The sequence below is a fragment of the Bradysia coprophila genome, assembly GCF_014529535.1.
Source record: "Bradysia coprophila strain Holo2 chromosome X unlocalized genomic scaffold, BU_Bcop_v1 contig_173, whole genome shotgun sequence".
Classification (NCBI taxonomy): domain Eukaryota; kingdom Metazoa; phylum Arthropoda; class Insecta; order Diptera; family Sciaridae; genus Bradysia; species Bradysia coprophila.
Genome location: NW_023503302.1, coordinates 1275201 through 1336520, shown reverse-complemented (window position 1 = coordinate 1336520; position 61320 = coordinate 1275201). Strand labels below are relative to the sequence as shown.

Genomic DNA, 61320 nt, shown 5'->3' with positions numbered 1-61320 from the left:
GCTAATAAGATTAAAGAGTAGAATTTTCTTAACTTGCCGTTTTATGCCAGAGCATGTTTTTGTTCACTATAAAAAAAAAGTTGCATCACGTTTCTCAAAGACTTGAAGTAAAAGAAAAAATCGAAAAATTAAAAGACAAAAAATGAACAACAAACAATTGAAATATTTACACGGTACTCAAATCACTCTTAAATTTAAATGTTTTTCTAGCAGCATATTTACGATCTCGCTGAAAAGGTTACTTCTGCGTTCAATGAAAACTTTTGTTTCGCTGAAATGGTTACTTCTGCGTTCAATGGAAATTCTTTACAATGGATTTATAATTAATCTATACTTTTTATTCCGCTATATTGGGCATCCTCTCAGATTTTCTTATTTTCCTTATCTGCTGCCTAAACAAACAAATTCAATTTGAAAAATTTGTGTGTACCTCCTGAACATATATATTTCTATGTATATTGAAGACAAATACATATTCTATTTATGTTTTGTCAACACGTTTGAGTAAACATATAAAAAGCATTAGTTTTATCTCTATATATCAAACATGCTTCCGAATAAATTTGATTTCGAATGGTGACGAGAAAACAGGAAAAAAAGTATCCAGAGTTGTTTTTATTCGATTTTTTTTCCCCCGTACAGGGGTGTAACTTAGAACAATTTTTATTGTCGCTGCTTAGAACATTTTTGATTTTTGTACCAGCCCTGTTGAATGTCGTTCAAAAACATCGAATCGTTTTTTAATTTTCTGAATGTCAGCTCATTACCGACAATACCACAACATGTACCGAAATATTTTTTGAACCGGTGGGTGGCGAATTAAAGTCGCATTTGCGTCCAGTTCTCCCAATTAATTTAATTAAAATCTGATTCTTATTGTAAAAAAAAACTTGGAACGAGCCGAACAATTCTTATGATCTGGAATTTTGATTACCCAACGCAGATCCAGTCAAATAAATCGACAAACATTTTAAATGCAAATTTAACCGATTTCTGTGATACAATTGGAAATTCCAGATCATACGAATTGTTCGGTTCGTTCCGAGGTTTTTTTAAAAAATAATATCAAATTTTTATTAATTTAATTAAAGAAGTAGAAGCGCTTAACGAGTATTTTTCTAGCAGACCAACTGGTAATCGGTTGGTAATGGTAATGGTAATTTACGTGGTTACAGCCAGTGCATACACTGAAATTCAACTTGACAAAACCAAAATCTGCCTTTTTCCCATGTCGTTCGTTAATGTTATAGTTTTCGGCAACAACGATTTTCTGTTATAGTAACTTTTAATTGTCTTCGGCAATTGCCTAACATCGATGGTATTTTACGACAATTTTTATGGTAAAGTGGTACACCCATGGTACAAAGGCAATGTTATTTAAAATAAGGATACAGTTTTGTGTTTACTCGTTTTGAAAGCATCATCAACATTTACACCCATCGCAACGGCATACATCCATACATAAAACACTGTAAAACTGCTTGGGAAATAGGACTAAATTGAAAACAATAGTAAATATAAAATAATCAGCCGTATTTACAAAATGTGTGAAAATAATGGAGTTTTCGGGCGATTTCTTTTCGGTGAATTACAAGCTCATTCGACCAAAAACGTTTAAATTGTAAGTTACAAAATTACCTTCGAAACCCTTTTTTTGATGCGTTGAAGGATGAAAACACACTGTCAATACAATTATGTTGCGTTTTACATTGTTCGGCCTTTGGCGAATATCGGATTACAATAGAAAGCGCAGCAACATGTCATTTTCAGCAATTCAAATTTAACAGCAGTGTCTTCCATTGTTTGACGTTCGCTACGAATCGGATTGCAATGGAAAATGCAGCATAATCTCGATCTCAACGACGTTAAATTGGTCGTTAAGGCCAGATGAAAGTGTTTACTATCGCAAAATTTGTAAACAAATTCACCTGGCCTTAAGGTATAAGGTTGTCAACAATCAAGTGTTTGCTTTTTTTGGGCATCCACTTTTCAAAATCCTTGTGTCTCAAAAAAACTTAGATCAAACAAGTCCTCATTTTCCTCATTTTGATAAATTCTGACAAAATGGTGGAAAAATATTGAGTAACGAAAATACATTTTATAGAGATGTACAAGTCATTGGGAAATGACAGGACAGTTTCCCGAAAATGTATGAAAAATTTTATCACAAAAATTCACCGAAAAAGTTCAAAGAAACTCACCGCTTATGCTTTCCATTGTATTCGGGCATAGTCTCTTTAGGTCGCCAAGGCATATTTGAACACTAAACACTTTTTACTCGATGCAAAAACAAAAAGTTTTTTTTGTTTGTCGCGACAAAAACACAAATATTTCGACACAGCTGTGACACTCCGCTACTATAAGTACTAGAATGAATGTTTGCTGTGTTCACTTCGGCGGTAAAATATTTTCATTCAAAAAAGTGTCTATCACAAATCGTTCCCTAACAATTCGAAATTTAAATATCGACCGTCAAGTCGTTCAACCAGGTCAACGCATCAGCCGTTACCGAATGGATTTCCGCGATGTTTCCTTGGAATCTGTGTATTACGCACTCCTCCACCAAATGTTTCATAGTTTGCACTTCGCCGCACTGGCAAAGTGGAGATTCGATTATGTTCCATCTATGGAGCAGGTAAGCGCAATATCCTTGCCCAGTTCGGATACGGTTTAGACGCAGCCACGTACGAGGGGGTAAGTTGAAACTTTCCACCTCCATTGTCGGGTCGGCTATTAACTCTTTGTTGTTCACCGTCACATTGCTCCACCAAACCCAGAATGGCAAACGTGATCTTAGTCGTAAGTAAGTAGGAGCCGACTCCAAGTCATCAAAGATAGGCAATTCTGGGTTGAGTTGAATTTTTCTGTCCTCCCTCAATGCCGACTCTTCCCGTAGTATGTGTGCTGGCGCAATGTTGCTAAGAATGCTTAACCATTCCACTTACGTCGGTTGTACGGCCCCGCAGATCAATCTCATTGATTTGAGTGTCGACGAGTTTGGTGTGACAGCTCTTCATCCAAACTGGCGAACAGTAATCAGCGACCGACATTATAATCGATTGTGTTGTGATCCTCAAGGTTTTCGCTGAACAGCCCCACGTTGTTCCAGTCAGTTTTTGCACAATGTTGACTGTGGCTTTCAGTTCGACATTTTCTGTAGGTCTGACCTGAGCGCTTGCTCTACGTCCTCGAATTTTTTATCTTGAGCAGCAAGGGCAATATCGTCAGCGTAAATGAACCTTCTCGATTTCGTGTTCGGGATATCGCTGGTGTAAAGACAGTAGAAAACACACGACAGGACCGATCCTTGCGGCAGGCCATCATTGAGTATGCGTTTACGGCTGATCTTATCGTTGATTTCGTCTTGAAGAGTGCCACGCTGTCACTCAGCATGTTCGAGATCAGAGTTAGCGTTTTCTTACATTTGATCACTCGGCTTAGTTTCATTAGTAGTCCCTTCTTCCAAACCGTATCGTATGCTGCCGAGAGGTTCAGAAATACCACGCCAGTTTTGAGTCCTTTCTCGAAGCCAAGTTCGATGAAATTTGTAAGAGCAAGGACTTGATCACAACAGCTGCGATTTTCTTGGAATCCCGGCTGTTCCTTCGGGATTGTAGTGTTGATGGAATTTCCAAATCTAGCCAAGATCGCTCGCTCGAACAACTTGAAACCACATCTCAATATAGAAATCGGGCGGTAGCTGGCTAGATCATCCAAAGGTTTATTCGGTTTCGGAAAAGCAATGACTTTCGCTTTCTTCCAAGCTTTTGGCAGCTGGCCATTCGAATAAGTGTTAGTGTTAGTTATTGCTGAGCCCCTTGATGGTGTTTTAGGAAGTCTGGAAATATATTGTCCACACCAGCAGCTTTACCACACTTTATCTCCGAAATTTCCTTACTGATTTCGTCTGGCGTGAACGGCGCCGCAAAAGTGGAAGTTGCCACGCTGTTCCGGAAATTGTTTTTGAACTCTCTGTTTACCTTTCTCTTTTGAGCTGTCGTACCCTTTTGAACTCTGAACCATTCGCGACGCTATCTGGTTGGGAGTAATTGGGTAAACGGATTTCGAATCAGAGGACTTACCGCTCAGCCGGTTCATCAGCTTCCACGCTTTCTTACTGGATTCGGCAAAATCTACGGAATTCATTTTCGATTCCCACTCGGCTTTACGGTTTTCATCCAGCTTGCGAAGTAGTGACTTCCCCGTTTCAACATTTCCGGTTGTCAAATCGTCAAAAAGCGTTCTACAGTCGTCTGACCATCCAGGTGTAATGGCTTGTCTATGACCTCGAGGAATTGACTTTGAGGCTGCCGTCTTAACTAAGCCAATGAAACGATCGTAACAAGATGCTTGTGGTGGTATACGCAGAATCGATAGTCGATGATTTGGGTGTACTTTGTCCAATCTGCTTTGTTTAAATTCCAGCGATTTCTTTTATCTGAATAAACGAGGGGAACTTTTAGGCCAATGTCGATGATAATTGGACGGTGTTGACTGTTCGGGAAGCCACGAAGTAAACGGCGCGATGCTGGCTGTGTACTACCGTCGACATTTTTCGAAACAAAACTCAAATCCGGTGTGTATCCGACCAAAAGGTGCCAGGATCGGTGGAATTGAATAGCAGTGTCAAATCTTCACGAATCATCCAGTCAGCAACGTTGAGGCCATCTTGGTTTGTGTCGTTGTAGCCCCATAATGGGTTGTGACCGTTAAAATCGCCGCCGACAAAAAATGGTCTTTCAAATTTTGGTAAGACTTCCGAGCTGAAATTCATTGAAGGTGGTTTGTTACAAACTTTGTATACGTTGACAATGGTTTCCTCGTCGACTTTGACGATTGTGTAGAAATCGTTTTCCGGATTAAGCACTTGCACTAGAAGCAGTAGATTAGCTTTAAGGCCCGTCATTGGGAAATGACAGGACAGTTTCCCGGAAATGTATGTAAAATTTTATCACAAAAATTCACCGAAAAAATTCAAAGAAACTCACCTCTTATGCTTTCCATTGTATTCGGACATAGTCTCTTTAGGTCGCCAAGGCATATTTGAACACTAAAACACTTTTTACTCAATGCAAAAACAAAAAATTTTTTTTTGGTTTGGCGCGACAAAAACACAGAAAATATTTCGACACAACTGTGACACTCCGCTACTATAAGTACTAGAATCAATGTTTGCTGTGTTCACTTCAGCGGTAAAATATTTTCATTCAAAAAAGTGTCGGACATTTAAAAACAATCATCAAACGGTTGACAAAGGGTAGCGTATACATTTAATAATGTTCATCGACCATTTTTTAAAGCTTTACGACTACGAGAGCTCAGCGGACATTCTTTCAACGATGGGAGAGCATTTATTAAAAACTTAGCCTCTCGTAAGACTGCGCTGAGCGTAAATAAATGTTCGTTCCTCTTTAGTAAGCAAAGAAGACTTCGCGAAGTCTAATTATGCCACCTCTTTGAATAAAAATATCGGCTGAGTTCTAATAATTCTCCGCTGAGCTCTAATAATTCTTCGCTGAGCTTTAACAAACCTCCGCTGAGCTATAATAATTCTCCGCTAGGCTACAAAAAGTGTCCGTTAGGACTAAGCAAGTTGCAGGAAGGCTTAATGGAGTGAATCGGACACTCAGTGGAGATCTGCCGAAGCTAAGTGGAGCTATCAAATCATAGCAACAATTATTAGGTATCCGCTGATGCTTATTGAGTGTTCGCTTAGCTTCATTGCCTTACTACAACGTGCTAAGGTCTGACGGATTCTTACTGAAGCCTAGCGGAGAATCATTAGAGCTCATTAGAGGTTTGTCAAAGCTCAGCGGAGAATTATTAGAGCTCAGCAGAGGTTTGTTAAAGCTCAGCGGAGAATTATTCGACCTCAGCCGATATTTTTGTTCAAAGAGGTGGCATAATTAGACTCATCGAAGTCTTGTTAGCTTACTAAAGAAGTGGGAGAGGTTACAATTTTAATAAATGTCTACCATCGTTGAAGTGTCGGACACTTTTTTGAATGATAATATTTTACCGCCGAAGTGAACACAGCAAACATTCATTCTAGTCCTTATAATAGCGGAGTGTCGAAATATTTTCTGTGTTTTATCGCGACAAAACAAAAAACAAAATTTAGTTTTTGCATCGAGTAAAAAGTGTTTTAGTGTTTAAATATGCCTTGGGGACATGAAGAGACGGTGCACGAATACAATGGAAAGCATCATGGGTGAGTTTCTTTGAATCTTTTCGGTGAATTTTTGTGATAAAATTTTCCATACATTTTCGGGAAACTGTCCTGTCATTTCCCAATGACGGGCCTTAACGTAGGTAGCAATACCACTGCACACTACTGAAGTCACCGTATGACCAAATTTACCGAATGAAATGCCAAATTTCTGTTAAACAGTGTTTAATAAACACGCTGAGTTGTGTTTGTGCGTTGATGGAATATTACAAATAATTAAAACATTTTTGAGCTCTAAAACAAAAACTTTACATGCACAAAGGCGAAAGTCCGAGAAATAATAATTTGAAATGCACTCGTTTTCGTCTCCGTCGCATGTAAAACTAAGTATAGACGTTTGTTTTCACTACTTCAGGATTTCTCGTTGTGAGCAAAGTGAGAGATACCTTTGTGCGCCATATGCATACATTTGATAGATTTTTCTGTTAATCCGGATTCAAATCAGCTATTCATGTTAATTCCTATTTACAGATAGAATATGATATTATAGGACGGTGAGTCGCTTGATACTTTTATTCATTAAAAGTCCATTATCTTAAGCTTTTCAAGTGTAGCACCCTTCCTGTGAGCAATATAAAATGAGACACGAACTCCATTATTAGCGCTATGTATTGCGCTGAGATATAGAGTTATTAATGTCGTGATAACAACATATCATATAGAACTTACTATTATTACTACTGGTACCAACAAGACTTAACGCGAAGAATCTACTTGAATGTTATAAATACATTTTTAACATAAGTGTTTCATAGAAATTCCATTTTAGGTTGAGATTATTTGTATTATATTATGTAATATACTAAAGTACATGGTGCAATGTAACAATCTACTTTTTAAATACTTTAATAAGAAGAGAAAAAAATAAATTAAATCACGAAGGCTCTGTAACCATGTAGTTGAAGAGTTTTCATTCTATTGTGCTGGCAGCTCAGATTTCTATATGTAATAATTGTATTTCATAGAGAAAACACTTTATTCATAACAATAAAAAAAACTACCGACGAAGAAAAAAAAAACTCCAAGCGAACCTAGGCAAACAAACCGCTTGAAACATTTGGATATAATTCTGCGATATTATAACTGGAGAAAAATGAAAAACATACAGAAAGAAATTCTTGCCAGATGAAAATCAAATACAAAAGGAAATGCTACAATTATGATTTGAAATTACACACAAAAAAAAGAAAAATATTTTTGAAATGTTCTCCATTCAGTTTTGATGTGAGTTTTCAAATATGGCTGTGTGCTGGAAGCTTTTATAATAAAAACTTTTTGTGTATGCGGTCACACAACAATTTATTCGTTTTTTGTGTTTTTGGTGTAGATTAGTGAGGTAGTTTTGTGTATGATCCATGTAGAGCTCTATAATACCGCTATATTATACACATAACATTTTAAAATGATGGAGAATGGGGGAAAAACTTTAATTGAAAATGTTGTTTAGGGGATAAAACATTTTGTGTTTTGCATACTGGAGGCTTTTATGAACTTTTATATTATCTGCAATATATAAATATGGGTTATGTGTGATGTAGGGTTTTTTTTACAGGGGTTGCACACGCCTGTGACGTGCATAATTAAAAATTAATAGTGTGGCACCGATAAAAACGTATACATTTGTACAAATATGATGTGTAAAATATTTCGACAGGATATTTCGATCCTTTTTCATAATATTAAATTATGGTAAGCCAAATTAGAATTAAATTTTTGATTGAACAAAACAATATCCGTCATATGATAATGAAAAACATAAATTACTGTTCGCAAAAGCCCTCCCGGCAGAATCATCAATGTGTGATATAAAATAAATTAAATCAATACTACGGACAGGCTCTGGGGTTGGATGTAAATTTTATTTTTATTTTTTTATGTTTTTCACCAATAAAACCAGCCGTTATGATACAGCGTTTTATGTCAATCAGTCTGATGAAATTTAAGCAATCGATTTATTGTTACACATCTTAAATTAAGTTTCGATACATTGTTAATAACCTGAAACATAAAAACAGCATTTATGTGGTTCAACATAATAATCAAAAACCTGTATAACATTGCCTCCTCTCACTCCCCACAAAAAATGGAATCTTTTCGCTTGTTATGTTCTCCTTGAACGAAAGAGTATATGACTTAATGTACTGGTTAATGAAACTAAATGAAATAGGTAATTTATTAACACACTATACACGGCTGAACGTCTAGAGAGCCCATTCAGGTATTATATGCTATTGGTCACCATATAATACGTGACCAACATTAAAACGTTTAATTAGAAGTTATGTTTCACAACAAGAGTAGCAATGAAAACTTTCTATTTGAAGGCTGAAGATTAAGTATTTCTCATGTTCGAAATGAAATCTATTGTACATCTCTATATAATATAATAAATGAAGCATAGATGGGCATAATCCTTAATCATAATAACATGCATTTATATTCGAGCACATCAAAATAACTATAATCATACAACAGATATAAAAGAAGAGTTTCGCTCTTGAGTTTATTACTCTTTTTTTGATGAGTCTGCGACCGTTTCCATCAACAGAAATAACCGTCTTATTCATTCGTTTAAACACTAAACACACAGCTGACCCTACTCAAGTAATTTCTTCCTGCTAACACCCAAACTTTCTGTAATCTATTTCATGCATAAACAAACAGCAAAATCTTAAGTGTGTCTTCTTATCTTTTCAATTTGTGTGTCAACAAAACAATCTATAAAGACACACAGATAGCTACGAACATGTCAACAAAGAAGACGAAGAAAAAAAAAGTTTCAATTCTAAAGTAAACGATTTTAATTCGCTAATAACTGGGCGCTTATTCTATTCCGTTTAGTGGCAGGACCGTAACTTTTAAACAGTCGACCTAGTTCTGTCTGTTACGAACTAAAAAGCCAAACTTTAACGTTCCTCGAACATTGAGAATTTAAAACCGACAATGTTAATAGATGAACATGGTGTGACTTTGCTACGCTCATCTGAAACTCTACAGTCAGATGCATCAAATTATGACGTTAATGCTGAGAATATTCTCAAGAATATGGGCCCTAAGAAAAATAAAAAAAACGTCTACAAAACCAGTCTCAGTCATTTAATAGATATTCCAACAGTACACACAACCTCGATACAGCTACACATTGCATCATGATTTAAATCAATTAATTTAGGATTAGCAACTCTCCTTTTAAATCGAATAACTGATGGCTGTATTCTTGTATTGTAAAAAGCACTCATTTTCTGCAGAGACACCGACAGCCACTATAAACTGCTTTTGCGGTAGTTATGTAGCGTAGTATGCAATATTTATTTGAATGTGAAATTGAAAATGAATTTTCAATAAGACCAGAAGATACGGTTAGTAGACAGGATATATACTTGTACATCGTACAATTTTAAGTGGATTTCAGATGATTTTAGCGTTTATTTCATCAGCACATTATTAACATAGCAATATTTTGGATGCCGTTCCGAATACATCGCGGAAGGTTTAAATATCCAAGGGTGTCAAGTAGCGGCACTCCTATTCACCGAGACGAGATATATCAATTATCATATTTCTGTGGCATTCAAATGTTCATGTTGTACTATAAAACGTAATTTGCAGAACTAAAGTTAATGAATATTAAGCTTGTCCCAAACACATTACACGGATAGCGGTGACGAGTTACAAAAAAAGCGTGATTAATTTTCGGCGTGCCTGTGAGTATGTTGGAGTGGTACTTTCCAATGAACATTTCTACCGTACGTTGTTTTATCGCAAGACTGATAGCTTAAGTGATTTTGGTTTAAGTTCCACTTCTGATTTCCATGGTGTGTCAGATGTTTCATCCCGTAATTCTTTAACTAATGAAGATTTGCAAACTATTGCAATTTCAACGTTATTACATAGTTTATAACTATAAGCTGTATCAGAAAGCCCTGTATAATGAATGAGCTACGCTACTTTTCTGCGGCATGCTGTTGTGTGTATAATAAAACCAAATGTTTCGACATTATCGCTATTCAATATAACTTATTAAAAGGAGTTGTTGTTGAACGTTGTACAACTTTGACATCGGATGGGTCAAGTCGCGTGACTGAAAGTATTACTCACTACTTTACTAGTATCCTTCTTTCAATCACTTTTCAAATTTGCAACATATTTTGGCCAAGTAACACTCCAAAATATCCACCCACATCCTCGTTTTTACCACTTGTCATATGTTTTGGTCAAGATTCCACATAATTGTTATATGTTTCGGTTTCTCTCTCATTCCGTAAACTTTAAACATTCGTTAAAGAGCAGTTAATAGCTGCGTCCTTGGAATAGCTTTCAGTCCAATAATTATCCTCCTACTAACAGTGAACATGATCTCAATAGTTTTATTCATTGTTGATTAAAGACTTTGAAAATCGGTTCAGAAATAGTCAAGTTATCGTACCATTGCGTAAGATATCGTTTTGCTAATCACACCCATATCACTAGTCCAGTGTTGTCCATCTTCGAAATCAACTTCACGAACTTGATTCTTAATCGATTGAAAGAAAACTTTTGGAAATCGGTTCAAGTTATCGCTGTAACACGTGTGACGGACATTTTCAATATTATTTTACCTTTTTTTCAATCGAAAATTTGTAAAAAGTCACAGGAAGTTGTTGTGATGGACATTTCAGATGGATTTTTGGCGTAAGACCCTGACTTTCAGTCAAAAGGATTATTTATGAAAGGTATCGAATACATAGAAAGGAAAAGGTTGTGTATGTCATGTGTTTGTTTTATGTGAACTGTTCAAATAAAATTTATTCCGAAGAATTTCAACAAAACGATATGTTGAACTAAAGTAATTCCGACAAACACATTCCTTGTCCTTACATTCCTTATATGAACTTGACATTTTTCTTCTACTGTAATAACAGAAAATATTCATTGATTCTTGAAACACAGCCTATGAATCAAAGAATTTATTTACGCAAGCGGGAAAAAAACTTTACGAGATAGCTCCTTTTAATATTGGACTCTAATAATGTTGTGTATCATCAGAAGAAGAATAGAAATGATATTCCACTAATGGCATCAAAGTTAATTTGTTTACGAAGTCAGTATAGTTGCACAAAATATTTCCCTCTTGACATATTTAAAAAGGGAAACCAATCATATGATGGCATAAAGTTAAAAGAGCGAACTTCAAGGAATCCAACAAGCACCAGTCGTATGATATATGATTGCATTTTCTTTGACTTTTTTTGACTTTTGAACAATATGCAAACGTTGAGAACTACGTTTTAAATGCTCCTAAAATATTTACGGAAACAAATTACGTAACTGCACTACACGGTTACCCATAGCATTTTATGTGTGTATATATTTCAGAAACTTGAAAGAAAATGGCATAAAAAAAAATTGCGGAATCATCGCAAAGTTTAGTCTTTCTTTCACGAAATATTTGCATGCATATTTCCACAAATTCACTTGTTTGTTGGATGAGTTGAACACGAAAATTATCGTTTATGCAATATTTTTGCTTGAAGAAGTTAAAAAAAATAAAGAAAGTTTAAGGAAAACTTTCTCTTGCAGTGTAGCACTTATTTGTTTGTATGCTGTCAGAGTAATTGATTTTTTGCATTAACTTTGAATCACAAGTTTTCGAATTTCTTGTTTTTTTCTTCTCCCTATTTCCACATGTTTACAAGTAAATTTAATGACTTTGGGGAATTTTTGAAGAGAACACAGAATATAATTTGAGCACAGCACAACTCAATCGACTGATTCCATTTCACATTATTGATTCGAAGACGTGAACAGAACTTTCAACGTTTGAAAATAAAATAGAAATTTTCAATATCGAGATGTGAGATGTCAGTAGAAGGCTCTAGCTTAGCAACAAATCCTTGGGCTTAACACACAGCATTTCTTCTACGACTTTTTTTAAAAGGGCTATATGAGGTAAGCCTAGTAAACCTGGAAGTGTTGATGTGGCTAATATGTTATACAACTCTAAATCCATGAACCCAAGACCCCCCTCAACGAGTCCCAAACTTTTCGACAACTATTTTAAGCATTTGTAGTTTTTTTTGTCTCATTATGCACATGTGCACATTTCGTTTGTCTTACACTCATGTAAACTGAGATAACTGCGAGAATCAAACGATATAAAAACATTTTTCCTCCAATTTTTTCTCGTTTGCTTTTTTTTATACGCCTATAAATAATACGAAAGCATTGCTTCCCACGTCTGCGACAGATAAAATTAAAGTTGGTTGTGGGTAATAAATATAAAAATGAAATTCTATATACAAATTTTACGAGCAACTGTGTGCGCTAAAAGAAAAGAAATACACTTTCCCTCACCTCAATCAATTGTTAATTTTAATTGTAATAAGTAAAGCTCTACACATTTTTCGATTGAGTTGTATTTGTTTTGTCCACCTCTCACACCCAAAATCATAAGACATTAATATTTTATTTGTCACGAGTTGTCGCAAACTTTTCTGCTTTTGTTAAAGAAAAGTATCATGATATGGTTGCGTCGGATGTTCTAGATATATACGTATATGTAATACGTATTTTCGTACCTCTATCCCGGCAGAATGTTTCGGTAACCCGGCCATTATACACGACATTGAACGAAATGTATGTAATCTAGAAAAGTTTCTTTTCTTTCGATGTTGATTAGACATTAATTTGATTTATGATGTTCAGCACTTAACCAGTTTTCGGGGAATATTTTGACATAGCTTTTGGTTCTGTTTGTGCGAGACTGGAAGTTATTTACACCGCACAGTGACTGGAGAGAACTTTGTATAATATTTTCTAAGCGAAATGATAAAACCCGCTCAACATCTAAATGTGTACATTGTACATGGCAGGGTACTTCTAGGAGAAATTACAAATTAGATGAAATTACTGTCACACATAATTAGAAATATTGTTAATTGTGCTGGAAATATATGTAATATTTTGTCATTGCAATGTCATCACGGTTTTGTATTCAATCTTTGTGAGGCATAATATTCAAAATCTAATTATAATACGCTGCTGAATGTCTGCAACTTTTGCTTTACTTTTATCTACCCACACGACAAAAGAAAATGTTCTCGATATGTTCAATATTCTTGGATGTGTTGTATACCATCCGATGGGTGTAATATGTATACGGCAGAATCCGGAGACATCTTTGCGACTAGATGTTCTAGCCAATCCAATTGCAATAGAAGCCGAACATTCACAAAATTCCATTAGTCCAAGTCCTTAAATCGTAAGACTACGCAAAAAACATTCAAAAGACCGAATGAAACGGAAAAGCAACGTACCATTAGACATCGATCCGCCGAAAGGACCTGGTCCTTGCGAAGCAGCGACAGGAAAAACAAATTTCGAACAAAACACGAGTACAAAAGCCAGCCTCGGATTTAACGTTAGCTACGGAGACTGCAAAGCGACGAAGCCTGAATTTGCAACAATATTCACCAAATACTCTTCAACAAAAGTAAGTTTTTTCAAATAATTTTACCAATAGTAAAACCGCCCAGAACTTTCATTTTGCTGGTCGATCAGACACATACGATGTGTGTCTAACATTTGCGTTCAATTGCTCGTCGATTGAGGGAGGTGTCAATAACTTATTGACGGAAAATCGAACTTGATCTTTTATTTCTGACGTCCTTATCGATAACAGATGATTGAATACTTCTTTCTAGATTCTAACTACCAATTTTATTCACGACATTAGGTCTATAAATCAAACATATGATTGTCGTTAAGAACACAAAAATGTTTGCATTTTCGTATCATATTCGTATTCTCAGCAATGTTAGAAGATATTTTTTCAGCATCTACCACCGGTCTGTCCTCATTGTCGAATTTAACCGAATTGAAATATGCCTCAACGGCTTTGTGATGGAATTCATCGACGTAGCACGCCGTAGCCAATAAATTTCTGGTTGACCTGGCACCTTCCAATGGTCTTTTTTTGTGTTCGATGAAGTCTCTGCGATCGGAATGGCGGCTCTGTCGTTGAACTGTTTGTGATTCTCTTCAAGGAACGTGGCGTTGACCTGTTTGCGATTCTCTTCAAATGGCAAATGGCTACACACTGAGCGAAATTTCCTACGTGCTATGCGTATATCATTCGTGCCCCCTGTTAAAAAGTGTGGTAAGGTAGTTATACAGCCGGCTTGAATATAATACGTGCAAGAAGTATTTCTCTTCCACAAAAATTTAAAAATATGAATTTTATTGAATTCATCTACGGTAGACACCATATTAGCTGCTTATAGTAGTTATTATGTATTTTAGCAGCTATTGGTAACAAATATCTCAAATTAAAAATTGACTTCTTTGGGAATTGAGCCAACGATCTTTCTAATGTTGCAGTACAGCAGTGTTAGTTGACATTTCTTATTGTTGAAGCATACTTTAAAAGCCATATACGTGTGTGTACGCATAGAACGTTATAAAGTATCGCACATAAATAATTATATGTCGTTTTTTAACATAATTGAATTTAAGTCAACTTGATAGCAAGATAGTTAGATTATCAAAATGCTTATAATCAATTTCAGATAATTCCAACTTAAACAACTTTCTGATATGATTACGAAATAAAACTACTTCACAAAAAATGAAATTATTTTGTCGAGATTTCTCTAATTTACTAAAAAACAATTTTGTAGTTGATCTTCTTCGTGTTAAGAAACATAAATAAATCTGATCCAAATTCAATGTTTAAGACCAACATCCACTATATACGTTAAGCATACGTTATGTGCGTTTAATTTCCGTCCCACCCGTAAGTGATTCACATTCCACGTACATCACTACAACACGTAGCACATGAATGTTCAAATCTGATAATCGAAATACGTAACTACGTTGTCAACGTGTCCCACGTATAGAAAACATTGTCCATGTACCATATATGTCAATGATGTATATCATACCGTTTCGACGAACTTTACACATACGCGGAGTATTGTCTGAAGTTTCTTTTTCTGGGTGCAGTAGCAGTATAAATAATGTAAATTGACTCACCTGTTTGCGGTCGACTACATAAACTAATGGTTCTGAGATGGACACCTTTCGAATCGCACTTGATATGAGTCCATACGCATCGTCCTACCATTTGATTTTTTCGTCTTTGGACTGACGATCCTCGATCGCATTGATGAAGAGAGTACATCTATTTGGAAACATGATGCCTTCGGGCATGTTTTTTATGTAATTCACACGTAGAATGATACACGCGACAATATTCATTGTTCTTATTCCTCATATAAATTATGCAAAGCCCACATCAAAACTGAGAAGATATTCACATTGTTACTTTTCTGTCATCGTGATGTATTGTTGATTGTTGTCTGAATCTCTGAAAATCGAAAATGCAATGGATTTCGATTCAATTCATTCAATTGCTTGCATACGAAAGTAATGTTGATATTCCGTTTAATTTACTAACAGCACAACACTTAACATTTCTATATTAAACGTCGAGGATATCAGAATTTTATGTATAATTTGAATTGATGATCGAAAATCAGAATCGGTGGAGTATTTGATTTATTTCGAGCAGTGAGATATAAATTTTTAATTACGGCTAAATGAATCGTTTTGTGGATCTCAAGTTTGTTTGCAAAACACAGACCAATATTTATAACATTTCAACGCATGTAAAATCCCACAAGAAGCCTACGGTTTTAGACAAATGCCGAATGTTAACAAAACAGGTTGTTCAGTTTGAATGACTTTCGAACCGGAAATACAAAAAGCATCTTCATGCTCTAGGTACGTGCCTGTGTGATATGACGTAAAACATACTGTTTTGGGAGATTTAGCTATAGAACAATTTTTTTTTCTGATAAAAAGTCTCCGACTGTCCGATTGAGGTTTACTTTATTCCATACGTTTTAAACTTGTTATTAGTATGTTACGTCACTGCTTATAAATATTTGTTTTGTAAGGTTTGCGGAACGAGCCGAAGGCGAGTGGAGTAATCACACCTTTTACATGTTTATGGACGGTAAGTGCATTTTCCCTGTCGCAAACAGTGATGTAAAGTGCACTTTACCGTGCGTAAGCATGTAAAGAAATGTAAATGGCACTTGTTCAATGCTCATAAGAAATATGCCTTTACATTTCACATTGACATGAATTTTTGGACAGAATCTTGTGGTTAGAAAAATTGACAAAAACACAAAGCGTTGCATTGGAACCACCAAGGCCCAAACCAAACAAAATGAGAATCTGTTGCCACTGGGCAGGGCATACCAAATACCTCTGATTTAGAGTAGGTAAACAAAATATTCAATTGGTCCAAAGAAACTTAGATTGATGAACGTACGAATTAGTAATTTTTATCTTTGTAAATTTAAAAAAAAAAACTAAATTAATTAGCGCAACTACGAGTAGCTGAAGGCACTCGCTGAATCGACTGAATCGATTTTCATAAACGTTTTTCCCCAGATCAATTACCTCTTATTTTTCACAGTAGTGATTAGAGAGCGTTTATCAAGTTCTATTCAAAATATGATTCATTCCGTGGATTTTTGAGTGTCTTAAATGCAAAGCGAGGTTTATGAAAAAACATAGAAACATTGTCTCAATCATTTCTATTTTTAATCAACGATAACTATTACACTATTACACAAGTGATACACGGATGACCACTGTGTGCCATACTGTATTGGTTGCGGAGTGTTTACACATTTACTGTTGATTGTTTGTAATGTGTCTGCGGACAGATAACCAGATCAGGTCTAACTTCGTTCATCTCAGTCAGATTGTTTATGGCTCCCCAACAATCCAGAGTCAGCGCTGAGTTAAATGTGAACGATACCGAAATGCAATTACTTTTACGACTATTGAAAGTTGGTTTTGCTATGTATGACATCCGTGCTGTGAATATGTTAGCGAAGTTTGTGGTTTTCAGATATATTTATCGCTGTTGTTGTGTATAGGTGTATATATACACTGTGCCGACGAACGAACATGGCATCCAAGAGAATATTTATACATCAAAATCACTCTATAACGCCAATTTATGTGTGCACATCGTTTATGACAGATTTTTTTTTTGTATAAAAACGGAATTTTTTTTATTTAGTTCATCCGTAGCAAATAATTCTCAAAGACGAAAAAAATGCGAGAAGAAACTATTTGCAACCCATTTATGCTACACCAATGGTTTTAGCCAACAATATTTTCTTTGGGAGTTCTGTTTTACAGTCAACTCTCTTTACAACAAATTTTTAACGATGTGAGAAGTAATTCCAATGCATTTGAATTTGTTTTCATTTTAAACTACGTGTAAATGTCGTGTCGAACATTTTCGATTTAAGAATTTATTTTTTCTTTTACTTTTATCCTTTTTTGCTCCTCAAAGTAGTTTGTAAATACGAGAGAGACGCTTTCAAAGTTGTGTATGTAGTGTGTATTTCCAATGGGGAGCTATGAGGAAAAAAAACACAGAATTGGAGGGAAAAAAACACACATTCTACGATGTTTATATTTCCAGCAAAGCAAACGTTGAATTGGAAAAATGGTTTCTTATAAATTGTTAAGCTCAGACAAACTCTCAAATAAATTATGCAATTTAACGAAACTGGTGTTCAATAAGGGAGCACTTTCTTCCACAAATTTATGTGTGATGCAATTTTATTTTAAATTAATGATCGCTTAGGAGCTGATAGGTAGTTACGTTTTAAAATGTAAAATATATACACCGGGCAAAGGGATAAACGTACACAGTGTTCCAATTCATACGAAAATTTAAGAGAAATAAATGCTGTAGCGTACAAATGCCTGTGTCTCGCTAAGAACATGTATACCAATGAAGCGTCAGTCCCTATTGAAAAGCATATGTACAACGCGAAAAAACCAGCCATTGAAACGAAACGACAAAATGGAATAGAAAAGAAAACCCATAATCTCATTCACACAGGGAGGAGAAAAAAAAATCATAACAAACCCATTTAACTGTCATTTCCAATGCTTCCACCCAATCTCACTCTACGATCCGTAACCAACTAGAGAATTAAATGAAATGTCATTCTCGACTATAAACCACTTATTCCATAAATTTCCATTTCATTGAATTTGCGGAATAAAATTCTTTACCTTACTCATTTTATTCGGGATCCACGACAACATATTATTGATCATGTTTATGTAATAACGTGGATGCTTGTTATACCCATCGTGTTGTCCATTATTTCAATATACTAATTTTACACAAGAGAGGCGAAAAAAACGAGTTCCACACTTTTACTCTTTCAATCGTTACTACAATATAAATACAATATAAATACTTGATATTCAACCGTCCACAATATACGTGCACGAAAAACATTATCAATCGAGGATACTCTTACGCCCTTGTAGGTGTAAATTATCGAATTGGAGATTTACTAATGCAAAAAATCAAAAATAAATCGAAACCGCAGAGACACGATGTCACTGCTAAAATCACACATCAATAATGCGATCGTATATCAATGGCTCGGTGTCATCGGTAACCGAAAGTATCGAGATCAACGTCAAAAACAACGAGCATCTAGATACACGCCTAAAACAATGGCCAAAACAAGAAAATGTTGAGCAAGTACATTAGAGCAAGAGCTTTACAACAAAGGACGACCTTAGAGCTTTATAAAATTGGGAAATTATAAGGCATCTCTTCATACGAAATGTACTAAGACTGTCTGTTATACGACTTGCGTAACATTGCTATTGTTTTTCACAAAGAAATTTATAATATGCCCGACTCAAAAGGAAAACCTAAAAATTACATAACTTAGTTTTGACAAAGTCATACCTGATACGAGTCTATATACCACCCGAAAGGATGTTATAAAATAAATCAAATCTAATCTAGATATTTTAAGATCCAACAGACTTTGCTTTTGTTATCTTAAGTAAGGCGTGTCAGCATAACACACATGTGTTTGCAAACTTTGAAAGGTTATGTTAAACAGAAAATATAGGGGAAAGAATTTAGTCGACATTCGATTATAAAGCTTTCGCGATGTATATATACTTATAAGCAATAAAAAGAATTGGATTTTCTTTCCGTTTTTGCTTCAGTGCGTTAACCCAACATAATGACATAAAATGAAGTATTAGGCTATCCTGGGTATTCTCGCATTAAGCTACACTGGTTGAGTAAATAAATGTAATAGATGAACAGTCTCGTGGTACATGAAAATAAACGTTTAATAAACAAGCCTAATAGGCAGTATTGCGAGCGACTACGTTGATTGAATATCACCGAAGAATCCAACGATTGTTTTTCTATATTTTTCCGAATACATTATATCGTGGTACCGGTTAACCTTCACACACATCTGCAATACGTACCAGCTCGAAAATGCTAAAAATGAATATTTTTTTTCGGCCAAACAAATATACGCAGAGGTAAAAGTAAAGTACAGCTGAAATGGAAAAATATTCGAATGTTGAGCTGGCATATTTTTCATTTCTTTGGTCAAAATAATGAAAAAAAAATATCGAAAAATATAAACCTTTCGGTTTCGTTTTCATTACATCCCTGCAAATAATATTATTAGCTTCGGGATGGTGTTTTTATTTGGTCCACTGATTCTGACTGAATGTATCATTCGTAAAAGAAAAAAAAAATGGGTTTCGACATGGGATATGGGGACCACACATAGCACCTAGTTCGGGCGCATACCAACAACACGCTCCATTTTTTATGCGTCACATACTGAACCACATTATATTGTTGAATATTTGTTAAAATGGAATGAGTATAGACGACATGTTGTTGTGTATAGATGTGTGTTCAATGTAATACACATAACATGCGACCTAAATATAGTTTTTTTTTTCATCTCAAATGGACGAACCATATCATCATCATCGATCCAAATTGAATTGGTTGCGATAGAGTGAACTCCAGGCCGCGTGTGAATGAGATATTGCGTATCCAATATGGGAAAATGTTGATTGTGTTTTGTTCTGACCAATTTGAGACATAAATAAATAAGAATCTTGGAGAGTAGGATAAGAGTTTGGTGTTTTGTAAATTTTTCGATGTTTCTCTTTTTATAGAAACGGTCGGACATGTAAGCTGAAAGTTAAGTTTATTTGAGTAATTCATATTACTATTCCGTGTGCATACAAAAATGCTAACTGTGCTACAAGGATCTGTCTGTGTGTATGTGTGTGGTGATACTCTAAAGGTTTTTATGAAACATGTCATGAAACATATAACAGTAGATGGAGGGTTCGTAGGTGTATTATTTCAAAACACTCGATATTATATTGCTCGAGAAAAGTTTCCTCTGTTCAATATCTCTGTGTAAATGATGGTGGGATAATATTTTGCTTTAATACAATACATCCAAGGAAGGTAAACTTCAATGTTTTTGAAACGTACGGACAGTCTGGATGGTCTATTATTTTTATACTCAATCAAAATATTCGCTTTTGGTTATTTTTATGTCTGTAGCAGATTGTGTTTATTTCCGTAGGTTAGTTTATTGGATTCGCTTAAAAGATTTATTTTGATAATATCCTTAATTTAATCTATTTTGTTCGGAAGCTTATGCGTTGAATTATTACACTGTTTGGAGCTTAGTTGCACCGACGGAGGATTTAGATCTTAAGCAACTAAATTGTCCTTTTTACCGAATCGATTTTATCATGTTCCAGAATCTAATTTCATTTTCATATCGAACAATAACCTTTTGCTGTGTGAAGCTTACTACTAAAAAGAAAAAAAAATTATTCATAGTCGGGATAAATTACGCTTGGTGACTCGTTTGAAGTCCTCTATCCTAGGCGATTTTTCATATTTTTTATCGTTTACAAGGTATATGAACATATAAAGGAGTGAGAGACTTTGGGTTACTTCGGGCTATCACAACAAAGCCTATTCCTCCTACCTGCCACCCAAAATCCGTTTTTCCAGTCTCGTACTCTTCTCGATATAGAGAAAGAGATAAAAACATTAACCGAAGTCAGTTAGAATTTACATAATAAAGCATAAATGAAAGTTACGAAAATTATACAACAATAACGTTGCCGGTAAAAGTGGTCAGAAGGTGGAGACAACTAAAAAGTTTAATTCCAAAACTATAACGCATTTCTATACGGATTATATTAATTTTGTTATTCCATATTGTAGCAGTACGAAGGATATACACACACTACATTATTGTATGTAGCAGGTGGTCGATTTATTTTTACTACAGACGAACCATGGTATTGGTCTTATGTCACATTACATTCACTGATTGGGACTGAATGTGGATTTACGGAGGATTTGATTCGTTTGATGTATTAAAGCTTTTTTATTGAACGCAAGCACACACAATGTATCTATATGTGTAAACGAAAAACGTACAGATAATAATGGCGTTGTTTCGGTATTAGAAATATAAAAGAAAGAAATTTTTGCATTGAAATGAAAAGGAAATGGTAAATACCACACCTTTATACACACTTCTATACTTACGTGGCATCAACTTGATAAATTTTCTTCATAAATTTTGTCATTCCACTGAAACTTTTCCTTTTCGATAAAAAACAAACACTCTCAGCTACCTCCGCTCTGTATATACATTTGCGATAATACACTCAAAATCCAAAGTATATCCCATTTGTATCTATAACGTTCAATTTTTCACATCAATTTAGCACAAGAACGTCAAACCCTTATGCAAATCAGACTACTTTATAACACTTTGTTCCTTTTATTTTTGCGTTATATGTATGTTGTTTCGTCATTCTTCACACTAGCAAGCTAACAGTTTTATTTGATATTCGCACCGAACAAAAAAACCCTTACGAGCACAACAGTGAAATCTTTTCATATGCTTAGTAAACACACCTGGTGTTGGTATTTTCTTCCTCTTTTTTTTATAATACACCAGACCAAATAAATTGATCATCAATAGAAAGCGTCTTGCTTGCTGAATAAAAATGTTTTGCTAAAATAAGTTAAATCTCAAGAACAGAAACCGATTTTTATTGAGATTTAAAATGAAAAACAAGGTTGCTATTTGCTATTGTCGTTTTACGGGATAGAACATAAAAAAAACGCTTGACAATGTAACCGAGGGTCATTAAATATAAATAAAGTTAACCGTGACAATGTTATTCATTTTGCGCGAACATAAATTACAACGGCTTTGTTTCTTTCCACCGCTAGCCTGTTGTATGAGATTGGAACATTTACTTCTTCTTGAAATTAAAAATGTGTTTCGTTGAATGTGAAAGCCGTCGTTTTTATCCGTGCAGAATTAGGGATCGTGCACTGATGACGTCCATATATTTTTTCAAGGATTTTCGGACATCTACTGTGGCATCAGATGCTACATATTTTACACAAACAACCCAATAGTTGTCTCGGCCGTAGTGCGCCATTTCCAAGTCTTTTTTGCAGGAAAAATATTTTTCGTGAAAATTGGGGAAAATATGGGAAAGTGTTTTTCCAAAAATAGTCTTCGCTTTTTTGACAGTGAGGAAAACAGTGAAATCTCCACTTTTAGAGCAGGAAATGCTGTTTTGAAACTGATGCTTAAAGCTCAAATTTATAATCGACTTTCGTAAATATAATTCTGCTGCATTTCTAGTAAGTTTCGTCTTAAAATTACTATAATGTCAATGCTCTATTTGCTATAAAACCAACTTCACTGCAATTACATTTTATTGACATTTACCAGAAAATAAAGCGTGATGAATGAAGTACTGAAAAACAAAAATTGTAGCGTCTTGACAGGCTGCCAGAGGTTTTCTATACTTTTGGTACTTTTTCCGGTCAGTTACATAGTTTTGAACATATTTCATGAACAACACCTAGCTGTTCACATATCAAGTAACGATTAAATTCTGATCGGAACCCGCTGTTCCAAAATGTCACAGTATGTTAAACCTAAAACATTAAACATTAAGAAAGCGAATTATTGGAGCATTTGCTGTGCATAGGATACAAAATGATTAATTATTACGAAATACCAGTTGCAAAATGAATGTTTCAGAAAAATATGAGTGCAGACAATCATATTTCCACTTGTGTTCAGTCGTAACTTTATTTTATCGTCGACAGTTATCTTGTGCTCGGAAATAGAAAAATAATATTTTTTTTTTGTATCGCTTTGAAGAAAGTACTTGAAGCAAAATCAAAAAGTTTCTAACAGAAAATAAAAAACTATGGTCTAATGAAACTCTACGAATAATTTTGTTACGAAGTAAAAACATTCAGCATTAATTACGGAATGATAGTCAAGGTAACAGTATATGGTACTTTTCACAGTAATATTTTTTATTTCGTTTGACGTTATACCAACGATAAAACGGTATCATTCTTTACTTGGTCGACGTTGCCATGAAACAACTTCTAAAGTTTAACAATTTATGAAATGGTCTCAGCCAAGTTTTCAGCTCTGGTGGCTAGAGCTTTGTGACATTACAAAGTTGTTGTTTTTTATGGTTCTACTCTTTTTTTGTTGTTGATTCAAGCGTTCATCGGAGTAATCGACCTGAGGTAACATTCACACATATTCACACAAATACACAACTACCACAGTAAATGTATAATAAACAGTGGAATGAACATTCCCAAGTATAGAAAAAAGGAACTTCGAAAATTCGAACAGTAAAGTGCCCATTCCACTTAAAAAAAAAGTACTCCGTGAAAGAGCCGTTAGAGAGCAAGCTGTCAAATAAACAAAGAAAAATTGAAAAAATTCAATTTTGTCTCTCACACGGAGTACTTTTTTTGGTAAGAGGAAACTAAGCATAAACAAAGTTAGATTTTTTGTTTCAACAATCAGCTTTTATACGTTACATTCTACCGAAAATGACTTCCATTAAAGATTTAGCGAAAAAATTGTGTGAGAAAAGTTTGCCAATTTATGGCTCGAAAAAAGCTATGATGGATAGACTCCATGCAGAAGCCCAAGAAGCTAACAATCGCATTGCTCCAGGATGTGTGTCGTTACTATCAATTAAAAATGCCGAAAACTCATTCGGCCCTATGTGCTACTTTGAAAGAGGTAATTGACATGATGCCTGAATTTGTTACTTAAAGGTGGAAAAATGTTATTTGCATTTTATATGTAAGGTAAATGTTACAAATCTTATCGTTTCACTGTCAAGTAAAAGTTTCATGAAATGCCTTACCATTTTTGCATTTTCTCTTTCTTTTTTTAAGAAAAGCCGTGCTCCCATAACCCCTGTTACATTCAAAATATGTGTATCTTTCTGTTTCACACAAGTCTAAATTATCGTTGCAAATCTTTTATGTTATGTATGCATGATAACAACAGAGTTCTGTGTTATGTCTGCATGTATGTATAATGTATAATATACGTTTCAATAGAGATCTAAAATTTAAAACATTTTTTGATTTATGCTCCGTAAAACCATAGAAAATTCAACAAAATATATAAATTATACGAAATACATTCCCAAACAATTTCATAAAAAAAACATGCATTGAGTGCCAAAGTTAAAAAAATAAAATAAAACGAAGGAGATTGAGAGAAAGTCTAAAAGCTTTTGGTTTCATAAATTTTAAAATTTCGAAAATAATGTATTTTTTGATCGGGTTAAGGGTTTGAACGCACGGAATTACATTGTGGTGGAAATTTACTCTTAACTATTTCGTATTCTACAGAAAAATTTCATGATCAACAATTTTTGATGTTGAAATGGTTTGTTTGAAACACAAACGCACATATTAGTGGTTTTTGTATACAACTTGGCGGTTTGTATCAACTCGATGTCTATACGTTATTCATTATGAAACACTTTCGCAATAAAGGACTGCTCGTTACAGAAGGTTACGAAGCCAGAAACATATTTTTTTTATTACACTCAACGGCATATCATACACCTTCTGTCAAAGTTGAGGCCCTTGTGTGATAAAATATCGAATAATACGTGGACTGTAATTTGATATTCTATACTACGTCGTCGTAATCACAAGGACTGAAAGTATACTCAGGTATATGCTTAGTACGGACCATCTGTCAAAGCCACTCGCAACATAGTAGTGTATTGCAAAACAAGATATTTAATTTAACATGGCATAAAAATATGCAAAGAGGAAGAGAACATACAATTTGACTAGCATCTTGAAGGACATTGAACCTCCGCAGCACCAAATGAAACTAAGCTCATTTACATCAATATCTATCTATTTCAAGTATTTTGTGAAGAAAAAAAAATGAATCCGGATTTTCTTGCTTTTTTTAGGATTTTCTGATTTTCAGAAATTTTCGAGTGATTTTACTTTTGTCGATGATATATCACTCCGCCTAAAATTTAAATCAAAATCCACTTGTTACAGTCAACCACCATCGTACGACGACGGCGTTGCCGACGATTTCGACTATTCTGCCATGCTTCCGTTTGAGTGGCAGAGCATGTGGAACGTAATGCTGAGACGTGCCGCCTTCGTCTTACGATTCATTGTCCGAATGATCACTGTCTGCGCCAGCAATGTAGAATGACATTTCGTCGTCTTCATCTTTAGGCATTGAAGCGAAATACAATTGCTCGTCCATGCCATCGTTGTCCACTTCTGCTGGTGCATTCTCACCGTTATCACTCCAATACGAACACTTAACAAGCATGTCATGTCGCAAATCGGAAGCCATCTAAACTTCAACAACACCGTCATCATTACTAGAATCACTAACACGCCGTCATGCAGTAAATCCGATGATGTGGTTTCGATAACTCCGCATCGCAATTGATGCTTGAGGTGCCTTCATTTTGTAAATCGGCCCCATGGTGCAAAAGCTGTCAAATATCACGGCATATTTTTAGTTTCACAAATTTGATTCACTGACAAATTGGACGAGATTAAGCGGGTAATATCACTGGACGGTTAACATTGATTATTATTATTGCAATAAAAAGTGTCGCAGAAGTGCGTAAACCATTCAGATGTGCTACAACTGTCTTCAATATATAGCGATGATGGTGTTCTCCACATTGAATTTGAAATTCGACCACTGTTTTTGATCGTTATTACGTTTTCTAGAATTAAAATGCTTGTGGATCTGTCGATTTCTGTCGATTTTTGAGTGATTTTATAAAGTTTAGAATCGTTAATCCGGTAAGAAGTAATAATTAGTGTTTATTTCTTGAATTCCTTATTGTTGTTGTTTCAAATGGGTTCTTGCCCATATAATTTGATCCGTGTACAGCTATTGTCATAGAGTTACACTCAGGGCCTATTTTTGGAAATTTCATTAAGAAATTTAGCAAATTTTGGAAAATTTAGGAAATTTAGCAAATTTGGCAAATTTTGTAAAATTTTGAAAATTTTGGCAAATTTAGGAAATTTAGAAAATCAATTCAGGAATCAATTTCTCAAAAATAGGCCCTGGTTACACTAGAGAGTTGGCGAGATGGCGCTTTTCTATGAAAATGCTGCTTCTAAGAGGAAACCAGCATTTTGGGTGCCGATGCTCCTAAGAATTGCATTCTTGTGGCCAGTAACTGTTGTTTTTACTGCTGTTACATGAGTACTGTCTGACATTTGTGTCATTGAATTTGTGTTGTGTTTGTTTGTTCTAAGAGTTGCTCTAAATTTGTGAATTTTCGTTACAGTTGTTGAAATAATAAATTTTAGGAACAAATTTAACTAAAGTAAATCGTGAAATTTTATCGAATTACAGTGAAAAATTGTTAACTAAGAATTTCTTAGTAAGAAAGACGTTTAGTGAAAATATGAATTGGTGCAGTCAACGGTTTCTCAGTAAAAATACCACAAATTTCATTCAAGAATACTAATAAATTGGTTACAAAATATTATTAAATTGTCTGTACAGGCGTATCCAATTGCATATTCGAGAAATTGAACAATCAGATTTTATGAATCTTCAAAAGCAAAAAAGTGCAATGGTTTGTTTTGATATGAGTCAGCATAATTTTCGTTTTGTTTTGACAGATCAACATATGACTCAGCGTTGATAAATACTACAAAGATAGGGTTGTCCATGTAGTGGCCACATGAATAGATGATAAAACGACAAAACGCCATCACGCCAACTCTCGAGTGTAACGCTATGGCTATTGTTTTCTATTCCATTCGATAGTTCAGGTTTATCACGCGTTTATCATTGCCTTTCTAAGATTGGGTCGCCGCCGTTTTGTTACGAAATCGTAGCAAATAAATCGGTCTAAATTCACTAAAAACTTCACTACACGCCCTTTCGGGTTATACTGTTCTTCTATAAACGGCACAAAATTTGAGCAAAATTTCGTGACTACTTAGGAAATTTAAATTCAAACTTTAACAATGCAATATAACAATTCCGCTAAATGTTTAAATACACATCATCTATGTCACTTGAGTTGTTACATTAGGATTTTATTCCAAGAAAGACGGTTTTTTTGCATTTCAACTAATCACTAATGCGTACATTATGAATTCCGCAAAAAGACGATTTTCTTGCATTTCAAGTAATGCGTACATTATGCGTTCGCATTGATTTCACACAATATCTGCTTATCATAATGTACAGTGTCGCAAGTATATATATATATATAAAATCAATTACAATAAAAACGAATTTATGCTCGAGGCTATGCTACACTGTTTTTTCCGTCTATCAAAATATAATTCGCATTTTATAACTAGGCATATTTACGGCCACCCGCGCAACATTTCCGTTTCTGTCGAACAAAAGGAAATTTGACAAATATTTTAAACGGAAACTGCTTTAGTATGGGTTATAGGAATGCATTGTTCACATAACATTAAAATAGGATAAATTCATAGCTGAAAGCAGCTGAGGTATCAGAATGAAAATGGTTTTAATAAGTATGTTGCTAAATGTTATTTGCGCTTGAGAATATTAGATTCACAACTACAATACAGTCATGATAGAGCCGAAATGAAGATGGTCTTATGCTGTTTTCAATTATTTTCACAGTGCATTTGTAAGTAACATAAAGTATGTTATTTATCGAGATCGGTCGAATTAAAAATATGTAAATGCACTAACATCAATTACAAATTTGCATAATATTTTATGATTTGACATTCATGGCTTCTAAGGAGAATAAATATAATAGATGCTTTTTCGTTTCCATTTACGTAATACGTTTGTCCTACTAATAATGGGGTGTCATATCCAGAAATAGGTTACATTTCAACCAACCTGAAACTTGAAAATCGTTGACCAGGCCAAACTTGATTAGTTCAGGTTGACCTGGTCGATTATTTTCTGCTTTGGCACAAGATGAGTATTTTCACATGTGCATAGTGTTAAAATAGTATACTATGTCACTAGAACCAAAAAAATGGTATGTACAGAGGTGGGGAAGACTTGGAGTCCAAGAACGTTTCAACCAGCATTTTGTTCCGAGTAACATATTCAGGCTGACGAAAAAGTCACATTCCGAACAAAATTTGACACGACTGGGAAAAAAAGTGGGAAACATTGTTTTCGTTTTGGCTCAGGTGAATATGACGTTTTTGGTGTTCCTATAAGAGCAATTAAAACTCAGTGTCTTAATAGTTATTTCTGCGAAAAGTGGTTGTCTTTGTCAATAGATGAAAAGGTATAAAACGAACGAAGCGATTTTGATAAACATGTCGAAGGGCAAAAACAACTACTTTCGCAACGATTTATGCAATTTAGTCGTAAACTCACTTTTTCATGTAAAAATTTGTCACTACTGACAAAAAGTCTTATATTGAAATCATTTTTGAGACTATTCCTAAAATGGACTCCAATATACAATTGAAATAAAGGATGAGAAAGCGAACATTTTGCCTGAACCTGGAAAACATTTGCTCAAAAATTCCTTTTTTATGCCATTGACTAAAGAGTCACATAAACAATGCGTAGTTCGGTTGAAGTATTTGTGTTATCGAAAAAGCAACAAATAATCAAATTTTAAAAGAAAAAAATATTTCACTGCTGAAAACCACTTTTCTTTTTCAAAATCTGTTGATAGTTATTATTTACAAAATATCTATCAATAAACGCAAAAGACTGTAACATTTTATTCTTTCTCAATTATATCAACCATCTTTTCCCCTTTTATATAAGGTAGCTTGTGTAACAATATACACAATAAGATGTTAAAAGAACAACCGAAAAAAGGCAACTTACACAACATTATATTTACTATGGCCACCACGAACCTAATTTAGAAAGAACTTGTATACGCACGTGATATGAATACCATTCAGCCCTCGTCTCATCCAAATGGAGAATATCACATAGCGAGTTATATGAATATTATTGTACAGTAGGAACGTATATATACATAATACACATTTTTGGGGTTAAACTTACTAGAAGATAGACACCCCAGAAAAATAGAAAATTATTTTTCGTTTTTGGCTGGTTTGGTAAAAGTTTTGTGGTGCCATCACATTTATATAACAACAACATCAACTAAAAGTTCGTCCATATATGGATATACATACATACATAGTGTCTGTATGATACAAAAATATAGTTTGAAAATAGAATGGAAAGCTTCCCTGAGAAGTAACGTTTTTATATTTTTGTCGCTTCTTCCTTTCATTTTTTTTATTCAAGAAAATATTCTTTAGGGAATTTTCGTATTTTTTTTATTATTATACTTGATTGTGTACTCGTTTAATAATAGAAATAGTTGTCTTTTGAATTGATCTTTTTGAAATATTATGTGGTGAACATAAGCGAATAGTTTCTTTGCGAAAATTCACAACACATTTCTAGAACTAGAATTTTGTTTGAGAACTCTATATCAAAAGAAAACCACTAAGTATTTACCTCTATTCCTCAATTTTCGTATCTTAGACCACTTGAAAATTATTTTTCTTCCCTTTCTGCTGAAACTAGAAATTCTTTACCGAACACGCTTTACAAGCATATATTTAAAATATTCCGTGCGCATAGTAAAATCGTTTAACTCTATCACATTTCCGAAACCATATTTCGCAATTGGCTTCTCATAGAATTCTGCACTTATGGTACATGCCGCTATTTTTATGAATTCTGTTTTTTTTGTCGCTGAACAAAATGCACGAATAAATGTTTCAGATCATGTATTTCATCGTAAAAAAATAATTTGTTCAGCATAACAACAATAATATTGAAACTTCTTGTAGAGTTACTTTTAAGTTTACGAAAAGGAAATTTATTCAATGCAAAACATCTTGATTATACATTTAGTACCAGACATTTTTGTGTCGAAGTTGGAAGTTTACGTCACCTGAGCAAACCAGATGGTATTACGTTTTCCTATACATTGATTGGATTTAGGGGGTGTATGTTATACGCCCGATGTGTGAATCCAGAACATAGGCCGCTGTTGTGTCTGATGTACAAAGAAATTTACAGTTAATGGGTGAACCACAGATGACTGTGTATATATGACGTATTTGGTCATATGATGAAAAGATAAATCGATGACGGTCGATGTCGATAGCAACTAATGTCCTCGGCCACGACAGAGTAAAGTTAACCAGGCTGATTTGACTAGGGACCTGAATAATCTAGTAGCCCTACATTTTTTGCGAATAAAATTTTTCATTTTATGTCAGTGTTGATTTGCCTTCATTTTCATACATTGTATTAGGTCCCTTATTTGACGTTTCGAAAATGAACCGCTCCTGCCTGGTTTATTTTACTCTGCCGTGCCTCGGCGCACTTTTACGCCGTTTGTCTACTTTACAGTCAACTGTTTATTTGACAGTTTGTTAAAATAATGAAAATTTAGCTTCTTTTCTATTGTTTGAACTAACTTTTACGTAAACGGAGAGCTAGATGGCATATAAGTAGGATGAACTAACTCTAAGGTCTGCGTAAACATGAATTACTCTATAAACACCAAGATAAACACTGTTGACGCCGTGAATCAACGGCATGACATATAGACTGCAAGTCCAATGCTATTCGGAACGTTTCTTATTGTTTTTTGTTATTTTTTACTTTTGCTTTGGGAGCTCAGGCTCAATTCTTTTCTTTTCTTTGCTGCAATTTTTTTGGGTGATTTCTTAGCAGCTTTCCACAATTTCCAAATTTTCCTGTAAGAGGCTAGAATCTTGTGTAAGAGGCTAGCGGAAGCAACTGAAGATGGTCAGTCCACTCTGACCTGTGACCGCCGCTAGTTCTCGAGGTCGAAACAGCTTTTCTTTTTTCTTTTTTCTTTTTCGCCACTTTACATGATGTGCGGGAAAGGGAAGAGCTATAGCTCTGTTTGTCGTTCCAAAGGATGTTTCTCCGAAGGATGCTTCCTTGAAGTTCAGTGAATGTGAAAAGGAGTCTTGTTTTGGTTTTCTTTGTACGGAAATTCGGTTCTTGCAATCTGCGCCCTTGAGCTTTTCGTCTCAGGTTAAGCAAAATTGGTATGTACGAAGAGGCGTCGATGCTTTGCTCAAAACCATACATTTTGGCGTTTATTTAATATTGGATTTTAGTTTACCTTTCGACCAGAATCCTTTTTCAGAAATATAGTACCGCAATAACGACCACGAATGTGTTAACTTTTAACAGAAAATAGATTTGGTTGAAGCAGTTTGACCAGCTGTGAGAAAACTGAACAGTTTGTGAAAATTTCGTTAAGCTGCTCCATTTTATCAAAGCTAGTACTACAACCAAAACTAATTTTTATTTAAATCTAACACATTCGTGGTTGTTATTGCGGGCTCACATTTTTCAAAGGGGATTCTGATGAAAAGATATCACCAAAAATGAAATTTGAGACACGCATATGTAGACTACAATTTTAGCTAAGCATCGATGCCTCTTAAGCTACGTGATTTCTCTGTACATGCCTAGAAGTATGCTCATTCGGTTTTACCACTATCACTATCGCGTGCTTATAGCTATAACATCCTAATAACCACACTCAGCATGTTATGGAATACATACCAGCTTGTGCCAGGGACTAACGTAAGGATTTTCCCGTGGGTGGGATTTCGACGAAAAGGCGCAAAAATGACTTCCTAATTCTTACTTAGAGGCGCCAAAAACAATGATTAAAAAAAGTCGAATTTTTCCTAGGGAGATTTGAAACACATTTTCCTTCCACTTCTGAGCCCTTCTTCTGGTGAAAAAGCCCGCGTTTGTTTTGTTGTCATTTAATTTGATTTCCTATTTTGCAGAATAATTTGAGATCTTACCAATGGCATGCAATTTCTTGATAATTTTGCCATTTGGCAAAACAGATTTGCAGTAATCATCTTTTCACAAAGAACGTGACTTACGTTACAATCAAATCTGAAGTGAATATGTAATAAAGGGTAGCACTCAGCACGCTTCCTTGTGGGACTACTGCTAGGATATGAGCTAGATATCCTAGATTTCTGACAATTTGGTACAAAGACCGTTTTTGTGGAAATGATTGAACAATTTTAATAAGATAGAAAGGAAACTTTCGAAGGAACATTTTGTGTATTAGACTCTTATGCCATGCACTATCAGAGGCCTTCTCTATGTCAAATGTGAACAATCCTGCAGAGTTTTTCTTATTTAGAGCTTGTTGGATATGATTACCTAAGATTTTGCTGATGGAGTTTGGCAGGCTAATTGGTCTGTAGTTGCTAGCACCTGATGTATCCTTAAGGAATGAAGACTGCTTTTGCAATTGCTAACCAGCCTAGTAATTTTCCACAGTTGGTTAGAGTAATTTTTCAACTGTGAAAGTCGGTCGTTCCACCTTTCCTTATTGAAGAATTTAAATTGAGCTTTGATCAATATGTTCAGATGGTTAATTTTCTTGTCAATGCTGAGGACATGGTTTCGCTGCCACAAAACTTGGAATAAAATCAAAAGTACTTTTTACGTTTTTGTAAAAATTTATAGTGTGGTCAAAATTGAATTCGTGGATGGGAATTCAAAAGGCGCGGGTGGGAAAATTCCCACCCACGATGTTCCTTAGGTTAGTCCCTGGCTTGTGCATGCAAACTTCGTCACAAAATTGAATGCAAATGACCTACGTAGTGCGTTGTGCTGACTGTTAATTTAAATGGTTTGTGCAATAAATAGCGAATTTTTATGGACACAAATGCGAAATCAACACAGAAATATTTACACCGTTACACCTGAAACCGATTTTCGGACTGTACAAACGCACAAACTGTAAACAAAAAATCGACCTATTTTGTCCGTTGTTTGTCAATATTTCATAAAAACCAATAAGTTATTTAAGTCCAAATATATGATTGGCATACAAAAATATACATGAATCAGTGCGGTATATATAACTCATCAAATTCACTAAAAAGAATTTAAAAAGAAATTTTGTTTCGTCTAATAAATAAGATCTTCAAACTTTTATAAAGTTGTAAAATAGTTTATTTTTGTACATTTGTCTTGCAACCTAGTTTCGAAGAGGTACAGAGAACAGCGTAATCGATAAAGGAAATAACAATTTTTCAACCTCTCAGCTGAACGATACCTAATACGACTTTCTCTGCCGTAGACAGTTTCAATCAGACTCCGTTTTTCAGCAAATATTTCTTTATACATTATGCACAAGTTTGTACGCTAGGTCATCATTTTGTACTTTATCCGTTGCTGTCTGTGTCATATAGCTCAGAATGGATTTCGTAGTCGACGGATCGTTTATGGAAAAATGCATGTGATGCCTCAATAAATACTTACTGGAGTAATCGGTTTTGTATTACGGTTACCAAAGCTTGTTATTTTCTGCTAAGCATAAGGTGGAATTATTTTCAGATTGTTGTCAGTCAATTTTATTAAAATATTTCTAAATAGCAGGTCAAAATCAAGCGCAGAACGACAAAATTGATTGCAGTTCTCTACAGTTCTCGTTTAACTAATCTGATTTCTCACAAATAGATTCGCCTCTCTATGTCGTTTCCAGACAATTTCCAAAAATTTCCAAATAATTTCCGTCTACGACAACACTTTCAACATTTCCATCGAAATTGGATTGCTTTTGCATAACAAATAACGAACAATATAACGATAAAATAGATGTAGATAACCAACCGTACAATAATAAGAAAACCCAACAAATAGCGCAACACGTGGCGGTCAAATTTATTGTACAATCCGAGCTTGAATTAGTAATGACAAAAGTGTTGAAATTCGGTTAACGTTTACATACAATTTTTTTTTGCTGCCGCATGAGAATCATATCACACCATCATCCGCCAAATAAGCGCCACACCTTTACTTCTCTGATATAACACACTTTCGGTCGTACAGTAAACTTGTTCATATGGAAATTGAAACCAATTTGTGTCGGACTGTTGGGAATTACATAAACGAAAACAATAAAAAAAACGAAGGGAAAAATTAATGTATTTAATGGAATGGCAGTTTTAGCTAGAATCCGTGATTGTGATTTGATAAAAACGGTTTAGTCTACGGGTAAATAAGGTATGGATGAATAAGTTATTTTGGACGTAATTGTTCCTTTGCATGACTTCGTCGCATTACATATGCATTTTAACTTTACTGAAATTTTCCTCTGTTTTTTTTTGTGTTCACTTAAATTAATTTAAATTGTAAAGGCAAAGTACAATGATTATTTTAAAATTACAATGTTGGTTTATCCAGACTTCTTGGAAACGTACAGAAATTAACTTTTATACATCCGATGATTCTGGGCAATTCCTTTTAATATGGTTAAAAGGGTTAAAATGACTCTTATGTTCAATCGGGAAAGTAAAATTTTCGAGTTTTGTTGCACCCATCATATTTCAACCACTACCAAAAAACAGTTTTGAAATATTCATCACCTTCATTATTTTTCTTCTATCAATTAGACTCAATTTAACCAAAAAATATAGAATTTGAGAAAAGTTCGTCGAAAATGTTCTTTTAACGAGTCGGAAAGTTTCTCCGCTCATGAAAATTTATCTCAATCGTAAATTCCTAAATCTATAACGAAAACTATTTGAATTTTGAATGTTGTGGGTACAGTCAGAAGCAGACAAATGTTAGCATTAATTTGTTTCAGCTGATCCATCCATACAATCAAAACTTTTTCTACGGTTGAAGGTGCACACATGCGCGTGGTGGTGGTAAAACCGTATAAACAGTTTTGATTGTTTGTATGGATCAGCTGCAGCAAATTCATGCTGAAATTTCACTGCCTCTAACTGTAATTAAAATAAGAAAAGTTTTTGGTAATCGTCACTGAAGTTTTTGTGGTCCGAGTGGTTATTTGTCCTAAAATTGAGGGAAACCACATAGATTTTACTTCCCTGCTTACGCCAGTTGTTAATGATTTTTACTTTACTCGGGAGGTAATAGGGCTATTCACTCCTCAGGGAAAGCCCTTTAACTCGCTCGTATAGTTAAATAGCATACTGCACACGAGAAGTGCTTTAATATCTCGTATTACGATGAGTAAAAGTGCCTTGGGCTGAAGCCCTCGGATACATTTACTCATCTGGAAACGAGATATCAAATTACTTCCCTGGTATAGTAATCTACTGTTAACAAAGGCCGAAATCAGATGAAAAGACAGATGTTTTTAATTTGAAAAATATAATATTCTTTGACTGCTGATGAATAGGCTTTGTGTTACGTATCTATACAATAACATTGTTTGATCTCGCTTTATTTGAATTTCTGGTCAGATAATTTTGCTGTAAAAGGTAGCAATGTCTGTTTCTGATTTAACAAAATGTACCAGCAGTATTGTATCGCTTTTTCTTCACTCAGCGTGGTTTTTCTAATAACATTGTTTTACGGTTCTGTCACCATAGCCAAATCTAAACGAATTATATCAATGCACTTCGACCAAAAGTGATTATAGTTGTCAGCTGCCAAATAGAGTACATACTATTTTGTATGAAATGGTTAGTAACAGTGTTTTGCACACTGTCAAGTTTCAGTATTTAGAAAACCACTCATGCTTGAAGTGCGTAAATGCTACTTTTTCGAGCCTTTGAAGATGACAAACTATTGTTAACATCACTTCAAACTTAATGGCAAGTTAAAAAAATTTAACATCGTTTGATCACCACTAATGTCGTATTACCATTAGAACTATAATCTAATGAGACGTTGAAGTTCATGGAATGTTTTAGATATTTTATTGCCTATCCACCCGGAATATTGTTGTTACACGTACATTTCCCACCCGCGGAAAGCGGTCGTTACATGTGGGAACTTTTTCATTACATCACAAGTGAAGGAATATTCATATGAAAATTCATTACATATCAGGAGATTTTCATCACATACCAGCAGAATTTCATTACTTATCAGCAAAAATGTATCACATGAAATATTCTTTAGCACTGAGAAACAATACTCGCGATGTTATTTTAGTTTTAATATGACAAACTTTGTCACTTGAATTAATTGCACACCAATCTAAGCAAATTCATTAAAAACTTTCGAAAAAAAAATAAAAACACAAAAATAAGTGACGGCCATTTTGTCTATAGCCATAATTTCAATTTATTCAGTTTCGACGAACACCTATGGCCAAACAATTTTAATTTTTTCATTTTTCACTTATTTTCAAAAACAATCAGCACTTTTGTCTTTATTATCATGTATTCACTTTACTTCACAGCAAAATTTATTGTAACACCACCAAAATCGACAAATATTACGCAAAATATGAATCTAGCACTTCACAAAAACAAAACAGTCGAAGTAGTTTGTCAACATGTCATCAAAATAGTAGTGTTGCCAGTGATGCTTTCGGGATTAATGTTATGAAGAAGTGTGAGCCGATTTCATGAGCAGACTAGATTCGTTTATAAACATTTCAATGCAACACAATAGATTTGTTTTGTTGGTTTTGTGCTATCGGTATTTTTTATGTTTATTATTAGTCTGGCAGTGAATGAAATAGCGCGACATAAATGTTGTGAAATTATACATTAATTTAGAATAATCTTTTGATATTCAAGAATCTGCTAGTTGTCTTCTGGAACACTTTTGGTTTTGAACTGTCAGGTCCTTGGGTGGGATAGGCAATAAAACAGCATACATTGGATGCTGCTTGGTAGTTCATTACACTCGGAATCAATTTTGTGAACTCACGAACTCAATCGTGTGGTTTTAAGCAACTCGCTTTGGAAACGGTTATTTTGACTCGTGTAGTTGCATACCTCGCCTTCGGCTCGGATATGCAAACTCTACACTTGTCAAAATAACCGTTTCCAAAGCTTGTTGCTTAAACACTTGTGAGTTCGGCTCGTATCACAAAATTGATCCCTCATGTAATGAACTACCTCCGCAGCATCCAATGTAATCTACTAATAATCTACTGAAAACTTACATACGACACTTAACTTCTATTGTGTTGCAGATAGGATTAACAATAATATGTTCCGACAGTGCTGCTAGTGTGAACTCAGCATCTGATATTGTCACCAGGTGACCGTTATTGAAAATACAGGATGAATACGAAAAAACGGACAATTTCGGCTAAGCTAAATTTTTCATAATTTCATGTACAAAACTGGTTCGACTCATATTTAATTTATCACGCAGGAAAGTACGGAAAATTCATTGACGGTTGTTGAAGAAAATTCTAAAATCATAAACTGTAGCACCGAAAACGAAAATATTTCTTCATCTTTATTCGTTGGCATTGCTTCGGTAATATATTTATGCCCTACTGCGTTCCCTTTTTTTTAAGTATTTTGTTTCATAGCACGCGTAACAGCGGCACGGCAAAAATGGAAACGAAATTATGTATTCAATTAGACCTCAACATGAAACACAATTGATAGGGCTTTTCGCAAAGGAAAAGAGAATGTCGGTTTACGGAGCAGAAACTCCTTGGTTCAAGGGAAAATATATATGTGAAAAAAAAATCATTATTTGTCTCGAACATATATGAAATGCTAAATGGAGATGTGTGGTGGTAATAAGCATTTAGGTCGATTTATGATAAATTAGGGGAAAATTTTTATTTCAATTTTTGAAATATATAAATTGTGGACTGTGTTACCAGGAAATAATGATTGTAAATAGGAGGGGTCCCTTCAAATGTTAAATTATAGTGAAATATAGAAAGGATAGAGAAAAAATGGGGCTACGACCTCACAAGATCATTTATGAAAGTTTTTTTTTGACCAAAAAATGTTTCTCTTGTTTCAGGTACGTGTGTCATAAATTTTTAATTGGGTGATTCCCCGACAGGTAAGTGCTAAACTCCTAACATATTCAAAATAAACTGTTTCCCCCGCACTTGTACAATGAGTGAAAGCAATGTATCATTTCGGATATGAAAAACCGAAAAACATAAAATATGATTCGAATGTTGGCGGCTTTCGTATATTGTGTCATGCACAATCAGTAATTAAGTACAATTAACCGGCCTGACGATTATATAATTCATCAGCAAACAAAGGGTATTTTCATAAATTCATAGGAAATTATATGCTTTGTTGAAATTGTTTTTGAATTGTAAATAATGATGGTTTATGAAAAACGATCAAACAAAGTACAATTTTCCGACCGAAAATTTCCATTCAACGATTATTTTTTTTCCTCTCTCTCTCGGCCAAATCCCTCTTTTGAACAAATTTTCATAATTACTCCATTTAAACTGGTCATCATCCGATAAAATGTATACTACACGAGCGTATAGACGTGATTATAATACACTGTTCCTATTGTGCGGTGTAGGAGTTTTCAAAAGTTATAAATTATTATGAATGGTCAACATATACGTGCATTTCACATACATATATTCACACAAAACACTTCTGGTTTTGTATGTTACACACATACGAAAATGCACATACAATTCCATCTATAACTTCAATAAAATCTCCGAAAATGCCCAATCCGCACACTGTGTATACGATTCCACAATTGTGCATAGCTGGATGAATACAATAAAAAAGAATTACCACCAGGACGAGTGTGAAGAACACCACAGTGTCTCCGATTCGAATTTTTCGCACACAAAAGCCGTGAAATTTCATTTTACATTTTAATTAATTTTATTGATTTATTTGTTAGTTAGCATAAAAACTTTTCTGCTTTTGTCGTAATTGTCGCTTAGGAAAAGTTTTCCCGTTGTCGCTCTCTATTGAATCATAGTTCTCCACTGCTGTAGAAACCGGATTTACATTTAGTGTATCTAACTAAGAGAACCGAAGAGAAGAGGTTTTGTTTTTTCGTATTATAATGCATGGAAAAAATTTAATTTAAATGAAATAGATGGTTGGTTTGTTCGTTGGTTTAAATATATTTTCTCTAAATTTTTCTTGTTCGACATCTATTGTTGTTATAAATTGTTAAAATAATTAAATCAAGTTTAATTGAGTTTAAAAACAGAAGTTTGAACATGGGCGCGTCTTCAGGCTTATCAAAATTGAAAGGAAAAAAAAAATAACCGCCCGAAAAATGAATCTGTCAGTTATATATACAACAAAAATGTTTTTTTTCGGTACTTGTTTTAAGTTAGATAACAACATTAACACTGCCTGGTGTGCTAAACACACAGGCTGCCATAAAGAATCCACCTCTTTCAACATGTATTTCATTCAGTTTAAATTGATGTTGTCTGTATTTGAATGATGGTTTTTGGTTTCGAAAGCTTTTAATTTAATTTAAGTTCAACATCGTGTGTTATCCAGTTTTAAGCGAAAGGGTTTCCCAGTCAAAACACAGAAAATTATTTTCTCCCTATTTTGAATATGATAAATAACAGCAACTACATTACGTTGGTTGTCTATAGAGCCATAATATGTTTTCTCTCTCTCTGTGTGTGTGTGTGTGCTCCAGTTCATGTTCTTGTTGTAAATATAAACCCAGGGATGGAATGGGTAGAGGGAGAGGGCATATAATTTACATGAAAAAATATTAAATCTTTGTTGAGATTTTAATTTATGCGAAGAATATTGTTCAAGTTTAAGAAATTTATATGTAGAAGTTTAACCCTAAAGTGGATGTTATTACACGATACACACATATTAGACGAAAGCGATATATGTTATTACTCGTTCATTTGTGTTACACACCTTTTTGATATATCGCGTATTATTTCCACCCACAAACACTTTACAAAGTAGATAAAACTTTATCTTTAACTTATTAGCGGTTTAATTATACTTATTGTGTACATGATATATAGGCAAGACATAACCATATAGCCATGTGAACGAACGTATAATAATTAAAATGTTTAAGTCGGCAGGATTTACCACCAACTACAACATACTGAATACGATGGGGAAGGGTGCAAAATTTACAGTGAAACCATTTATTGTTTGGTGAAATATGAGAAAATCGCAATTTCAATTTCAATGTTTAGTTAAAGGCAGGAAGTATGCTTTGTTGATGTTTGAAGTTAATATTCGTAATTATTAGAGTCATCACGAATTGAAATTTCTTTAATTCAATTAGAATCTAATTATTTCGATGTAATTTCCGATCTGAAACTCTTCCTTCCAAATACATAACAAAATATTACCAAAGCGTAACATTGTTGCCAATTTAATGAATTGCTGAAGTCTTGGGGCGACGAAAGTTAACTTAAGATTTACACTGAATGAAAACCGAACTACTATATTCTTGTCCATTTTGGATTTATATCAATATAAAAATCACCGTGATACGAGATAACTAGTTACTTCCCAGTTATTCCCTTGACTGTAAGTCAAGGGTTTTACAAAAGAAAATACACCGTACATAACATGTTCACTATGATTAAAAATGTATGGAAATGTGATGAAAAAACGTTAAATGTTAACATTTTGTGCCCTTTGTTAACACGATAACTTGAGTAAATCTCAACCGATTTTCAAAAACTTTTTTTTAATTGACGAAGTATTGAAATCCTCAAGTTCGAAAATAGGCGGTATCGGTTCAACCATCTGGTAGTAGTTCTCGAAAGAAGCCTTTTCTGCTATTTGTTAACACGATAACTGGAGCAAAGTTCAACCGATTTAAAAAAAACTTTTTTTTATTCGACGAAGTATTGAAATCCTCAGATCAAGTTCGAAAATGGGTGGTACCGGTTTAACCATCTGGGAGTAGTTCTCAGAAAACGCCTTTTCTGCTCTTTGTGAACACCGTAACTGCTCTTTGTGAACACCGTAACTAGGGTAATGTTGAACCGATTAAAAAAAAAATTAATAAAGCACAGAATTCCTGAGGTTAGCTTTGAATCAAAAATTAGTATCGTTTTGTAACGTTCCAAGACTTTACGAAGATTTTCAGGAACACTAAACAAATTGAATTATTAATGAGAAATTTATACCGTTCTAGTACTTCTTCTAAATCAACCAATAAATCATTACTAATAAAAAATCTATTAAGAAGCTCAGGTTCAGATAGTCAAGGGATCTGACCCACCCAACAGGTGAGACCTAGTTACTTTCCTAGTAAGGTAAACAAATTTCAATTTAAAATCGACATATAATGGTAATTGTTCCGTACACTAAGATGATCTCGAGACACCATTCGTCTGATAAGATTATTAGGTTACCACTTAACATGTAAATATTGTTTGGACCAATGGAATTTTTCGCGATTATGGCTATTATATTGTAGCTATACGTCGTAAATGAGATTACTTCATTCGTGCATATGTTTTGTGTGAGAATAACTTTATACTCACCGGTTTAAGCTCTAAATTACTTATCTTTAATCTACGACGAAAGTATAAACTTCCGGCATGCAAGTGGCTTTTAGACGTTTTCACTAAAGCTGATTTTTTTGCATTGTTGGTATTCATTAGTTCCCCCAGCCTGAGAATATACGTTGAACAATAAAATACACGTACCTGGACATTTGCACCGAGGGAAAACATTGCACAATCTGTTGCAGCCAAGTAATATGCCAGATTAAGTTTAATAATATCAGAAGAAACTTGAGAAGCTAAAATGTATTAGGTCAGGTTAAAAGCTGACCCTTACCTGAGTTTCAAATTTAAAAAAAAATTCTTAGTGTATACTATTTGAAACGAAAATCAAAGTATATAACTAACATCAGAGCAACCGGCATCTAACCACCGTTCAGAACACTATACTACCACAAGATTTGCTTAAGTCCGAAATTACATTAACGCTTTCCTTTTCTCAGTTTCTTTTTTGATTTCGCAGAGAAGTTTGTATTCAAACTGGTAAACTGTTATAACGTTCCCACTCGTCAGAATAAAAATTTGGAACCGCGGTCGTAATGAACTTACTATTACGAATTGTGCATATATATATATATATACGAGCGCCTGCACCAATATTAGGCGAGGGGTGCCGCTTTTGTGGGACTAAATTGTGTGGAACAGATTCAATATAAAGTGTGGCACCCCTCGGTATTGGCGAACATGTAGTATAAACCACTATGCAGGGTGAGATATATTATCGCAGTAATTTAGAGATATAGTTTGCTTGAAAATTTATTAAGTGTGTATTCCGGTCAATGTTTATCAGCGCTGATAAACTGCAAAAAAAAAACTTTTCGAGGCCACTATAAATTTACCTGGATGATATATTTTACTGACAGCTGTTAAATTTATCAACTATAACTATGAACTATTATATATCTTTAGGTGAAATTGTTTTTCTTCTCATACAAACGAGTTGTGCGATAATTGTATGCAGTAAAATAACATAGGAACTTGCTGGAACTGAATATTCCACATACTTTTTCTCAGAACAAATTAGTAAACTTCTCTCAATAATATTTCATGGCCCTATATTATCTATCGCTACACTAAGTTCCATAATAGGATACATCCAGTATTATATGTATACATATCGACCGAACAATCTCATGCTCCAATGAGATGTAATGAGATGCAACATCTCATTAATCAGACACGATAGGGTTATAAAAATTACAATCATGTTCGTATAATCATGATATTTTCCTCGAAGCACTGTGCATACATCATGCCACTGATCGTTGTTGCTGTTGTTGTTGAAAATTTTAAGACTGATGAATATTAAAGCCAATTTGAGCAAACTATAAAATTCATTTATTAACAATTATACAAAGTTCAAAAATACAAGCAACATCGACGATTGGTATTTTAGGTATTCTTACACGTTTATTCTACGAAAATATGAAAATTGTGAATGTGCAAAACTGAACACAAAATGTATTTTCCTATTCTATACAATTTTCTTCATAATATCCTCATTACGTATGCAAATAATGGAGCTGGCATTGTTAAAGGAAGTTTAAATTGAATATAAAATTTTGAATATCTTTCTTATCTTAAAACTACTTATCGTAATTGAAGTTTCAATTTTCTTTGACTATGTTTTGCTTAAATCTCTTTGTAACTAGAAATACAGAGTAATTGTTCATTGCATCTATAGAATATGCAGTATATTCGATCTACAATGTTAATTCGACTCGGGTTTCGATTTTCTTCCCACTAACACAATGACTAACCACCAAAAGAGTTGAAATTAGAGGTGAGTGAGGTACCGAATTTCTGAGACAGTCCGGATAATATCCTGAAAATTTATTATAATTAAGGCTTGCACTCACGGTGGCTGCAAATCGTTTTCATAGTGGTTTTCATTCACAGCAGATGATTTTTTTTTTTGACTAAACACTAGAAATGAAATTTTCTACTTTCCTGAGGTGGGACCAGGACGATTATGTACCTTGTCTTGTTCCACTAACATTACAAATATTTCGAACTAACGAAACTATTTATCTCTGACAACAACTGTCAACAAGGTTGGAGTAAAATTCGGGGCAGTTACTACGGTACGCTTTATTTTGAATTAGAAAGTTTACCATTATAGCTTGAACCACTAAAAGCAAGTTACCATATGTAATGAAAGCTAATGATCACACCGATCAGGGTTTTTTGTAGTATAAATCGGAGGGAATAGGAAGCTAGGGTTCACAGACTATGAGCATGAGACGGGCTACTAGGTGAAGGTTGCGTTTCTTTGCCTCTAGCAGAAGTATGATTTAACAGATTTCATTTTATTTTTCAATTGAAACGAAATTCCGCCACATTGGGTATAAGTAGAATTAAAATAATTCGGTACTTAGAGAGTTGCTGTCAAGAGGGAAGTGATCGGTTATGTCTTGTCTATAAAAGCGGTGACGGGGCGGGTTCATAAATTTACTGTAGATGGCGTGTCCAGTCCTTACTAGGGTTTAGATTGCAGATTTTGTATTAATAATTTTTTCGACTTTGCCAATAATTCAGTGGAAATTTCTTTACTAAACTCAAAACTAACTTAATTTCGAAACTAACTGGAGTGAAACCAAATGTTTCAATTATATTTTGCAAAGAAAATTGGATTTAAATAATATTTTAGTGAAAAACCGACACTATCGGTAAGTTTTCCATGCAAAATCTGCAATTTATACCCGAGTAAAGAAGTGAGCTTTTGTGCTTTTTAGCTTTTGAGCTTTGGAATAGACATTGTTTGTTAGGTTAAACATGGCCTATATAGAGGTAAACACAAACAGGTTGTTTAAGATAAGTTTAGATAAGTTTAAATGGGGAGATTTAAAGGCGTAGGTATAGTTTTAAATATATGACCTTTATCGGCAACTAGCTATATTGTGCACAATATTCGTACGGGTCTATTCTTATGCAAGCTTTTACATAAACAAATATAATATAATAATTAAAAATTTGAAATTTTCTGCTTTAAATTATCCGCACACTTTCTGTTGTTGACTATAATTTATTTGCTTCTGTTCAATTTGCTTCTCGAAGGCTTCAAAATTTAAATTTCATAGTTTTATACATCAAACAAAGTCTATTCAAGAAGCTTGTCATTTTCCATAAATAATATTCATTCAATATTTTAACAAGTCTGTCACCACAAAATCACGAAAACGCTTTACTAACACATTATAGAGATCTAAGGTAACGAAACTCCGCTCACTTTTACGATGTATAAGAGACATTTTCTTTTAATTTAATTACAGCCCACTTAAGACGGAATGTTGTTATACGGTTACGTCCCACTGCTCATTAGAATATAATTTTATGAAAATTAATTAATAAAAGAAAATTTCAAAGGTAATAATAAATGAAACATCAGGTATAAAGGTCCTTATAGTGCTTCAGTGGCTTCTTTTACCCCTGTCCTTGATAACGAATACATTTTGTTTCTGTACAATGAATTAATACGATTGGAGACTTATAAAAGCCGATTCGTTTCAGTTATTTTCACTTAGCTGGTATATAAGCAATGCATAATATAGTAACACAACTCGATACACTCCATACATTCATAAGGAAAAAAAAATATCAAAAACAAATCCAAAATGTATTATACAAAGGCAAAGTTAAAATTATAAATTTTGGACTTGAAATTGATGTATAAATCCAAAAAAAAAGACTTGGACTTGTTACAGCTTCATAACTTCTCACTAGAATTCGTAAATGTAAACTGTTAAAACATTAACCGTCCAGCCAGATTCAAACGAATCACACAGTATTAGTTGACAGCATGTTATACAAGTGTTGTTAATTTCAGATACCTACGCCAATATTATAAATTATCGTATCCTATAATGTGCTGTAATTGAATAATCCCCTATTTCGGTGGGTGAAAGAACGAGATATGCAACTATACGTCTGCTACCATAATATAGGGTAAAACAACGAAATACCAGCCTCCCCCCAATTACGAGCCTAGTAACAAAAAAGATGACGTGATCATTACCATAAAAAATATGTTTCAATTGACAGTCCTCTAAACAAAAGAATTTTGGGGGTTCGTAAAAAAAACACTGTTCGTATTTAGATGTTTTACCCTATTGTTACAAGTACCAATGTGCAAAAGTGTAGAATGTATGAACGAGAGTGTTGTTGTCCAATCCCTCCATCTATACATCGCCGATTGGAGTTATAATAAATAATTCGTTTTATGATAAATAGTCCTTGTAAGGGTTGTTCGAAAAGTTTAATTTATTTATTTATGAATCAGTCCAGTAAAAGTTCTCTTCCCGTACGTACAACCTACATAAATTAATTTTTACAGTAATCTCTCTCTTTAACTTACGATTAAATATTTTTTTTGGGTCTACGATAATAAATATCGAATGCGAACAACGGAGAAAAGAGACCTGAATTAATCAAAAACCCAAAACCAATATGAGTAAAAAAATGGCCTCAAAACTATCCCTCTCACGTCAATGCTAAAATGCTCAAACCGTTAACCAACAAAAACTACAATTTCAATCTATGATGAATATATATACGTGAACCATGCGTTCACTGGAGTCGAGATGAGATGACAACGTACTTATGCTCTGAATGTTTATGTGGGTTACTGCTGTTAGAACAGCAGCAAATAAAAAAAATGGATCTATCTCATAATATATAACTCCCTTGTATTGATCACAAGCGCAATAAAGTACCGCGCATCTTTCACCCAATATCGTCGTCAGCGAAGTCGTTTCTAGTTTTTGTTTTCAATTCGAACCAAGAACATTAGGTAACACATATACACGCAAATCTATTGCACTTTTGTCTTATTTATTCTTAAATACCTGAATAAGAACACAAACTTGTGAACGAACACGGGAAATCTAAAGATGAATAAAGTGCAACTTTACGATGCAATGGTAAAATTGGAATGGATAATATGTGAATGTGAGAAAGTTTCGACTTTTGGGTATGGCAGGTGGATGTTCGTTCAATGCACACAGATTTTTTTTATAGGACTATGGACTTTCGAAGTTTTGTTTAAAGTTGGTGTGTCAGGCACGTTATTTAAAATTTATGAATATTTTGTCGTACATGTTTCTAACACGCCTTGAGCGGTGTCTTTTTCCTTTGGGTTTTGATTTACGACAACACGGTATAGTCTTGTTATTATTTTGCTTTCATTTCTTCAAATTTTAATTTAATTTAAGTTTCAATCTTTCAACAGATTTGTCTGACAGTTTTTTATTTTTTTATTTTATTTTTTATAATTCGAATGAATACAGAATTTCAGTAGCCCAACGAGTTTTGATGAAGAGGATAAATATTTACTCATATATACAGACATTTGGCTTTCGACAACCCAGAATCATGATTATTTAGTTTTTGGAATACAGACGAGAATAAAGAATTTCTGTTTACATCAAACACACAAACGGAAATTCGAAGATGACGTCATTGTGTTCCAGTTTACAGTTCCGAGCGAGAAATTATTCACCCCATGACGTCAGACGACGGTGATTCGGGATGGTAACGATATTTACTTTGGCAGAAGTCGTTTATTTACTTATTTGTTGTTGGGTTTATTGCTATTATTAGAGTAGGCTCATATGCTCAAGAATGTTGGGTAACGGATTTTTTCCTTCGCCCAAAACGAATGATGTTAAGTAGGTCAAAGTAGCCGTGATTCTCGAACATTTTACACAGAACAGGGTTGATCTATTTACTTTTAGCAATTATGTGTGTACCAGCACGGCAGAGTAAAATAACTTTACTCTGTCGTGGTACCAGTCCAGAGAAAATTCTAAGGCAAAGTTACCAAAAAGCAACTGTCATATTTTTGTTTGCGTCGTCGTAAGAAGTCAGCTGTTGTGATGGGACCAGCCACTATAAATTCCTACCAGCCTTAAATTTTTAGCCCCATACGAAGTGAGACTAAGTTCGGAGAAGGGCATATTCGGGTCGGCCCCTAGTGAGTTAGGGCCACCTAAGTGTTTTAAGGTCTTTTGGGGATATCTACCGCAAAATAAACGATGGAAATGTAAATGAAACGGCAAACGGTAGGTATTGTCGATACCAATTGAGGAAAAAAAAATCATTAAAATCGGTTGAATGGACCGTGAGTTTTTCGTAATTTTTGTTTGATTTGGAAGGTAATCGAAGGTAGAATAGAATGTTGTTGAAAAAAAGTTATATTTGGGTCCTTGGACTAAGGCCGCTACTAGGGCCCTATGTGTATTTTACATATAACTCGAGTAAATTTCATTTGTTTTTCGTAATTTTTGTTTCATTTGGAAGGTAATCAAAGGCCGAATAGAATGTTGTTGAAAAAAAATTAAATTTGAGTCCTTGGACTAAGGCCGCTACTGGGGCTTCGTAATTGCGCTATGTGCAATTTCTAAGAAGTGCACATTTCATAATAATTTTATTTTAACTACATTAACGGGCGCAATAGGCTTACGGTCAAAGTAGGGTGACAGACGCACTAGGGTCACGTACGGGTTTGTATGGGGCTCAGTCGCAGCAAACGCTCCGACTGTTCTGATGACTCGTTTTTTACGTAATCTGTAGCAGCCCTAAGACTTTTAAAATTGAAAGAAATATAATGTGGCATCACGTTTCACGGAGGTCCGATTTCTAGAATTCTTTGAATTCTTTGAATAAAAATGCTCCTCATGTTCACTTGAATAATAACCATGGTAAAAAATTGATTTAAAGAATGTCTGGGCCAAAAAAAAGTCACTAAGTCGGACTTGAAATCCTATGGGTCTTTGTGGCTATGGCAAGTGTCAGGAACGAGCCGAGGGCGAGTTAAGTGTTCACACAAGCCAAAACAATAGCTTACAAGCAATTATGTAAGTTATTTTACATGCTAGCTGTCGGTGGGTGCATTTTCACCTTCACATAATAATGATAATACTAATAGTAGCGAATGGTTATTGTTCAGCTGGAAGGACACATTTTAAGTGACAGATTCGGCTTCCATTTGCTGCTATAGCTAGTGAAGGTACTTTTACATGGTATTGTAATAACCTAACACTAGGGACCACATGTTTAACGTGAATTCCGAACCACGCGTTCTAAGTATTTTACACTCTGAAGGATTTTTGAATATTGTGCCTTAGTACCTATAGCAGTGCTAAACCCACTAAAGCGACTAAAGCTCAGTAGAAATAGAATACCGGCAGCTACCAAGAATGTCTTGACCGGTATGTCGTGTGACAGCTCTACACACACAACCATACCAGATTTTTATGAATCAATTCAACCAGCTGTGTATTTGTGTACACGTCTGACAACCGATTTTTTTTCTGGCCGTGTTGAGGCTCGATCCACCGACACTGTCACATACAGCATGTAATGGTTATTTATGACATCGAGTACAAAGTAGTTTGTTTCCTCATTCACCACAACTACAGATGACTTTGGATGATTTTTTTCCCCGAAATAACGATAACTCGTTAGTCGTCAGTTGTATACCTCCAAATAAATTTGCGAGTTTGGCAAATTTGGTTGACTGGAGAAATAGAAGGAGCGCTGACGGTAAGGAGATATAAATGAAATAAATGAATTCGAGTTTCCAAACGTTTGTCGTAGAACATATACTTTGCTGGTTACATACTGTGTTATTTATCTGTCTCTTAAAGTGTGGTCTGAAATCGATTCTTTTTTGTTATTATTTTTTCTCCCCACTGGTAACTTTTTTTTAAACATTTCAAATTGAAATTCACAGCTCCAATATTCTCCGTTTCGATCCACTTATTATTTCGGGTAAGGATACAAGATGGTCGGTATGAGCTCCAAATGAAGCAAAATGTTTCTCATGAAAACTAATTTACTTTCATTGGTAAAAAAGGAGATTTCTCTCACCATCACCATCGGTTTAATACCATTGTATTGCCTTTTCAAAATCGAAATAATTTGATTAATTATTTTTTTTTTCTTCTCCTTTTCGTCTTTACATTTTCTTTCGTCTCCATTCTCGAATTTTTGTATTATGTACACGTACATATTGCAAGCAATGAATTGAATCCATGTAGTCTTTCGAAAGCTTTCCTATTTAAAATTAATTAATTTTGTTTGTCTTTCTTAGTTTAATTTTATCCTTTCAAAATATGTTGTTCCGTCTTCTCAGAATTATGTTATCAGCAAAGCTTGTTTTATTGATGAGATGGATGAATCAGTGACTGCATTAAGGATAATAAATAGTAGATTTTCAGCAAAATAGTTTGAATTGTGGAGAAGTTTATGGATGACCCGAGTGTATTGTTTGCCGTATTGTTTTAATGCAATTTATGTCTCAATTATGTAGCGAATTACGGAACAGTCTCTTGCTGATGATGATGATTATTATTCGGCTAGTATTGTAAAAACTATACATGTTTGAGGTAGAGGAGTTGATTGTTTATTTTGATTCGACACATTTGACTGTCTGGATTGCTGTTTCTGATTTATTATATAAGTTACTTTAAAATCGATAAAGTACATTTTTCTAAGCAATAAATTTGTTATACTCCACATTCTACCTACAATAAACTCTTAAAAATGAAATAGTATGTTTCCTGAGTGCTTTTAGTGTGAAAACTATTACGAACTATTCATGTCTGCAAACCTAGTGTAACAATCTTTCAATTTAAACTAACGGGTAGAATTTCCACCTTTACTCTTTCGGAGTCTGGCACAAATGACCTCAAACCTATTTTGTAATAATAGATCATTTATTTAGCCGTTGTTATATTAAATTCCTTTACGAGGGGCAGATAATAGTTTATTTTGGGCGCAAAAGGATTTTCTTAAAGAAAATCTTTTGAGACGATTTTCTGTGATTTAAAGGATTTTCTACAGATCAGACTTTATTTTCTTTCCAAGTGTGAAAGGATTTCATATGTTTATCACACTTTTTTTAACTCCATCATTTCCTAATTTATCTAAGAAAATCAAAAGATTTTAAAAGAATAAGCTCATGGCGAGTAATAAACTTAACTCAAGATAAGTTTTTTCGTTTTTTCGTTTTAATTCGTTCCTGATGCATTCCATCACATAACAGTATCGTCTATCTTTGCATTTTTAGCCCCGTACGAAGTACTGGGGGCTTATAAGAACACCATACAGTTTGTAACATGTGGAATTCGAAGCAGACGGTGATGTCAAAGTATTTGTCTATGATTATAGATGACGAATCCACAATGGCAAGACCCCATATGAAAATGGGCATATTTGGGTCGACCCCTCCCGAGCTGGGGCCCAATAAGTGTTTTAGGGATTTTCGAAGATATCTACGGCATTTTAAACGCTACACTTGTAAGTGATACGTCAAATGATTGGTATTTACAATACCAATCCACAAAGTTTATGAAAATTGGATGACCGACTCGTGAGTTAGAGCCGTTGATGTGAACCAGGTACAGAGCTCGAAGCAGTTTTTGCTTGTAGGTCGGCCAAATTTGAACGGATGACAACTGTTTTTGCTTTATTAGATAGGTATTGACCGTACCAATCAGGGAAGAAAAAATTTATGAAATTTGGTTAGGTCCCTTGGAGTGAGCTGATATCCAGCTACTCGGCAGTACAGTGAACGTGGTGTATTTTGTCAATATCTCGTTTAAATTTTGACCGAATTTCATGATTTTTTTTGTTTGAAAGGTATTAACGAATGTAAATCGTCAGTACTATTTCCGGACTCCTAACAAAATGGCTTCCGGCGGCCATATTGGATTTTAGTAAAAGTGATGTATCTTGGGGAAAATGGTTCAGAGAGTTTCTGTTAACAGAAAAGTAATTGGTTTTTTGTGTGGGGTATTTCAGGCATTCCATATATCAAGCATATGGACATGGTGATAGAAAAAGTTTCAAATTTGGGTTCCTTTAATTACTTTGTAAATTTTTAGGTCTTTTTTCTTCTAGAAAAAATACCCTATTATGGCCGGTTTGTCTGTCTGTCTGTCTGTCCGTCTGTCTGTTCCACAAATTTGGTAGTTTTGGTAGCTCTCAGTCGGTAGTTGGTATTTTTGGTGGTTGGTAGTTTCGAGCTGGATCGACACCAGGCAAATAATAATTATTTGTTATCTGATCACCGATAGCTCACAGTTAACATTGCAATTCGAAAATTTGGTAGTTGGTAGTTGGACTACCAAGGCTATAATTGACTACCAAACGTAATTTTTGGGGAAGAGATGTTTACTATTCGAGAACTACGCACCGACTGACGAAATTATTCTACATGCTCGACTATTTATAAATCGGAAATTTGGTAGTCGGTAGCTTTGGTAGTTGGTAGTTGCGAGATAGATTGACATTCAAAATTGCAAAGCCACCATGAGCATATCGACACCAGGCAAATAATAATTATTTGTTATCTGATCACCGATACCTCACAGTTAACATTGCAATTCGAAAATTTGGTAGTTGGTAGTTGGACTACCAAGGCTATAATTGACTTCCAAACGTAATTTTTGGGGAAGAGATGTTTACTATTCGAGAACTACGCACCGACTGACGAAATTATTCTACATGCTCGACTATTTATAAATCGGAAATTTGGTAGTCGGTAGCTTTGGTAGTTGGTAGTTGCGAGATAGATTGACATTCAAAATTGCAAAGCCACCATGAGCATATCGACACCAGGCAAATAATAATTATTTGTTATCTGATCACCGATAGCTCACAGTTAACATTGCAATTCGAAAATTTGGTAGTTGGTAGTTGGACTACCAAGGCTATAATTGACTACCAAACGTAATTTTTGGGGAAGAGATGTTTACTATTCGAGAACTACGCACCGACTGACGAAATTATTCTACATGCTCGACTATTTATAAATCGGAAATTTGGTAGTCGGTAGCTTTGGTAGTTGGTAGTTGCGAGATAGATTGACATTCAAAATTGCAAAGCCACCATGAGCATATCGACACCAGGCAAATAATAATTATTTGTTATCTGATCACCGATACCTCACAGTTAACATTGCAATTCGAAAATTTGGTAGTTGGTAGTTGGACTACCAAGGCTATAATTGACTTCCAAACGTAATTTTTGGGGAAGAGATGTTTACTATTCGAGAACTACGCACCGACTGACGAAATTATTCTACATGCTCGACTATTTATAAATCGGAAATTTGGTAGTCGGTAGCTTTGGTAGTTGGTAGTTGCGAGATAGATTGACATTCAAAATTGCAAAGCCACCATGAGCATATCGACACCAGGCAAATAATAATTATTTGTTATCTGATCACCGATAGCTCACAGTTAACATTGCAATTCGAAAATTTGGTAGTTGGTAGTTGGACTACCAAGGCTATAATTGACTTCCAAACGTAATTTTTGGGGAAGAGATGTTTACTATTCGAGAACTACGCACCGACTGACGAAATTATTCTACATGCTCGACTATTTATAAATCGGAAATTAAGTAGTCGGTAGCTTTGATAGTTGGTAGTTGCGAGATGGATTGACATTCAAAATTGCAAAGCTACCATGAGCATATCGACACCTGGCAAATAATAATTATTTGTTATCTGATCACCGATAGCTCACAGTTAACATTGCAATTCGAAAATTTGGTAGTTGGTAGTTGGACTACCAAGGCTATAATTGACTACCAAACGTAATTTTTGGGGAAGAGATGTTTACTATTCGAGAACTACGCACCGACTGACGAAATTATTCTACATGCTCGACTATTTATAAATCGGAAATTTGGTAGTCGGTAGCTTTGGTAGTTGGTAGTTGCGAGATGGATTGACATTCAAAATTGCAAAGCCACCATGAGCATATCGACACCAGGCAAATAATAATTATTTGTTATCTGATCACCGATAGCTCACAGTTAACATTGCAATTCGAAAATTTGGTAGTTGGTAGTTGGACTACCAAGGCTATAATTGACTTACAAACGTAATTTTTGGGGAAGAGATGTTTACTATTCGAGAACTACGCACCGACTGACGAAATTATTCTACATGCTCGACTATTTATAAATCGGAAATTTGGTAGTCGGTAGCTTTGGTAGTTGGTAGTTGCGAGATGGATTGACATTCAAAATTGCAAAGCCACCATCGACACCAGGCAAATAATAATTATTTGTTATCTGATCACCGATAGATCACAGTTAACATTGCAATTCGAAAATGTGGTGGTTTTGGTAGGTCAAATAGTTGGTAGTTGGTAGTTCCAAACAGAAATTAGAAAAAAGACCTCACCAGGCTTTAGCCGGTCTATTCTTGTTGTTTTGTTTGAGAGGTACTTCGTGCGCTATGTGCAATTTTTAAGATGAATATGAATACTTTTATTAAAATTGCACGTGCCGGACTTGGACTAGGTGGTAAGCATTATGGTAACGGACACATACGGGTTATAGCTGTATTAGGGTTGCGGACGTATTAGGGCTTCGGAAAAATTAGGATCACGGACGAATTAGGGCTACTGATGCACTAGGGTCATCTACGTAATAGGCTTACGGGTCGTACGGGGCTCAGTCGCAGCAAACGCTCCGACTGTTCTGACGGCTTGTTTTGATTTCAATTGCTGTGAGTGAGTGCAACGACTCTCTTTACGTTTTATCCTGTTGAAAGCATAGAAAAAGATGTGGAACGAATGAAACTACAAAACGATTAGTACGTAAAAACTTTATTCGACTCGATAATCATAATCATCTCTGATAAACTATTTCCTCATGACATACTGTACCGGGGCTACATACTGTTTTAGTCTTTATTATTGCACAACGGGGAGAATTTTATTAAAACCTACCTCTCTAGTGCAAGATGTGGAGTATCGACGAAAGAATTTTTAATTTTTCAAAAATGTCACACTGTGTACCGCGTGACTATGACTTCACTTTTCAAATCGTGCAAATTGCGCATATTTATTTAGTTAAACGTGCTCTTATACTCTGTGGACGTCATGATATTACAGATAAAACATCCGTCCCATTCATTCTGAAATTTGAATCAATAATTTAAAAAATGAGCTAATTATAATGTAACGTGACTAACACCTCCATTCTCATTTACATGCGCGTTTTAAAGCTTTTAAGCTATGATATTTGCCTCCAATTATTTTCGTTCACTGAATATCCCAGAAGTAGATCTCATGAGATGAGCCGTGTGATTTTGATTGAATGACAAATAGAATTTTTGTAACAGAACGACATTGTTTGTAAACAAGTAATCACGTCATTTTCATCAGTTTCCAATGAATGCATCTTGATCGTATGGGGTGGTATGATGCTGTTTGTACATATATGCACTCTTTCAATATGGTAGAATGTGTTCCAGACTGATAAACAGTGCTCAAACAGGATTCTGACAAGTACGTATGCTGGATTCAAATGAGCATTGTAGCTTTACTTTTCAGAAGTGAATTCATTGACTTCACGAACTAAGTCGAAAATACTCGGATCTAACGGCCAGCGCAAGTTTCAAGAAGATATCTTGCATGAGCACAAAAGAAAACCACTTTCCAATTTTTTTTCCAAAACCAATTGATAGTGAAATTGATCTATTCGAATAAATCACCTGACCAAATCCATTTTTCAATCTTCAATCTCGATTGCAAGTAATCAATCCCACCCACAATATAACAGACGATAATAATATTCCACTCACATCCGAATACAACATTTTATTCAATAAGTAAAGTGTAAGAATCCCACCGGCTAAAATTCTAAACGAACCCCCTCAAGCATTATTTTATCCTTCATTTCATGCAAAATTTCCATATGAATTTATCATATTATGAACGAACCTATGAATAATATATTGATGATAAAACGATGAAGCGCATTTTCCCACTGAATGCATACAGAAGAGAAATTTGTTTTATTTCATATTGGCATTCTCATGTGCACTAAAAATGCATTTAAAAATATGCTAAAGGTAAAATTGACTAATCACACGCAAGGTCTCCTACATTCAGATGGAAATCAGATGATGATCGCCGCTCAACCATTTCTTTTTCGATTGAAACGAATCAGTCATCGTATTGGATCCAATATGGAGTTTACATTTCAAATTTTCAATTTATGTAGAATGTGTGGAATGAAGCAACAAAATTGTTTTTTTTTATCATCAACATTATTGTTCTTCTCCGTTTGTTTGGTTGATTTTGCCGAATAAAAATCAGCTTGATCCTACTTTCATTCAATCTATCATAATCAAACCGTCCTACGAACATTCGATATTTTAACGTTGCGAATTGGCGACGGACTATTAGAATATCTACGAGTAAGTGTTACATAGAAAGCGATAGAAGGAAAAATCATCCTGCCCAGCCGCGGATTTGAACACGGGACCTCTCGATTATGAGTCGAGGGCTCTAGCGCCAAAGCTACGGGTTCAGACAAAATAATATTTACTTCGAACGCCTTTATGTTGTGTAGCATGCTAGCGAATGTGTAGTGTATGTGTGGTGTGTGAACAACTTTAACAACTATGTAAGCACTGTCAACACTCATCGCTATCGGTACGGGTGTGTAAGTCAAAAATTATGATTTTTTTTTCAATACACCATTGAGCATTCGTCGTTTTGTATAATGCTCTGTTCGTCGATGAGCATCATGCATTTTAGAGTGTTAGATTAGCTTGTGAAGCTTTACGTTCATGAGCATTTATTAACACGCTTAACATAAAATGTATGTAAATCATTTCAGACATGTTGAAAGCAATGATAGAACATATATTTATGGGCGGTAGAAGACGTCGAAAACATCAGAAGAATTCGAAGAGAGTCTCTATGGTCGTCAGATTTCTTTTTTGCATATGTCAACAAATATCTATATAGTTTAACGATGTGAAATGCATAGAAAAGTACCTATGATGCACGGAACGATGGTGCAATTGTTGTTACATTACGAAGATAAGGGCCACAATCACACTATATCAAAATCACTTTCTCCATCGCTTTCAGTGTTACGTGCTAAATTTAACATATATGAGTTGGTAGCGATTTATTTTTGATTTTGTTACGGTCGATGACCGTCGGTCGTTAGAGCTTATTAGAATTAACTGATAGCAGAGACTATAATCAATCATAACACAAGACACCAACATTAAACTAGTGAATGGTAGTGGTAAAGTGTGTTAGATAGGTCTCAGTGTGCTGAGCACGAAACACTACTTCGGAGTTTTTTTTTTAAGGTTAAAACTGTTGGGATCGGGCCGGTTGTCGGTGTTGAAAGGTGTGTGTGAAAACACAAGTCCAACACTCTGCCGATAGAGCTAACTGCATTTGAATTTTCCTTGCATATGCCCTTGCTGTGTCTTAAAACGTATCGATTTGCCATAACAAAATTATTATTTCACCTGAAAACCAATCATGATTACGGGTCGGCAAAGTGTTCATTGTTGATGCAACTAAATGTCACCATTAATCAGTTTTATAGCAACTAGAGGCGAAATGTGTTGATACAGCATTCGTCAATATAAACTAAGATTTCAAGTTGTTACGCATGTTATTAATATTGAATTAATTAGACGTCGTCGTCGTCGTACGTAATAATATAATACAAAATGTAATTAAATATTTACATTAAGGTGTTTTCACTAGACAATATTGTGTATGTGTGTATGATGTTGTAGTGACGATATATTTGAGTTTATGCGGTAGACAGAGCATGGTAACAAATGGATAGGGTTGGTTAACATACACCCACAGATATATTAGTTGCCGAAAGACACTTGAAGCCATTTAATCAAAGTGGATGGTTTTTAGAGTAGGTAAGGTTAAATTTCTAGGAAATGTAATACCTCGCAAGTAGAAAATTTCCGCATAACCCTTATAAATGGCTTATTAATACGAAAGTACCGAATTTGATAAATCTATCGAAATTTTTGCAGTTTGCAATTTGTTATTCTCTGCATAACCGACGGATTTTTTTTTTTAAATAAAAATTCTGCCTGTCAAACGTTTGACTTTATTTATTTAACTTTTTCAATTTTTTTCTTGTCAAAGGTAAATTAAATATTTGGAGTTTGATTCCGCCCCCCTCCTCATATTTTTAAATCAGCTTGATTTTTTGAAATCTCGCATCCCGTTTGGAAAAATATCGTCTGCCACCGATTCGGCATTTACAGTTCGAGTAAATAAAAACGAAACATTTTCGACAATATGTGCTGTATAGCAATATCAGGATATCGCATGTGGAATGAATAACATGAATTCGATTGAAATTGTCCGTTCTTATAACACTCAATCTGTAGAATATTTATCACTAGCATTGGATAAACATATAAAAAACATAAATCAATATGTATATGTATTCGTTCAGGTTCAGTTCAGAAATAAAATGATTTAAGAGGTTTTCCTCATTCGGCACACAAAGAAAACGAACAAAGTTCAACTTTCCACATAAAAGCCGAGATTTTCTATTCCGAGATATAAAATAGACGTCAGCGAGAATCTGTGCTAGTTATACATTCAGAGGCATATTTATTAATACAAACTCTGCTGTGTAGAAAACTATACAAGTCTAACGTAAAAAGGAATTAAAATTTAAGAAAATCTTGTCTGATATTATGTCGTAAATCTATTTATATCTTGGGATATTTCACTGTTTCATAAGTGTATCTTACAACTTTTTAGCTGTTTTCGACGTTAAAATAACGTGTTCCCGTCTAAGGTCAGCGTTGTAAATGATCGAAATTATTACTGGGGCTATAACCGTAAGGCTGAGTACACAGTTCGTGAAAGATACTTGAAAAATAGATCTATAATAGATCTCTAAAGAGATTGAAAAATATAGAAAAACAAAGCCGACCCGTACGAAACACCTATTCGTACAAGTATTCGTATCAAAAGCCTTTAGTGTGAAACTCTTTATTTCTCTTACTTCATACTCTTCTCTACTGAAAAGATATTCGTCCTTTAAAATCGCTTACATTATCCACTCTTTGCCTTGTTATCATATACAAGCCGGAGGCAATATAGACAGCCCCGTACGAAGTCAACTTTCATAAATTTCTATTTAAACAGCTATATACCGCTATATTTACCTATATTTTCCTATAAATAAACATTTCACAGATGAATATGCTATTATATAGCTCTATATGCCTGTATATAGCTCAATATAGCGGTATATAGTTGAATATAGATGTCCATATATTGAATGCCTAAAACACCCCACACACATAACCAATTACTTCTATGTTAACAGAAACTCTCTAAGTACAATTTTTCCCACTTTATATCCTTTTTACTAAAATACAATATGTGGCCAGCAGCCATTTTGTTAGGAGACCGGAAATAGTAGTGACGCTTTACATTCGTTAATACCTTTCAAACAAAAAAAAATCATGAAATTCGGTCAAAATTTACTCGAGATATTGACAAAATACTCTACGTTCATTGTACATCTCACTCCACGAGACCTAGATCACGCTCTGGTGAATCGAATTTCATAAAAAAACTTTTCCCGGATTGGTACGGTCAATACCTATCTAATAAAGCAAAAACAGTCAAATTTGGCCGACCTACAAGCAAAAATTGCTTGTCGCCCTGTATCTGTTTCACACCAAGGGGTCTAACTCACGAGTCGGTCATCCGATTTCCATAAGCTTTTTTTTATTGGTCGGTATTGTAAATACCTTTCATTTGACGTAACACTTACTAATGTAGCGTTTTAATGTCCTGAGATATCTTCGAAAAACCCTAAAGCACTTATTGGGCCCCAGCTCGGGAGTGGCCGACTCAAAATCACCCATCTTCGAACTGAGCCTTCCTTTTGACATTAGCAAACGGGAAAAAAAGAATTTTCAAAATCAGATGCGTTTTACTTAAGTTAGAGAACGGACAGACGGACCACAATAGGTTTCCCCTTACTCAGTGAGTCCAATTCGACGTGTTACAAACGTATGCGTAAACCTACAAGACCCCAGTACTTCGTACGGGCCTAAAAATTGACAGGAATTGTGAACCAAATGGTAATATGATATTAGTCTTCTATGAACATTTGACGTATATCTCACTTTGATGAAGTTTTAAAAACAAAAACCTAATTTAAAAATATTCTCCTTATTTAACTTGTATACATCGGATATAAAATTAGATCCTGACAGCAGTGACATAATTTTCATTGACATTCATTTTTCGTAGTTCGCAAAACTATTTGACTTTATCAATGCTCTTATTTACTTAGGCATCTTCAATTTTCTTTCCTATTATTTACAAAAGCTAAAAGCTTTTAGAATTATCTCTTTTTATTTCTGTTTACATCGATTTCAATTTCTATAAATCACATTCACCAATGATAATAATGTTTCGTTGCAAAGAAATATAACAAAATAAAACCCAAAACAATACAAGAGATACACTCCAAAAAGGGAAAAACCCCATCTATTGTAGCCACATCCACTGGTTTTCATAGAGTATGTGTGTATTCTTTTGACTGAGTGTGTTCTTACATATATATATTTCTCGTATAACATTCTTTTTGTACAATCAATGTGCTTTTTTGACTTTTTTATGTTCAAAACAACCACTGAAATAGCATAATCACACAGTGTGTTGTGTTTGGCTGATCGTATATATATTGTATTATTCGGGTGTTTATGATCGAAAAAAGATAAAGAAAAATATGTTTCCATTTTGTTGAATCACTTTACCCAAACATCGAATCTCTTATGCTCTAATTCCGTTTTAGGTTTGCATGTAGAAGAAGAAAAAAATCACAAACACACAGAAACATTATTAGCAAAACGTACCATCATCAAGTTGGCTGAACTCGTTCAACTCTTCGATATAACAGCGAACGTTGGTTGACGTTGTTTTTATTTTGTTGTTTCCTCTAAAATTTAGCCGAAAAAAAGAAACGCTAAATCAATCAATCGAAAAACTCGCAGGACAGCTTATTGTTGAACTTTGCTGAAAGCAGAAGAGTCATTGCGGACATTAAATAAAAATTTAGTGGTGTACGAGGAGACGAGAGACAGCTCAACACACACTCACACACACACACACATACACACACGAAAAGACGACAGTTTTAATTACCAAAGAAAAATGTTTTGCAGACATTCTAAATAATTCGATTTTCGTTTGTAATTTGTTGGCACACTGGCAACGTTTTGTTTGTTGACTTCACACTAGGCGAAAAAAAAACTGAAAAAAAAACTCAAATTTCAAATTGACCGTAATGGGATTCAATGAACAATCAGCAAGTATCATGACTGTGATTTGTGTTTTTGTAAATCTAACAACGGAAAAGTGTGTTACATTCTACATATAATTCGTGCTATTGAGGGAGTAATGAGTTTGTGCTGGTAGAGATACATGTTGTATCTGGGTTCGGCTGTATATTTGGTTTGCTTAATATACGATTAATGTAAATGGGGCTAATGAATGGAATGAACTGGGAAAACATAGTCGTGCAATGTTAATACTTTGTATATGAGCAGAGCTAGCTGGCTGGATGTTCAATGTTAACGGTTCACTTGGCAAAACTATTATCCTTTAGAAATGTTTAGTTTAACAAGATTTTATCGGTGGAACATACAGATAGTGAACTATTTAGTAGACAAATATAATATCCCATTAGGTAGCTGATATAAATGACACTCATTACGCACCATATCTTATGAGTTATGT

The 61320-nt window shown here is 34.5% G+C and overlaps 3 long non-coding RNA genes across 3 annotated transcripts in view; 2 read left to right on the top strand and 1 right to left on the bottom strand.

Moving 5' to 3' along the window:
* Positions 1-862: 862 nt before the first annotated feature.
* LOC119068380 lies at positions 863-28352 on the bottom strand. Its single transcript, XR_005086147.1, has 3 exons — positions 28342-28352; positions 17433-17438; positions 863-993 (listed from the first exon to the last, which is right to left on the bottom strand). It is a non-coding gene; the product is annotated as an uncharacterized LOC119068380 (long non-coding RNA).
* On the top strand, positions 25996-37097 carry LOC119068381. The gene is made up of 3 exons (XR_005086148.1): positions 25996-26007; positions 26110-26111; positions 36966-37097. It is a non-coding gene; the product is annotated as an uncharacterized LOC119068381 (long non-coding RNA).
* Positions 37098-54408: 17311 nt separating this feature from the next.
* The window catches only part of LOC119068382, a 22162-nt gene continuing 15250 nt past the window's right edge, over positions 54409-61320 (top strand). Inside the window, exon 1 of the long non-coding RNA XR_005086149.1 lies at positions 54409-54419. This is a non-coding gene — a long non-coding RNA (uncharacterized LOC119068382). The remainder of the gene's footprint in view (positions 54420-61320) is intronic.